The 52458-nt window shown below is 37.6% G+C and overlaps 1 protein-coding gene across 16 annotated transcripts; it reads left to right on the plus strand.

The window, feature by feature from the left end:
• The first annotated feature begins 8412 nt into the window (after positions 1–8412).
• Positions 8413–48268, plus strand: CAPRIN2 (caprin family member 2). Of its 16 annotated transcripts, none has more exons than XR_004901630.1 (19): positions 8413–8586; positions 9695–9954; positions 11839–11901; positions 18761–18847; positions 23114–23352; positions 24374–24456; positions 26470–26637; positions 27717–27760; positions 28670–29344; positions 31963–32085; positions 33279–33360; positions 34424–34479; positions 37244–37345; positions 38647–38793; positions 41240–41408; positions 43453–43553; positions 44307–44407; positions 46092–46155; positions 47348–47599. XR_004901630.1 is itself a non-coding variant. In XM_036019199.1 (19 exons), exons 2-19 carry the CDS (start codon positions 9709–9711, stop codon positions 47914–47916), a joined length of 2943 nt encoding a protein of 980 aa, XP_035875092.1. In that variant the 5' UTR covers positions 8413–8586; positions 9695–9708; the 3' UTR covers positions 47917–48268. The 16 variants fall into 16 exon arrangements, 15 of the variants coding, with proteins under 15 accessions (XP_035875092.1, XP_035875095.1, XP_035875090.1 ...); XM_036019199.1 differs by having other exon boundaries at positions 28928–29344; positions 43371–43553; positions 47348–48268; XM_036019202.1 differs by having other exon boundaries at positions 43371–43553; positions 47304–47520.
• The last annotated feature ends 4190 nt before the right edge of the window (positions 48269–52458 follow it).

Genomic DNA, 52458 nt, shown 5'->3' on the forward strand with positions numbered 1-52458 from the left:
TTCCCAGTCAGGGCACATGCCTGTGTTGTGGGCCAGGTCCCTGGGTGGGAGCATGCCAAAAGCAGTCAACTGATGTTTCTGACATTGATGTTTCTCTCTGATGTTGATGTTTCTCTCCCTCTCTTTCTCCCTCCCTTTCCCACTCTCTGAAAATTAATAAATAAAATATTTAAAAAATAGATGAAGTCAGAAGTACAGAGAAGGAGATTGCTCTGTGGCAATCTCTCTGTGGTATCCTGTATCCAGGATACAGAATTAAACACAGGTGGGAAAAGCATTCCTAAGATAAAAAAATAAAAGATGCAGGAACCACTGAATAATACTGCCTGCCAGCTTGTTGGGAATTGCCCTGCCTGGTTTCAGAAGCTGTAACCTCCCCTCCCCCCATGGCTAAGGCTGAGGAGAAAGACCTTGGGACCATAAGCCACTTGGGAGACAAAGCATATCTTCCTTGCAGGGGCACTGCCTCTGCACCCTTTCACCTCACCCTGCTTGGTCCCGGGCAGATGACTGGTTAGTCAATGATGGGTAGGATTCCTCAAAGGAGGGACAGGCATGGTTGCAAAGGGGCCCTCAGGGAAGGACATGGAGGGCTATAGAAAAAGAGGGTGATGGACCCTTGCCCCTTGGCTTTGGCATAGCCCGAGTCCTCATTCTGTCTGCAAGAAGTCTCCTAATCTTTTGGCTGCCTTACTTCCCCTGCCTGATTTAAGCTTGAAACAATGCCTTAAGCCTGAAACAATGCTGGAGGTGGGTGTGGCCCTATGCTGGAAAGGGTGGGTTCCCAAGGGCGATCAGGCCTAAGAAAGAATGCATAAAATCCTATGAAATCTGCTTTGCTAACAATACCCTCAATTTAAATAAGGGTCCAGCAAGAAATGAGTTTATTCCCCAAAGCTTTATGGCCCATTAGCTATCTGACTCTGACTCAGAATAAGCCCTCAGAGTTCTTTGAATGTTATCTATTATTTGATCCTTACTGCCTGATAATAGTTGATGAGCTTTACTATACACCCTGTATTCCTATGCAAATTGAACCCAATAAAAGCTTGTCAAGGCAAGGGTTGGGGCACTCTCCCCTTGAGAGAGTGGCTGTGCTGTCCCTTTTTCTCTACAGGACTTAATAGCCCATGTGAATTTGTCTTACCTCATCCACAATGCAGCGGACACTGCAGGCTGGTGTCTGCATCAGCAGCTAAGACAGTTACATGTGCAGAAAACATAAATTCACGTTCCTCAAGGAGAAATCTGCATGGTCAGAACCTTCTTTGACTTCCTGACTTACAGCTCTGTCTGCCATGAGAGTATACAAATTTCTACTTATGACAAAACTAAACCCAGAGCCCTTAAAAAAGTATTTTATTAGAATGTAATTCTAATACAATATGATATAAACACAATATATTCTTAACAGCAATTTATTCTCTCACAGTTTTGGAGACTCTAAGTCTGGAATAGGTGTTAGAAGAGCCATGGTCCCTGCAAGCTCTGAGGAAGAACCCTTCCTTGCCTCTTCCTAATTTCCAGTGGCTGTCAATAATCCTTGGTGTTCTTTGTTTGTAGCTCCATGGTTTCAGTCTCTATCTCTGTATTCTCAAGGCCTTCTTTCCCATTTCTTCTCTAGCTTCAGATCTGTCTTCTTATGAGAACACCAGTCATTAGATTCACAGCTCACCCTCACCCAGGATAGCCACATTTCTGCAGAGGCTGTATTTTCAAATAAGGTTACATCCACAGGTACTAGGAGTTAGGATTCCAGCATATGTTTTTGGTAGACACAAATAATCCCACAACACCATCTACCCATTTAAAGTGTGCAATTCAATGATTTTTAGTATATTCACAGAGTTATGCAACCACCACTGTCAATTTTAGAACCTTCGTATTGCCCCATGAAGAAACTCTGTGCACATCAGCAGCCACTCTCAGTTTCTTCTTAAAACTTTCCCCAACGACTGATCTATTTTCTGTCTCTATAGATTTGCCTATTCTGGACACTTCATACAAATGGGATAATACAGTATGTGTATGGCCTTTTGTATCTGGCTTTTTTAAATGTACTATAATGTTTTCAGATTTCATCCATGATTGTATCAGTACTTCATTCCTTTTTATGGTTATACAGCATTTTATTCATCAGTTCAACAGTTGTTGGACATTTGGATTGTCTCTCTCTCTCTCTCTTTTTGTTAATTGAATAATGCTGCTATGAAAATTTGTGTTCAGATTTTCATTTCTCCTGAGTATACACCTAGGGGAATATAATTGGAATTGCTGGGTCATATGGAAACTGTATGTTAACTGTTTGGGGAACTGCCAGACTGTTTTCCAAAGTGGCTAAATCATTTTACATTCTCACTAGCAGTGTCTGAGAGTCCCAACCAATTTATCAACATCCTCATTAACACTTGTTATTATCTGTCTTTTTTATTATGGCCATCTCAGTAGGTATGGGATGCTATCTTGCTGTGTTTTGATTTGTATTTCCCTGATGACTAGCGATGTTGAACATTTTTTCTTGTACTTATTAGCTATTTGCATATCCTGTTTGGAGAAATGTCTAATCAAATTCTACATCCCTTTTTTTATATTATTAAGCCTTTTTAAATTGAGCTATAATTGACATATAATGTTACATTAGTTTCAAATATACAATGTAATGATTTGATGTTTGTATATCTGTATCTTTGTTTTTATTTTATTTTAATCATTGTTCAAGTACAGTTTTCTGTCCTTTACTCCCATCCCAGCCCACCCACCCATCCCTCCCCTCCTCCCTCTCATTTCCATCTCCTCTAGTTTTTGTCCCTGTGTCCTTTATACTTGTTCCTGTAAACCCTTCCCATTCTCCCCTGAAATTCCCTCTCCTCTCCCCTCTGATCACTGTCAGCCTGTTCTCTATTTCAGTGTCTTTGGCTATATTTTGCTTGTTTGTTTGTTTTGTTGTTTAGGTTCCTGTTAAAGGTGAGATCATATGGTATTTGTCTTTCACCACCTGGCTTATTTTGCTTAGCATAATGCTTTCCAGCTCCATCCATGCTGTCGCAAAGGGTAGGAGCTCCTTTCTTTCTGCTACATAAATTCCATTGTGTAAATGTACCATAGTTTTTTGATCCATTCATTTACTGATGGGCACCTAGGTTGTTTCCAGCACTTGGCTATTGTAAATTGTGCTGCTATGAACATTGGGGTGCATAAATTCTTTTGGATTGGTGTTTCAGGGTTCTTAGGATATAATCCCAGCAGTGGAATTGCTGGGTCAAAAGGCAGATCCATTTTTAGTTTTTTAAATTCTACATGCATTTTTAAATTGGTTTGTCTTTTATTAGTTAGTTGTAAAAGTTCTTTATATATTCTAATATAAAGTTTCATAACATTGTATATATTATACAATACTCTATTATAATATACATTATTGATGATAAAAGTACATTGTCAGATTGTGATTTGTAAATATTTTTCTCATTAATTTTGTCAATTGCCTTTTCATTTTATAGTGTTCTTTTATTTTATTTTAAAAATAATTTTTATTTTTCAATTGCAGTTGACATGCAATATTATATTAGTTTCAGGTGTAAATACCAGTGATTGAACGTTATGTGACATACTAAGTGATCATTCTAGTAAACCTAGTACCTCTCTGTACTGATGGTGTCCTTTGAAGCACAAACATTTCAATTTTGAAGTCCAACTTACTATTTTTTTGTGGCTATGTTCTTGATGACACATCTAATAAATAGAACTCTTTTAAGATGTATTGCTTGTTAGAAATAAATGAATAATTGATGTGAGAAATTTTGGGGTAACAAAGCGATGGTGGATAAAAAGTGTTATGTTTTCTCAAATGACAAGATAATGTACTATTTTAGGCTTTCCTTTTAGGGTAATTTTTAAAATGTTTTTACTTAGGATTCTTGTTCTTACATGGGAGAAAAAATTATGCAGGCTACCATTTATTTACATTTTTACTGTTATATATTATTGTTGTGGTTTCCATTTGGACAACACAACATTATTAACATTTCTGTTTAATAATGAGGTATCACTTAAAATCATGGTTTATTACTTGTATAATTCCTAACTTGGTCACAGGTAAGTAAACAGAAGATAATTAAGCACTAACCAGTGCAGTTCAGTTGGTTGGGCATCATCCCACAAAGCAAAAGGTTGCCTGTTCGATTCCCAGTCAGGGCACATGCCTGGGTTGTGGAACTGGTTCCAGGTTTGGGCACATGAAAGAGGTGACTGATCAATGTTTCTTTCCCACATCGATGTTTTTCTCCCTCTCTTCCTCCCTTCCCCCTCTCTAAAAATAAGTAAATAAAATCTTAAAAAAAGAAGATAATTAAACTGGTATGAAATTTCACCTCCCAAAGCTAATTCAAAGTTAAAATTTGTTTTAATAGAAAGACCTTTACTATAGTTTAAGTAAAAACAGAAGAATGACAAAATGTTTAGTACATTCCCATTTTTATAAAAAATTGTATAGATATTTGCTTGGGAATAATTCTGGAAGGATGCAAGCAAAAAATTAGTGGTGGCTATCTGTGGAGAGAGTAGTTTTCATGTTTTTGGAAAAAAATTAGCCTCATTTGATATCTAAAATAAAAGTAGATTATAAAAATAAAGAAGGAAATAACTTCTACACTTTTCTGTACATAACTAAAATTAAATATTTTACAAAATCACAGTTGTCCTAAATAATGTATTACATCATGCTGTTATCCTGCCCTTCTTTTTACTTCATATGCTATCATGCCACTGAATATTCTTTAAAAAGATTATTTGCGCTGGCTGACTTATAATTTATGGATTAGTTACCTTATTTAAATAGCTATGTCTTGTTGTTGTTTACAACTTTTCACCACTTAAAAATTGTGTTTAGCATTATTATAAATAAGTTGTCTGAATATCTTATTATTTCCATAGAGAAGATTTCTAATACAAGCACTATTGGACCAAAAGATGTGACTATTTTAAGATGTCTTATTGAATGAATTCCTTTGAAGATACAGTAACACCGAACTGTGTATTCTTTTTGGATTCAATTCTGCCAGTATCACTGCCTGTTTCTACACTTTACTTTCTATGGAAGTAGCAATGAAAAGGGTTGAACCAGTTTGCAATGCACACCACCCTAGAAAACTCCTAAATGTCCAGAAACTTCACTTTCCTTATTTTTAAAACCAATGAAGGGGTTTCACAGCACTGAAATTCTCTAGTTCTCCTCCAGCTATCTGTGGAAGACATGTTTTCATGGTCTGTTATCCAGAGATATGTTTTTTAACAAATGAAACGAATTCCTTAACAACACCGTTAAGCACGTATTGTTGTCTCTGTCTTATAGGTGAAGAAGCTGAAGCCCAGAGAATTTAGGTAATTTGCACCAAATCACTCAACCAGTAAGGGGCAGAAGTAAGAATCAAACCTAGGGGTATGTGGATCTGAAGCCTGTGCTGTTGAGACTTCGCAATGTTGGACAGAAACAGTATTTTTATGGGCTTGATTATTATTAACCACAGACACACTTACGTATTCTATACTGACCATTTCTCTCCTAAGAACTGTTATTTCAAATGGACTAATGGTGAAGCACTATTAATACATGAACTCCAATATGAGAAAAACAGTATAAACAAACCCACTGGGGATATGGCACTATAATTTTATGAAAAATTCAAGCCCACAAAAATAATAATCTTAGAAACTATAGGAATTCTCTTAAAAATGCCTTCAACTATTATGGCAACCTTTTTTCCTACCTGAAGTCTGTATTGCTCAATCCTGTACTTTCCTAAGTTTTTTTTCCTCGATATGTGAAGAGACACCCCATGAATCTGAAAGTATAAGGAAGTGCAATATTTTAACACAACTTTATTATGTGAACTGTTCCCGGGGGATCTCTATCCTTCACAGCCTTTTTGTTAGTTTTCTTGGTCCCTTCTCTCTCTTTTTTTTTTTTGTGAGTGGCAACACTCCACAAAGTCTTGTAGAGCCACTGAGAAGCAGATTTCTCCCTCTCATAACAAAATATCTAAGACAATTCTTTGTATCTCCACTCATATACTACCAGCTGCAACGTCTTTTGGTAAATTCATCTTTCCAGTTTCAGTAACATGGAGTTAGATCAATTTTAAGTGATGACAGCATAGCCATCTCTGTAGGAACATATGTTTGCCAGACAATGCATATTTAAAACCCTCTCATTTCCAAGGGATGTATAGTTTGGCTGTTTTTATAGAAATCAAGCCATCCATTATAAATTGTTAGTATTTTTATTTTTCTACTTTATTGAGTTGGTTGTTTTTGCAATTTATTCCTGTAGCTTTTATTGAATTCCTACTCAGCTCCATGAAGACAGGGCGATATTTGTCTCACTCACCATTGAATCCCTATCACCCAAGACATAGCTGGTGCCCTATGAATATTTGCCCCCACCCCAGCTTTATTGAGAAGTAACTGATACATAACAGTAAATATCTGTTGAATGAGTGACTGTATTCTTCCTACACTGATCTGAAACACCTTTTATCATTTTAAATATAGCAATTCCTTGCAAAGCTTGGAGGCTTTCCACAAATACTGCCTCGCAGTTGGCAGGACAAACCAAGGTGCTGTAGGAAGTAGGGTGCTGGGGAGATGAAATAAACAAAACCCTTGACAAATAAAAACTGGTGGGGGGGATTTGCTTTCAAAGTGAGCCAGATTCAGTGGTTTTAAAGATCTTCTTTGGCAGGGAGGAATGTTTTTTTTTTCCTGAATCACTTTTTAAATTTTTTTTCAGAAGACAACATTATCTACTGACGTACAATCCCTTACAAATGTTATGCTATGCTTATACAGACAACCTTATTGTGCTGGAAATATACTTTTTGCTTTTGCATTTTTTGATTCATTTTCTGAATCCATGTTGGGAAATAAATCTGTATAGATTTATTCAGAATTATTCTATTTAGTGGGATATTTAGGATCTATGTCTAGGTCTGTATGACCCAAGGGATAGTTTTTTCTCTTGGTCAATCATAAGGCAATTAATAGGATTAAACTACCATCTTTAGATTCAGTATTAAATCTGGCTCCAATAGGCATAACCTGTGCTGTAACTTTGTACCTACTCATTGATGCAAAAGGGTGTCCTTCACTTTTTTTTTTTTTTGCTATGCCCACTGTTTTGGTTTTTGTCAAGGCTGAAGGTATAGCCTTCCTCCACTTATTTTCAGTATCTTCTTTCTTGGTTTATAAACGGTGAAATCAACAATCTCTTATTTGCCTGGCCTCAAGAATACATATAGAATTCAGAGATGCAAAGCAAAAATGCAACATTAAAGTATATTACATTACTAGGGACTGAAAAGAACACAACTGGAAAATACTGTATCAAGAATTGTTAAAAATCATGACGATTTTTGTGTGGGCTCAGCCAACACTTTTTAAATTGGACACCTTCGTCTCCTTGATTACACTTTTGAGTTTTCTCTGTTCTTCTCTTTCTAGTCTAAATAATTTTTATCAGTCTCAGGGACAGAACCTAAAATAATTTTATTTGTGTAGTAGCTGGACAGGTTGGGGCTGAAGTAATGCTGGGTGGTGAGGCTTTTTGTTTTTGTTTTTGTTTTTCCTCCTCTTATTCGTTTGGTATGAGAAACACCATCTCTTCTTTCAGAAACACGAATGTATTTCCAGGCTTTTTTTTTTATTGTATGCAACTTGACCAGGATTCTTTTGATCAGTTTTCCTTTCTCTGCACGCCAACGAATTCCTGTGTCAAAGCAGCAAATAAAACAGCCTTATATAAACACAATCATTACTGAAGGTTGTGGAGTCACCCACTCCGTTTTTATGGCAATGTTGGGGCATTCTGCTCTCACAGGCTGAGTCCTTTCTTTGGACACGTGGATTTTCCCCATGGTACTGTGAAGGATGGAATAACTGGGGGTGGGTGGGGGGGTGGGGGCAAAGGCACCCCTTCCTGCATCTCAAGAGTGCCCATCTAAACCGCCACAGGCTCAGGCTCGGTTTAACTGGCAATTCTACAAAAGGCACGCGGCCCCCTTCGAGTGATGGAAATCACCTGTTCGAGGCCGCACAGGCAATTGTTACTGTTTGCAATCAGCAAGGTCCCGCGGGGCGTCGGGGTCTACGGCGGGTCGGCTCTCCGCGTCACACCGGCCCCATCAGGTGCCCCTCGATCTGCGCAACCGCGGGGAGAACACGCCCTCTCGCGACCGATTTCCCGGCGCAGCTGGACCTGAAACAAACGCCCCCCCCAGGCCGCGGCCGCCCGCGACCAAGGCGGGAGGCACCGGGAAGAGGCGGTGCGGGGCCGCAGGGGGCTGCGGGAGCATGCGCGTGCGCGTTCAAGGGAGCGCGCCTATAAAAGCGTAGCGCGGCGTGAAGCGCTGGCCTGGACGAGAGCGCTGAGTCGGCGCAGCGCCCGGCGCTGCGGACGCCGCTAGCGGGGCGGGGACGCTAGGGCGGGGTGGCTGCCGTCCACCACCGCGGCTCTCCTGGCTTCCTCCCGCCTTCGAAGGCGGGCCGGGTCTGCGGCAGCCGCAGCGGCCGCAGCGGCCTCGGCGGCCTGCGGAAGTGAAGCCGGGCGGCTCGAGGAGGCGGCTGGCCTGGCGAGGGTGGGCAGGGCTGGGCGGTCACCGCTGCGGTGAGGTGGAGAGCCGGCTCCCCGTCCTCGTCCTCGGGGCGGGTCCCTCAAGGCAGGTGGCCTGCGCGCTGTTTTCTAGGTACGCCTCCCCTGAGGAGGCACCTGCAGAAGTGGCCCCGTCCAATGCCTCGGCGTCCAAAGGGCTGAGGGAGGACCTGGGTGGGTGCCCTCGGGGTGTTCGGTGGAGGCGCTTCTCGCGCGGGCCCCTGCGGGGATTTGGGATCAGCGCTGATGTGCATGGGACCCGTTGTGCCCTTACTTTGGGGATGCTCCTAAGAGGGGTGGGATGGGTACCTTCGATGCACGAGGAGGAAGGGTGTGCAAGGGCCACTGACCAGGGCCGTGTCAGGCTGCGCAAGATGACCCCTAAAACCGGGTGACTGTGAGTGGTTATGGGTTAGTTTAAAAGAGAACAGAAAACTAGCTTGGGGCGCTCGCAGCTTGAGAGAGTACCTCACTGCAAATGTACAGTAGGGACAGTCTTGCCTTGTAGACCCCAGAGCAAGCAAAGGGAAGTTAGCATTCTTGTTCAAGAAGCTACTTTTCAGTTAGTGGGTGAGAGCTCTAAAAAAAATTGTGTGTTCGGGATTTTAAAAAATGTTAATGATAGGGGTTGAGCCTGGTGGTGGGGGATAACGTAAAGAGGTTGGAATGGCTGCCTTACGGTCCCAGTGGGGAAAGCTTATTTTTTGTGCCATCACCTGACCGTAGAAATTATTCGGACTGCAGACTACTGTTATGAGAACAGAAGCTCTGCAGCCATTGCTTGATGAGCAGTTCTTCCTCCGTATGTGGAAAATTGAGTTTCTGGAAATGTTGCCTGTGTTGTAGATTTTGCCTGCATAAAGGAGCTAGTCCTTGGCACTGATTGCATTACAGGTAGTGAGGTAGAAGCCCGCTGTCTAAAGCACCATTTAGCTCGCTTCTGTGGAAATTTTGAGGGAGTGGGTCTGGGTTTTTCAGGGAAGTTCAAGCCTGGATGTACCCCTATAGTCTTAGTTTACTTTGATGCTTAACTTTTTTCCTTCCCTCCATCAGGATCCACTGTTTCAATGGTGCAGCTGTCTTCTTTTGGTTGCCAGTCACCTTCAGGCCGTTCAGAGGAGGGAAGAGAGGGGAATATGAAGTCTGCCAAGCCCCAAGTGAACCACAATCAGCATGGGGAAAGCCAGCGAGCCGTGAGCCCCCTGCAGTCTCCTCTCGGTTCCGTTTCCTCTCCTTCTCAAGCATATGAGACCTATATTGATAATGGACTCATATGCCTTAAACACAAAATTAGAAACATTGAGAAAAAGAAGGTAACTTCCCCCCATCCCCTCCCCCTCCCAGCTAGGTATATGTACCATTTTAAATATGGATTAAGGGACTGACATTTTGGCATTCAGTAAGGGCTCATAGATTACTTCCTAAAGAATTAACTAACTTTGGGATTTAGCTGGCTGAAAACATACAAGCAGGCCAAATATTGGATATATTAAACATTTTCTGTTTGATTTGTCAGCATAAGTGAATAAAAATATTCTTCATAGTAAAATTATGCATGCTACTATTGAAATACTTGAAAAGCTAACTACTTTGAGTCATATTAATTCCTTGAGTATGGTATTAATGTTTCTTTTCATAGATTGCCTGATTTTTTAGCTCATTTTCCTGTGACTTTCTGCAGCAGTTGATATTGCAGTATAGACGCTGCAGTCATTGGAAGCTTTAATGATGGTAGAGCCAGAAAATGTTTTAGCACCAATTTTTGTGTTGCTAGGTGATGTTTTAAGATTGGTAGGTGAAGGCATTGTAGAGAGCCTTGTAAAGGGACTCAGGGGTTATAATCAGCCTAACGTTATGGTAAAGATCCAAATCATTCTTCATTTCCTGAGTCATGTGGCCTGTGAAACAACTGCATGTTGCTTTGTTGTGTCGTGGTTCTTTGTGCTTGTGATAATAAGGTGAGTCATTACCTCTCTGACTTAAGAACTCTTAAATATTTTTATTCCAAGACCTAGTTAAAGTGAGGAAAGTTGCTTTTAATGGAGGAGCTTGAAGAGATTTTTTTAAAGTTTGATTAAAACTGTTTCTTTAAAAAAATTAAAAAAAAATATATACAGGGAGGTAGTGCAGAAGGGCCAGTCACTGGTAGCTTCTCTGTAGCCCTAGCTGTGCCAGCTGTCTTTGGAATGCATGCAGTTGATCACAAGCGTGATAAGGTGAGGGTGCCTGGGTCAGCACAAATTCCCTGCCACTAATGGGAAACTAGTTAGCGCAGGATCTGTTGATGGAGACTCATTAACGTCTTCTCCCAGGTGGAGGAACTACGTGTACACGTGTACTTACACTCTCAGGCTTAATTATGCTGCCTCCTTGAATACCTGTCTGACAGTAGCAAAGGATTTGTTTCAAGCTTCTAGGAAAGCATTTTAAAACTCTAAAAGTCAAATGGGAGGAGCCTAAACATTGTGGCTCATGTAATTTTTATGGGGACAATTGTGTTTACTAAATATCAAATTTAATATAAAAATAGCTTTATTTTGAGGCTACTATAATGCTAGAAAAGAAATCTTTTACATTTCTGTACTTCCATTAGGAAGTTTCCTATCCAACTAATACCACATAAATCAACAGGTAACTAATGGTTTAAGCATGAGGTTAAAGCAGGGTTTCTCAGTCTCAGCACTATTGACATTTTGTGCTGGTTAATTCTTTGTTGTGTGTGGCTGTCCTGTGCGTTTTAGGATGTTCAGCAACATCCCTTAACTCTACCCACAAGATGCCACTAACACTGTGCATCTTTCTGCCATCCCCCAAGTTGTGACAACCAAAAGTATCTCCAGACATTGCCAGATCTCCCTGGGGACAAAGCTGCCCCTGACTGAGCACCACTCAGTTAAGGGAGTATGACTGACTAGTTAAGTCTCTGTAGTCCAAATACATACAGAAGCTAGTATAAGAAAAGGGTTTTACTACTTAACTTTTGTAATTCCAGTCTAATGTTCACGTGTATAATGTTTTTTCCCCCTTAACTGGAACTCACATGCTCAGTCGCTGCCTCTTTTGCAGTGAGATGGTACTTTTGCAGATGGATAGCTTACTTCAAGAACTTTGTTTTCATAAGAAATAAAGTCTGGTATTTAGTTTATTTGCTTCAGAATTTTATATCAGTCTTTAATAGATACAAGTCTCTTTTGTAGCTCAAATTGGAAGATTACAAGGATCGCCTGAAAAATGGAGAACAACTTAATCCAGACCAATTGGTAAGTGATTTTATAATTTTTGGTCAGGCTTGCTGGTTTCCTTTTCTTAGTAAAACTGAAGCTAGACTTTATGAGACCAAAAATTGATAGGCCAAAAAAGAAGAGTGATATCTGGCCTTTTTAAAAACCTTACTATACGTATTAGACTATTTATAACTTTGAAAAATGTTATTTAACTTGTCCATACTATACTTGGTAATTGCAAATTATATCTAATTTGGTGGAGGAGAACTTTTGCAATATGGAAATGTAAAAAAAAAAGTGTCATTGATGTTTGCCATTTTGACTTGACCACATCTCCTGGCTGAGAAGGGACAAATTAATCTAAAAGTTACTTGCCCTAGCTTGTACATCTATTGTCTTCTCTCTTTTCCAATGAAGATTTTTAGTTGTGTATCATAGACACTGAAAGTCAAGGACTTTTCCCTTGCCACATTGACTCTTCTTCACTGGCCTTGAATTATTGTGATGCAGTAAATTATAATTTTGCTGAGGCACAGATTTGAATTGTGTGAGCTCTGAGAATGATGTGCTCACATAGCTGGTGAGAGGACTTAGCTGGACATTCAGCATTTTAACATGGCTTTGTTTACGAGTAGTCATGGTATGTTCAATAACTTTTTAAGTGATACAACTCTTCTCTGTATAAATATTATTGAGGAATGTGTTCTATTATGGCAGTTTGTTGACCTGGTGGGAATATGGGAGATGAGGGTGGGAGGTTGGTGATTCTCATGCTAGCTCTCTGAGAAATGTCAAGGACATGCTATATTTCAGAGCTCCAGCCAAACTTTAGTCTCAGTATTTTTTTTTTCTGTCTTCATACTACTTGTTGTTCTGTAGTATTAACTTTGATTTTTGTTTTGAGAAATATGCTGCCAACTGCCAACTTTGTATTGCCAATAGAGTAGTTTTCTGAACTCCAGATCCCTATGTCCAGTTGTGTATTTGACATCTGGTTTCACCCTGTTCCCCAAAACCTGTGTCCCCTTTAATCTTAGTTTATGTCAGTTAATGGCTTGGTGGTTTAGCACGGAGTTGCCAAGAAACCTGGGAGAATTTCTTATTGTTCTCTTGATACTTTACATCTAGCCCATTGGCAAGTTCGATCAGTTCAACCTTCAAAATAAATTTAGGAACTGACCATTTTTTATAAATTTCTGCTTCTGTTACCCTGGTTCAAGCCATGTCCTCTTTCATCTGCATTGCTGTAATGGCTTCTTCACAGGTTTTTCGGTTCTGCCGTCTCTCTTCAAGTCTATTCTCAATGTAATAGCCTCAGGAATCTTGTTCACATGCAAGTCAGATGGTCATTGCTCTGCTCAGAAACCCCCATTGGTTCCCATCAGGGGGAACTGATGGCCCATCAGGAGGGTGACTATGGCCTAAGCCCTGTAAAATGCTCCCCACTTCCTTTCACATCTTTATTGCCTTTCTTATACTTCTCTCTCCCAGTTACAAGCCTTCTTGCTGTTCCTCAGATACTGCAGGCACACATCCACTTCAGGGCTTTGCATGTGCTGTTTCTACTGCCTGGGATGGTTCTCCCCACTCCCCCAGATGTCTAAATAGCTCAGTTCCCACCTTCAGCTTTTTATATGAAGGTCATCTCAGTAAGGCCTGTCCTGACAACACTGAACCTCCATTGTCCCATTCATAATCCTTACCTACTTTCCTTGTGTCAGCTTTCTTCATAGAAGCGCTTCTCTGACAAACTGTAAAGTTTCGTTTATCTCTTCTTCCCTTACCGAATTCCATTAGAAATTTTTGTCTGTTCACTGCTGTTCTTCTAGTACTTAGGATAGTGTGTAGTATATAGCAGGCATATGGATTATTATATACAGATTTACTAAAATATAAACTGACTGAATATTGGGTTTCTAAATGTTATTAAGCATATGGTTTGTGTACTTTTGAGAAATAATATCTCATACAAGCATTAAGTGTTTAAGATAGAAATTTAGAAAATGCAGATGAATCAGAAGCAGAAAAATTCTGTAATCTGACCTCTCAGATAATAGCTCTCAGGAGTGTAGTATTTAATTAAGAAGCTCTAAGTTTAGGTTTAAAAATTGCTAATAATTCACATAGTTTAGAAATTAGAAAATATTAAAAAAGATAGTTTTTTCACTCCTTTGTTCAGTCCTGATCTTACAAAATAATGGTTTCTAATAGATTCTTATATATCTGTTCAGTTTCGTTAAGCCTATATAAACAAATATTCTTCCCGCTTTTTTCCATTTTCTATAAAACTTGGTTTAATACACATACTTTTGGGGCCTTTACTTTTGCTTTTTCCTTTTTTTAAAACAAAAACAGACCTTATTTTTTGAGCAGTTATAGGTTCACAGCCAAATTGAGCAGAAAGTATAGAAAATTTCGTACACTCCAACCCCACTTTTGCCCAGCCTCCTTCACTACCAATGCTCCTTACCTGAGGGGTGCACTTGCTGCAATTAAATCGGTGTTTACACATCCTGGTCACTTCGAGTCCACAGTTTACATTTAGGGCTTACTTTTGGTGTTGTGTAGTCTGTGGGTTTGGAGAGATGTGTGAAGGCATGTATCCACAATTACAGTATTGTACAAAATACTATCACTGCTCTAAAAATCCTTTGTCCTCCCCTATTTATCCACCCCTTTCTTTTACTGTCATGTTAGTGCTTCCATAATGCATGGCCTTTCACATTTGGTTGAATTGTTCTGTGAAACTATCTGAACATGCTTTTCTTTTGAGGAGGTGTGAGTTTGGAGTAATATTCTCTATTTTTTTTTCTTTGAAAATTGATAGGTTCAATTTTGGTGGGGAGTCAACTTTTCAAAACTTTTCCTTGAAATTTACTTATTTCATCCAGTTTCAAAAATTTATTGGCACATATTGGGGCAAAGTAATTTTTTAATAAATTTCTGTTTGTATTTCTGTTTCTAATTTTTGTATGGTTGTATTTTCTCAGGTGACTGTTATTTAAGTTAGGTAGTGGTTGTTTTAAAAAAATTAAGCCAGATTTTAGACTTACTTTATTTTTTCTCTTTTCCTTTTATCTTTCTGCTTTTCTTGGTTTATTTGCTTCATTTTCTGAGTTGAGTGAATATTCATTCATTTATTTCCTCTTCCCCAACTGATTCATTTTTAAGGCTGTGATTTTTCCTAGTACATTATTCTAAAACCATTGAAGCTCTTTAGTAGTACTCTTTCCTGTAATTTGACCCTGAACTTTTCCCCCTTCTTACTTTGCTTTTAACAGCACTTGTGTGTTGCCCTTTAATCTGTTAGAGTTGCTTTTTTGTACCTTATCATAAATACTGTCATACTATATATTCTGCAGTTTGCCTTTTTTACTCAGGGTCAGGATTTTTTTTATTGATGCAAACAGCTATATATCATTTGCTTTTCTCTTCTCAGTCTGTAAAGAGGTGGGTGTTTGAGCCCTGACCAGTGTGGCTCAGTTGGTTGGACATCATCCTGCAAAGCGAAAGGTTATCTGTTCGATTCCCGGTCACTTCACACACCTGGGTTGCAGGCTCTTGTCCCAGTCTGGGCCTCTATTGATCGATGTTTCTCCCCCTCTTTTTCTCCCTCCCTTCCCCTCTCTCTACAAATAAATAAATAAAATCCTTAAAAATATGGATGGATGTTTGAATTGTTTGCTGTCATGTTTTGGTATTCTACTTTGAGCAATCTTACATGTGTTATTGAGACATAGGTGCAAGATTTTTTCTGGGTACATACTTATAGTGAATTTAATAGCTAAAAATGCCAAACTGTTTCCCAAAATTATTGTACCAATTTAGTCTAATATTGTTAGTAAATAGGAGTTCTCATTGCTTTATATATTTGTAAAGACTTAATATTATCGGACTTTAAAAAAACAGCTTTATTGAGGTTATTCTAGACATATCAGAAAATTAACCCAGTGTAGCTAGCAATGAATTATAGTAAATTTGTAGATTTATGCAGCTATCACAACAGTTCAGTTTTAGGATGTTTTTATAACCCCTCCAAATTCTCTTTTGTGCCCTTATTTGCTTTCTGTCTTTATAAATTTGATTTTTTCTGGGTATTTCTTTCACATCTGGCTTCTTTGACTTAGTATTATGTCTTTTTAGGTTCATCTGTGTTAGAGCATATTGAATAATTCATTTCTTTTTATTGTTGATGAATATTTTTTTGTATGGTTATACCACATTTTGTTTACCCATTTACCAGTTGCTGGGTTTTGGGGTTATTTCTGTTTTGGGCTATAATGAATAATACTAATAATACTGCTATATAAATTTGCCCCTTTAAATTTTATATTTTTGTTACAGTCTCATTTAATTTTGTCTGTTATAGGTAATTGTTTATAAGTCTCTTCTACCATAGTATAAATTTCTTTTTTTAAAGTATATATTATTGATTATGCTATTACAGTTCTCCCATTTTTTTCTCCTTTTTATTCCTCTCTGCATGGTACCCCCATTCCTTCTAGCATTCCCTTGCTTAGTTCATGTCCATTGGTCGTACATATAAGTTCTTTGGCTTCTCTATTTCCTACACTGTTCTTAACCTCTCCTGTCTATTTTGTACCTACCAATTATGCTTCTTATTCCCTGAGCTTTTTCCTGCATTTTCCTCTCTCCCCTTCCCCAAAGATAACCCTTCGTGTGATCTCCATTTCTGTGATTCCGTTCCTGTTCTAGTTGTTTGTTTAGTTTTTTTTTTTTCAGGTTCAGTTGTTGATGCTTGTGAATTTTTTTGTCATTTTACTGTTCATATTTTTGATCATCTTCTTTTTCTTAAATAAGTCCCTTCATGTATTAAGGGTTTGGTGATGAAGAACTCCTTTAACTTGACCTTTTCTGGGAAGCACTTTATCTGCCCTTCCATTCTAAATGATAGCTTTGCTGGACAGAGTAATCTTGGATGTAGGTCCTTGCTTTTCATGACTTGGAATACTTCCTTCTAGCCCCTTCTTGCCTGCAAGGTTTCTTTTGAGAAATCGGCTCATAGTCTTATGGGAACTCCTTTGTAGGCAACTGTGTCCTTTTCTCTTGCTGCTTTTAAGATTCTCTCCTTTCATCTTGGGTAATGTAATTATGATGCGCCTTGGTGTGTGCTTCCTTGGGTGCAACTTCTTTGGGATTCTTTGAGCTTTCTGGACTTCCTGGAAGTTTATTTCCTTTGTCAGATTGGGGAAGTTCTCCTTCATTATTTTTTCAAATAAGTTCATAATTTGTTGTTCTTCCTCTTCTCCTTCTGGTACCCCTATAATTTGGATGTTGGAATATTTAAAGTTGTCCCAGAGGCTCCTTAGCCTCTCCTTGTTTTTTTGAATTCTTGTTTCTTCATTCTGTCCTAGATGGATGTTTATTTCTTCTTCTGGTCCAAACGATTGATTTGAGTCCCAGTTTTCTTCCCTTCACTGTTGGTTCCCTGTGTATTTTTCTTTATTTCACTTTGTATAGCCTTCACTTCTTCCTTTATTTTGTGACTATACTAAACCATTTCTGTGAGCATCCTGATTACCAGGGTTTTGAACTCTGTATCTAATAGGTGGTATATCTCCTTGTTGCTTAGTTCTTTTTCTGGAGTTTTGATCTGTTCTTTCATTTGAACCATATTTCTTTGTCTTGTCACACTTGTTATGTTGTAAGGGGCAGAGCCTTAGTTATTCACCGGGATGGGACAAGTCACTTCACTGTACTGTGGTGCTGTATAGGGAATAGTGCTGCTTGCTCAGCTCTCTGCTGGCTTGCAGTCACTTCCCCTGCTTCCTACAGGCGAATTGTACCCTTTCAGGTGCTGCCCTGGTGCTGAGTTCTTGGGTGGGTGGGCTTGTGTATGTTTTAGGACTCCATAGGCCCCTCCAATGTACTCTTTTGTGAGATTGGCAGTTTTTCCCACGGTAGCAATCCCCACAGATTTTTATAGTCGAGAGGTTTTTGTGCTGGAACCCTGGATTACTCAAGTCTGTCTTGCTCCCCAGTTGTTCCTTCTGGTTTATCCACATGAGAATGTGGGACCACCCTGTCTGCCAGCCACAGCCTTGCCTGCCCAGTCTGCCTGCTGCTGCTTTGCCGCATGTCTTCTCTGCCCTGGATGTCCATCTTCGCCCCTCCTGCCCATCTGGATGAATGTTTGTTCTTTAACTCCTTGGTTGTTGGATTTCCATACAGTTCGATTTTCTGGCAGTCCTGATTGTTTTTTGTTTTTAAACTGGTTGTTTTCCTTCTTTTGGTTGTGTGAGAAAGAGAAGCGTATCTGCCTATGCCTCCATCTTGGCTGGAACTCCCCCATAGCATGTTTCTTGAAGTTGCTTGTTCATATCTGTGATCCTCATTTTGCTACTTGTGCACTATATTTGTGTAGTAAATGAATATTGATGGAAATCCTGTTGCTTCAGCAATCTTGAAAGTCATAGTCCCCTTAGACTTTAGTGATAGGGACTCAGTCCTGTTATTATTATTATCGTTATTATTATGGCTCAGATTTCTAGTATAAAATAAAATTTTAAAATTTAATTTTAACTGCTAAACACTCTTTCTACTCTTTTTAAATTTACTTTTTAGAGGGAGGGGAAGGCAGGGAGAAAGAGGGGGAGAGAAACATTGATTGGTTGCCTCTTTCAGGCTCCCAGTTGGGGAACCTGGCCAGCAACCCAGGCATGTGCCCTGATGGGGAATTACACTGGCGACCTTTTGGTTTGCAGGCCAGCACTCAATCTGAGCCACACCAGCCAGGGCTCCTTTTTTTTTTATTATTATAGGAAATGGCTAATTCGTAAAGTCTTAAATCTCTTATGTTTTTAAGAAACACTTATTTTGACATATTTGTACTTAAAAGTTAACAGAATTGGTGTTTTCTTCTCTTATTTGGTAGGAAGCGGTAGAGAAATATGAAGAAGTGCTACATAACTTAGAATTTGCCAAGGAGCTTCAGAAAACCTTTTCAGGACTGAGCCAAGATGTGAGTATGCTTTCTTTGCTTTTTCTAAAACCAGTTCAACTACAGATCCTGAAGAAAATCTCAGGGTCTACTGATGGTATTTGGTTACCATTTATCTAATTACTGCTGATATTTTATTGTGTTTGGGGGTTGAGGATAGTTACTCCAAAACTAGTGTTTTCAGATTTCCAGAGCCTGAAGAGAACCCACATGCCATCTGAATATGAGGCATTGTGAATAAAGTATTAGTTACCAGACTAATGTGTATTATTTCACTATGGAATTATAGAAATCACTGAGAAGGGAATAAACACTATTTTTACAGATATATTTATTAAAGGCATTTTACAATGTAGGGCAGTAAGTTTATATAGGCTATGCTTGTAAATTCAGCATTATTTAACATATTAGGAAACAGAGTATTGGTAGACTCTTTTTCAGACTATGGCAGTTATTACCAGGAAAACTTATGATTCATGTTAGAGTTAGCCTGGTCTCACTTGTTAGGTTCTCTATGCTGGCAATTCAGACTTTTATCTTTGACACAGTTAATCAGTAATTCATGTGAAGCCTAGAGCATTCAGAATTAATGAAGTATTCTTCACTGTCTTAGAATTTTAGGAGGCCCCTGAAAGATCATGTTCTAACAATTGAAACTTTTTTGTAAATTCATTTCTGGTTTGGGGAGCATGCCTCATAAGATAGTCTCTTGTACTTTTTGGTTATTTTCTTCTTGTATGGTGAACTGAAATTCTCTTCTGTGGCATCACAGAAATTCATTCCTGTGGCATCAACCACTTATGCACCACCACCCTCCACACTGCACTCCCCTGCCAAAATCACCCTGCTGCTAAAAACCCAAAACATAATTTCTAGGCTGAAGATATCTACCACCTTGTAATGTAGTCCTGAGTTGCTGTCTTCTGGATGTCTGCCTTAATTAACTCTTAAAGGTAGTGTGTAATTTAAAATAGCCTAGTGTAGAGCCTTCTGTTTTCTGGATACTTCTGTTAATGTAAGTTTAAGATGATATTAGCTCTTTTTGTCAGCCATAGCATATTTTAACTCATGTTCACTCATATCACTTAATTTTAGTACTTACTGTTAATCCCATAGTTATTCAATATTTATAGTCTATTTTAGATACAGTACTTTTAAGTCAATTTTTTTTTCTTGTTTGATTGACTCTTCCCTCCCCTCTACCCCCAAAGATGTTAAGTTTATTTAGTTTTGGTCCATTTTACTATAAAAAGACCATATCATCCTTCTGTTTGGATGGTTGGAAGTATATGGTTTATAATACTTAAAAATTCTCCATTGACACTTTACTCAAAGTTACCCTATCAGATTTTAGTTTTCCATTTAGGTGTTTATTTTTTAATATATGGCGGGGTTTTTTAAGACATCTTTTTAAAAAACACTTTCCATGTACTAGGCACCTATGAAAGTCCACTTGATTTTTATAGCAACCTAGAAAATAGATATAAATTGCCCCATTTCTCAGGTAAGGAGTCTGTGGCTCAGAACAAAAGGAACTTCTTTAAAGTCGCATGGCCACCTTCTAGTGGTAGAGTGAAGGTAGGACCGTAATACTTTTTATTCCTAAAAATGGTGTTCTCCACTTTATACCATGGATATGGTACCTATCTATTACATGTTTTTCCACTGCTATAGCCTAGGGGTAAATTCCAACCCATCAAATTTTGTTGTTATGTATGAGATTATTTTTCCTTGTTTGTTCTATAGATTTATTTTCACTTTAGGTGACATGCTTATGTACTTTGGAGTGCGCCTTCATGAATCAAGACCCTAGAAATGCTTGTCAGTACCCTCCAGCCTACTAATTTTTGGTCTTTCCTTTTACTTAAGTGTTTCTTTTGTCAAACTTCTTCTGTGATAGCCAGTTTCACAGTTTGTGTAACGTTTTCTTCCTTCTCTTCAAACGAAAGTTGAAAGCCTTCAGTTCAGCCCAGCCACATCTCTCTTTGTTTTCGTGGTGTGAGCTCTGTCCCTCTTGGTGGGGATTTATCATTCTATTTCATGGTTCAGAAAATAAATTTTATTATTCAATATTATTGGTCGATAGCAGTTTAAACTTCCTATCTTCTTTCCAAACCTGTTCTCAACTGGAAGATGAGAAGAAAATGTAATCTGACTTTTTAGTTTCTAGATAAGTTTGGAGAAATAGGCTGTTGTCAGTGATTTTTGTGACACGAACATCTGATTATAATCTAGGAGACAGCATGGTTTCTTACTTGATACTTGATTGAGTCAGCAAATATAAGAAGTCCTGTCACTCGGCAAGCTCTGTGCTGGGCACTGGTGCTACATTGGTGAACAACAGATATATGTAGTCCTTGTTGTCGTGGAGCTGAAGCCCAAGGTGGGGGGTGCAGATAAATAACAAGATGATAATTTAATGTTATCGATACTGTGATAGGGGAGATTCAGGGTGCCGGGAGCCCATAAGAACACCTAATCCAGCCTTAGGAGATGGCTACTGAGAGATCTGAGGAAATCATGTGATACAGTCCTGAAGATGTCCTCAACATCACGTCCCTTTCCCTGTACCAGCATGAGACAGTGTCCAAGAGAATCCCACTGTCTTGGGTAGCTGGACTTGCCATCTCTACACTTTTTCTTCTTCTCAAGCAGAAATTGAGAATCCTGTAGTAGTTTTGGTTAACAATTATTGCTGTAAGTCCATACTGAAGTCTTGGAAAAGCTTTTCTGAGCCTTTGCCATCCTGAAGACAATATTCTTGCCCACATAACCCCTGGCCAGCCTGTTTCTCATTCTCAGAATTTTATATTCATCCCTTGTCTCTTGTCCCTGATAGTGGCACAAGGCAAATGTGTTAAGTTGTTTTCATATCCTCTAGAAACGAGTTTATACTGCCATAATGAGTCTTTTTCCTGAGGTTTTCCCCTCCAATCTTTATCTGTTAGGGTTCATGAACATACAAACCCCTCTTGTAGAGTTTTAAATGCTGATGCTATATCTAAGTAATTTAATCCATCTATAGGAAAAATCTTGTAGATTTTTCTTTTGTTCTTTTAATCTTTATACCTTAGGAAATATTCCATATGAAGGAAATATTAGAATTAGAAAAACAACTTATTGGAAGAAAATAACTTTAGGTTTCTTAGTGGAAATAGTACTTTTTATTTTTTAAATGGGAAGCCACTTCTGGGACCGATGTATTATGCCAGACTTCAGGTATTATAGTTCTGAGACTTAGAGTAGACACTAATTTTCTATATGGTCTATCGGTTAAATATTGGAAGATATAGCTCCATCCAGACTGGCAGACAATTATGAAAATATCTCTTAATTTTACTTTTAAAATAAATCTGTTTGCTGTGGCTGCTTTGGCATTATGTTTGTAAGACATCTTATTCCTGTTTGGTTTTCAATTCCTTATGCTTTAGCAAGTTGTCTTTGGTTGGTTGAAAACTGACCAATATAATTTGAATATTCGTTTCTTGAAATATCAGATTTTTAAAAAAGTGATTTATCTTTTTTTAAAAAATATTTTATTTATTTTTTTTTAAGAGAGGGGAAGAGAGGGAAAAAGAAAGGGAGAGAAACTTCAGTATGTGGTTGCCTCTCATGCGCCCCCACCTGGGGACCTGGCCCACAATCCAGGCATGTGCCCTGACTGGGAATCAAACCACCAACTTTTTGGTTCATAAGCTGACACTCAATCCACTGAGCCACATCAGCCAGGGTGAAAAACGAGATTTTTAAAAAACCCAAAACAAAGTGAAGCATTTCCTTTAAATGTTTGGTCAAAAAGGCTTGATATACATAAATATGGAAAAGTAAAACCTTTTGATTAATATGGACATCAGTGATAGGTACTTTGCTTCTCATCATGGTGATATTAGAAGTACTTAGATACAGCCTGGAGTTGGGAGTCAGATATTTGGATTCCCTTGGCTCTGGTTACCTGAGACAAATTTATTACTCAGTGACTTCTTAAGTAGAAAAAGGAATCAGGTTTAAATGAATTTATCAATTTCACAGTCAGTGTCATATACAGGAGTGGGCAAAAATAGGTTTACAGTTGTAATACAAATAAATCATACAATATTTAATAACTAATAATGCAAGAATAAACTCTGCATTTTGGGTACTCATAACTGTCACCCTACTTTGCCCACCCTGTATATCAGATTTGTCATCTAATCCCAACTCTGGGATTAGACTTAGACATTTTTAGACTACAGTTGGTAATACGGGGTGGTGGAGAGTATCAACCTTAATTAGCATTTGTTTTAACAGCTACTTAAAGCTCAGAAGAAGGCCCAGAGAAGGGAGCACATGCTGAAACTTGAGGCTGAGAGGAAAAAACTTTGCACCATACTTCAAGTTCAGTATGTATTACAGAACTTGATGCAGGAGCATGTACAGAAAGACCTGAAAGAAGGCTTGAATGGTGCAGTTTATTTGCCTTTAAAAGAACTCGACTACCTCATTACATTTTCAAAACTGACCTGCCCTGAAAGAAATGAAAGTCTGAGGTAAGATAATGAAAATATTTTTCTGAAATAGAACACATAACACTTCAGCTTATATAAATATAAATATATATATATTTAGTAACTAAGAAAACATTAATTTGATTCTACATGAGAAATGTGGACCTTCCTAGACTCTGAAAGGGTTGATAGACTATCTGGGAGGAAAGTAGATTTGAATGACTGCATTAACATACTTATTGTGAACTGATTTAAAAAGTAATGTGTGATTATCAAGTTTTAATCTTATGCAAGTATTAGCCATAACACTAATTAAGTATATTCTTAAAATTTATTTTTGTAATTATCTTAGACTGTTGTATTTACCTAAGAGTCTTTGCTTTTTTATTGTTGAACTTAAGTGGAGGTAAATAAAATTTAACTTGGCCAGTATCATTAAAGTATTAAAGTGAGAATTACTTGGTGTTCTTGTGCTGTGAATAAGTATGGAGAAACAAACCTGATGATTTAAAATATAAAACCAGCAAATTGAGGTTACTCATCGTTTCCCCCTTCCAGTTATTTATTTTTTAAAGGTTTTATTATTTTTTTTTAAGAGTGAGGGGAAGAGAAGGAGAAAGAGAAATATCAAATGTATGGTTGCCTCTGATTTGCCCCATACTGGGACCTGGCCCGCAACCCAGGCACGTGCCTTGACTGGGAATTGAACTGGTGACTGTTTAGTTCACAGTCCGTGCTCAATCCACTGAACTACACCAGTCAGGGCCAGTTATCCATTTTCTATTCTTGCTTTGATGAAATAAATGAGCTGATGAACAGATAATCTGTGCTCTTGCTTTGTTAGATACATATTATTTCAATGTTGTGTCTGTTGAGCCATGCTAAAGCAGAGATTCCAACTGTTAATAGAAATCAGCTTTGTATCAGGAAGACGCCTAATAAAACTTTTACCTATACATAGCTTTATTTATTTATTTATGGATTATTTGTATAAAAAGTACTGCCCCCACAGATGTGTGTACCTCTGAAGCTACTTTGTTCTGCTTCTGCTTTTCCCTGTCAGTGTTGAAGACCAGATGGAGCAGTCATCCTTATACTTTTGGGACCTTTTGGAGGGAAGTGAGAAAGCAGTGGCAGGAACGACATGTGAGTTTTCTCCTCTTTGGACTTATGAAGTGAAGCCTAACCTTTATGTCTAGAAGTTTAGAATGATACAGAGAGTTGAAACTGTCAGTCCATCAGAACTACATGTCTGACTGTACTGTATTCATTGGAGGAATGATCTCTTTGTTTAGTTCTGTTAAAAGCAGCTCTTGTATAATTGCACTGATTAAAATGGAAACTAGGGAGAGTTTTGAAGTGGAAAGTCACTGTGATTTGGAATAAAGAGCTAAGGTCTAGTGCTAGCTTTCCCAGTAGCTTGACCATTTTGGAGTTCAGTTCTTTATTCTGCATAGTTGTACCTGTTCTATTTAAGAATCTTAAATTCACATGTTGTTAATGTCTAGACTTATCTACCGCATCTGCCTAAGAAAATAAGAATAGTTTGGCTTCATAGTTTATTGAAGCATTGTTGTCTGTTGATCTGGAAACAAACTGAAGAGAAAGAGTTCTTTTGACTTCCTAAATAGATATTTGCCCAATGACCAAGTTCAAATGGCTAGACATTAAGTACAGAGTTTTATGTGCCAACTTCACATAATGAAAACTCATTTGAAGATAGTGAACAGTTTTGCTAATAGAGATTGCTTTTTTAAAAATACTTGAAGTATGTGTAACTGTAACAAAATTTCTATGTCCTTTCAAATTATAATCACAGAAATTTATTTCTTGGTTAGAGTGCAAAGAGATGCAAATACTTTGGAAAATAAGTTGGCAGTTTTTATAAAATTAAGGGTACACTTACCAAGCAATTCTAGTACCCAAGAGAACTGAAAACATGTTCAGATAAGCATTTGTACATGAATGTTCATACCAACTTTATTCATAAAAGTCCCAAACAGAACACAGCCCAGATGTACATCAACTGATACTTGGTAAACAAAATGTGGTATATCCGTACAGTGGAACCTACTCAGCAATAAAAAAGGAATGAAGTATTCATATATGTAACAACACGGATGAATTTCAGAATAATTATGCTGAGTGAAAGACGCCAGACAAAAAATGAGTGCATGTTGTATGGCTCCAGTTATGTGAAATTCTAGAAAAGATATAACTAGAGTGACAGCAGGTCAGTGGTTGCTAGGGAGTGAGGGGAGGGGATCGATTACAAAAGGGACATGAAGGAACTTTTTGAGTTGATGCAAATGTTCTATGTCGTTCTGGCGGAATTTAACATGACTGTCCTGTGCTTTAAAATGGGTGAATTTTGTTGTTTGTAAATTATATCTCAAAGTTGATTTTCTTAAAAAAAAAAGACAAAAATCTATGCCATAGTGTTCCTGTGAAAGGAAAAATAGACCCAAATCAAATATGGGAACTCTGCTTAACTTGGGAATTACATTTTTAGCGGATATTAAAAATAAAATAGACTTTAGACCTATTTATGGTTATAGTGACTTTAATATCATTTTAAGATTTCTCTTGAGCACCAAAGAGTGATGTGCTGGGAGTGACATAAAGCATAACTCAAGAGTAAAGTCTTAATCATGGGATTTTAAAAAATCCTTTAGAGCTTGCCCATGATAGGGTTTTCTGATGGTTATGTTTGAGGAGCTTTTACTTCTCTAAAGTCTTACTTACTTGGGGAAGATAGAATAATTGTTAGTTGTGATATCATGAGAATAGATGGGAGAAATGACTTTTTCTTAAGCTCATGGAATAGTGTGTACTTTTGTGACATTTTTGAGTCTTTGATAAGGATCTCTGATTTTTAGTCATTTTTCAAATAGTGGAAATGGAAGCCCACAGAAACTTAAGTGACTGGCTAACCTTTGGGATTCTGATCTTTAAAATTTATACTGATTCAGCCTGACATGAAGATGGACTGCGTGTGTTTACTCTTCATGGCACTGACCAGTTCTTTGAATCCCCTCCAGTGTAGAATGTTGTGATGGCACTATGGTTAGGATAACATTATATTAGGATTTCTATTGCAAGTAATTTCCCTGACCTTTTAGGTTATATGATAACTAAGTCTTCATCACTCTTTCTTAGACAAACATATGAAAGATCTGCTGTCTGAATTGCTGAACTCAGGCTATTTTGAAAGTATCCCAGTTCCAAAACACGCTCAGGAAAAAGAAGTGTTGTTGGAAGAGGAAGTGCTAATAAAGTCAGAGAAGAAAAAACAATTGTTGAAGACTGAATCTGTCAAAGAGTCAGGTTTGTCGTGATCTCAGAAATTCTGTCTAGTGGTTGCATTTTTAACACCCAGACTGAGTCAGATCATTGGGAAAGGACTGCCCTACTTTAATTTGTCTGTGTCTGCCTGTGTGGACATCTTTACTTGCTGTAGGATGAGCCTCTGTTTGGAAAACATCTCTAGACTTTATTACCATGATTTACCTTCTATTAAGAGTGGACCTTGATGGACACATTAGGTTACACTTTGTTACGAGGGTACTGCACACTGTTAAAATGAGACATTTATTGAGTTTGAATCTCTTTGTTAAACTATTAGTAGGATACTTCCATTTGAAATTATTTAAAATGTAAGTTATAGTGGAATAAATACTATAGTAGAAGAGTCTAAATAACCTAATGTTAACATATTGATTTGTGAAAAAACTGCCAAAATAAATACAATATTTCCAGTAAAGAAAATGGATTTCTTCAGAATTCTACTTTTCTTGGGTAAAAAATAATTTGAATAAGTGGCATGTTTGCTTTTGTTTGTTGAAGCTGGATTTATTTAAGAAACATCACTTCTAAGGTGGTAGTCCAGGAATGCTTCACAAAGCCAGTAGCAAGATTCAAGTCATTTCTCATGTTCACTTTGTCTTAGTTCTTAATACTAAATCCAGTGTGTCAGTACCTGCACTCCCTCACTCTCCTCCCAACCTTCACCTGGCTTGTAGGAGGCCTTTCAGGGCTATTTTTCAAGCTGAGATAACTAATTTTTACCCCATGGAACTGGAGCTGTAATTCCAACTTGAAGGAAGCTGTATTTGTGGGGTAAGAGGAGACAGTCTTATTTTCAATCAGGATTGAGTTTTTAACTATAACTTGACTTTAGAGAGTATCGTGTATGGGGAGAGCTGTTAGCTTCAACCAGCCTTTGGACCATAAGCTTTTGAACAACAAACAACAGTGAGAATTATTCTTTCTAGGAGTATACTCAATTTTACTATCCTTTTTCTATAATTCTTCTGAAATATGCTGCTAGAATGAATTAGTTGTAATCAGTTTGAGAACTTAAGAGTTTAAGTAATATTTATTCAATATTTCTTTTATCTTCCCAGAGTCTCTTGTGGAACTTACACATCCAGAGATACAACCACAAGAGGTAAGGTACAGAAAGGTAATTTGTTGATTTTGGTTTTTGAGTGTTTGTGTCGTGTTGTGGTTGGGAGTTAATGCCTTGGAGCTAGGCTGCTTAAACTTGAATCCTGGCTCTGCAGTTTACTAGCTTAGTGACTTTGGGCAAGAGGTCTGTGTCTGTTATCCTCATGTGTAAGGTTGGGGTAATAGTAATGCCTGCTTCATGTGGTTACTGAGAAGAGTAAAGGAGTCAGTTTGACTTCTGAATCACACTTAGAAGCTGTTATTGTTATTTTGGGCCCTTGTGTTAGCACTTAAAAATGGGTAGACTTTTGCTCTCTCCAAAATTTACTCAGATTAGTAATAGAAGAGTGTATTTGTTTGTTCCCAAGTGACACTGAAATTCACAGAAGCTGAAACGAATGAAAGAGGCAAAATCATAGTATTGATTGATATATAATGGAAATAAAGAAAATCTGGTAATTCAGGAAACGTAAGGCTTAAGGTTAAACAGCATAACTTTGTGCAGGTGGATTGCCCTCTGCCTTAATGTTTAAGGGTGTCAGGTGGGCAGTCACGGACACAAACTTTGATACTGTGAGAGCAGCGATCTGTACTTGACTCACGGCTGCTAAGAACTGCACCTCATGGTGCCACATTTACTCGATTCAGGCTCTTTTACCAAGGCTATTCCATTGCTGCCAGTCAGATACAGGTCGCTGTTTTTCAAATATCAAAGTTTGTATTTCTGTTAATTGAGGGAAAAGGAATGGAAAAAAGGAGGACAGTCTTTTCAAGTAGAATAAGGACGGACCTTTCCTGTTAGCACAGTGGTACAGACCAACGGATAAAGGAATACTGAGAGGGAGTTCACTGTTCCCCTCAAGGTCTGCTATAAATTCTGTGACTCAGCACATTTTTCCCTCTGGCCTAGTTTCTTAACAGACGCTACATAACAGAAGTAGATTATTCAAGCAAGCAGGATGAAGAGCAGTCTTGGGAAGCAGGTTATGCTAGAAAACCAAATCTTCCCAAATGTTGGGATGTGCTTACTGAACCAGATTGTGAGGAGAAGAAACAGGAACCCTTTAAATCCTGGGAGTCTTCTGTTAAGCACCAGGAACTAGCAAAGCCTACAGTTTCCTTGGAACAGAGGAGACAAGAGTTTGCAGATCTCAGGTCCCCTTTGCAGGAAGAACAGAAGAAGCAGGATGTCTCTAAACCCAAGCAAACTCCTAGCCAGTGGAAGCAAGAAGCTTCTAAATCCAAAGCAGGAAATGCTCAAGAGGAACAGAAGAAGCAGGAGACACCAAAGCCTTGGCCAGTTCAGCTACAGAAAGAACAGGATCCAAAGAAGCAAACTGCAAAGTCTTGGACACCTTCTGTGCAGAGTGAACAGGACATCAAGTCATGGAGCACTCCCATGTGTGCAGAACAGGATTCAAGACAGCCAGAGACTCCCAAATCCTGGGAAAAGGATGCTGAGAATCAAAAACACACTTTAACACCACCACCACAGATGTCCCCACAGTCCTGGGGGGTAGCTTCGGGAAGCCTCATACCAAATGACCAGCTCCTGCCCGGGAAGTTTAATGCAGAACCCAAAGATGTGAGTTGATCTGTATCAGTTTGCGTCTGGCAATGTAGACATAAATGAGCTGTGGTAATGATAACATTTTAGTTTTCTTTAAAAAAAAATCAAAACCCATGTTAAATTAATGTACACAGTACTTCACTTAATTCTTTACTGTGTAAATTATTTTTCCCTTGAAAACTGGAAGTAGACCTAGTCCATCTGTCGAACCTGGCCTGAGATGAAATTTCCACAATGAGATGCTGTTTTAATGCCAAAAATTTAATGATGTGATACAGCATCAGCATAGTGAGGAGTTGAGGCAAGCCCATAATGTGAACAAGTGAGAAATGTAAATGCGTGTCACAGGGTGGGAGACTTGTTAATATTATATTTCACTTGTTATTTTCCACCTGGCACATGGGTGGCTTTTTCTGACAGCAGTTACACTTCTTGCTTCGTTTTCACTCATTTGTAGTCACTCAGATTAGCCTGTACTCTTTGAAGAAGGTACATGATGGTTGCAGATATTGCAGATATTCCACTAGTTGGGGAACAATCTGAATTAGTTTTCCATTTGTTTCAAAATAAGAATTTTCAGAAGTTGGAAACTATATGCATTAAATATTCTGGAATTAGCCCTGGCTGGTGTGGCTCAGTGGATTGAGTGCTGGCCTACAAATCAAAGGGTTGATGGTTCAGGGCACATGCCTGGGTTGCAGGCCAGGTCCCCAGTTGCGGATGTGTGAGAGGTAACTGATGGTCAATGTATCTTTGCACATTGATGTCCCTTCTTCCCCTCTAAAAATAAATAAAAATCTTTAAAAAAAACTTAAATAAATATTCTGGAATTAAGTTTTAAGATTTCAAATAAAAGGCCTCATTCTGTAAATGATAACCTATTTCAGGAAGATAACCTGGCTTGTAATGAATAATCCTTGGATACAATACTAGTTAGTGTTATTAAGTTATTTTTATAACTTTTTGTTAAGTTATAATTTATATACTACTATTTAAATGCAAACTTGGCACCACCTTATTTGCTGAGAAATGGGACATTTTTATATTCCCAGTGTTCATCTCTAGTAGTGTTCCTTGTACTTCTGTGCCCTTTTAGCAAAAGTTTTCTGATAAACCTTTGGTTCTGTAATGGTGTGAAAAACATTTTGCTTGGGGAAATTGAAGCATCAAATTTTATAAATAAATTACCCCTACCTCCATTCTGCCTGGAAGAGAATTTTAGAGTTCCTTTTCTCCTTTTGCTCTCCTTTCTTTCTTTTTTTCTTCAAATGCTAATATTCATTTTATCTTCTTCCTGACACTGCAGGAGATTGATAGCTTTATTTCATTAACCACTATCACATATAGTAATTGTAATATGTCAACCATTTTGAGCAACTGTATTTAAAAACCTAGTTTTATACCTCAATAAAGCCGTTTAAAAAACCAACATAAAATTCTACTGAGCATAGCAATGCCTCATGAGCCTTTACCATATCAGAATATCGATACCATGGTATTTGCTAAATGAAATCAGGGGTGTTCAGTTGGAAAGGTCAGAACTCACTTAATATGCTTTTATGGAACACATGGCATTGTACTGAAGTTGCAATGTCTTTCAGTGACTGGGAGGATGCTGCTGTGTATAATACAGTATTATACAGTATTGTCTCAGTATCTGGCAATCTCAGCTGTCTAGAACATGAGTAAGGACAGTCAAGGGCAAAACAGAGTTCAAAGACAAAAGACTAGATAACATGAAGTTAAACATTAATTTAACACTCATACTTTTCTCCTAAAAGAGCTTTTCATTTATACACTTAGGGTCTATTAACTCTTATTTTATATGATACTTTGACAAGTTAACTGCATGACTTCCGAATCAATCAGAGGTTGGAGAAGAGGTGCTGACAGGGAGAAGCATGCTGATAGCTGTAAGAAGTGAACATTAGGTCTAATTCAGGGTGTGCAGCAATCTGAAGCAGTTTAGCATGAGGGCTAACCATCTGATAAATACCAATAGCCCCTCAAAGTATACTTACTTTATAACAAAATATAACAATGTATTTCCTCAATTCTAGGATGTATATGTATACATTTTTACGTCTTTTTTTTTTAAGGCAGGTGCCCTAGATTGGGAATTGAAGTGGCGATTCTTTGGTTCACAGGCCGGCACTCAGTCTGCTGAGCCACACCAGCCAGGGCTACATTTTTACATCTTAATGTTTCTGCAATCAGATACATCTTAGAAATAGAATTTATATTTAATGCAGTAGTAATTATTTCCCTAGGAAAAATAAATCATTGGTGTGTTTTATAGTTAGTTTCATCTTATCCTAGAAGACATAAGGTAACCGATGTTCATAATGAAAGAACTTTCCTATCAGGGAAGGCCTGTTATTTTAGGTCTTAAAAAAGAGGGTGTTGTAGAAAGATTTTCATTAAAGTTTGTTCTGAAGGGGGAAAATGTTTAAAGTTTGATTAGATTATTTAGAAAATGCATTTATGTGGAAATATTTTACCTGAGATAAATCTAATAAATGAGCATTGCTATGTGTTTTGATTTCATTTAGATGTAACGATAGAATAAGTTTCCTAAATTAGGTTATTGAATTTGAATTTTACTCTTAATATATTATTGGTTTGTCTTGTAGGTGCCTAAGCCTATGCATCCACCTGTAGGTTCTTCCTCTACCCTTCCAAAGGATCCAGTATTGAGGAAAGAAAAACTGCAGGATCTGATGACCCAGATTCAAGGAACCTGTAACTTTATGCAAGTATGAGTCATTATTAAACAAATCTTAAGTGCAATTCCTGGGGCTACTCACTCCTGATCTGAAGCATTATGAGGAAGTTGTTCAGAACATAGGTGCTGGTCCAGAATGAATATGAATCCTGGCTCTGCCACTTCCGAACTCCAAGAGTGTCTGCAAGTTACTTAGCTCTCTGCCTCAGTTTCTTTTAAACATGAGGGTAATAGTTTCTATTCCTGTTTGTTGTAATAAAAATAATTAAACATGTAAAAAGCTTAAAGTGCTCAAATACTAGTACTGCTGTTCATCCCCAGTAGTTTCTACTGAGACTGTGAGAACCTCCTCTATGCTTGGTGTGCTGGTAGGTGCCATTGTGCTGATAAAGTCATGTTATTGCCTTTAAGGAGTTTATATTCCAATTGTATAAGATCGTGAACTTGTGTTAAGTCAGTAGTTAAATCTTAAATTGTGTTATACAGACTCTCACAGAATTCCAGAATACTGTGATGTTACTGAGGGATGAAGTAGACAAATAAGATTTTCTTGTGCAGTAAAAAGATCTTGATTTTTGGAGTTAGACCCATGGTTAAATCTCACTTCTACCAATTTACCAGCTGTAGAATCTATGGCAAGACTTTAGCTTCTAACCCTCTACTTATTTGTAAAATGAGGGAATTGCTTATCCTTTCAGATTATCTGAAGATAAATAAAAGAACTAAAATGGTTACTACAAGTGTGTAACTTAAGAACTCAAAATGTTGGAAACATTTCTGGGAGAACCAAGATAGGCAGGTGACAGAAGAGAATAGCTTCTCATCATGAAAGTAATAGCATGAGCTAGTTTGTGGTTGAGATAAAATAATTAGGTACTCATTGTTTGGGGTATAATAAAAATGAGGGCTTGGTTTATACTAGGATTATTCCCTTTGTTTAAGACCGTAAGTCAGGAAGAAAGTTTTCTTTTCCAAGGTAGGCCTTAGAATTACTATTATGGTTTTAAAACTTGACATAATCTTAAAGTTTGACCATTACATTAGTTTTAAATTTTAACTTTTAATTTCTGCTTCTGTAAAGACTCAAGTTATTAACCTTTTAAGATAGTAATTAGCTAGATTCTTATAGCTAATAAGGTATGGCTAACATTGTGAATAACTTAATGGTAATAGTTTTAAAATTAATAAACTTTGCTTCTATTCATAGTAAAAATTTGTCTTTAGGAATCTATTCTGGATTTTGACAAACCTTCAAGTGCAATTCCATCATCACAGCCGCCTTCAGCTACTCCAGGTAGCCCAGTAGGTATGTAATCATCTTTAAGACTTGGAACAAACAGCTACAGGTATAACTATCATTTTACAAATAATTTTACTCTAGACATCATAAGGGTTAAACTATGTGTGTTCATTTATTCTAAGTGCATCCATATGTTATCAGTTATATATGAGTGAATTCCCATTAGGATATTACCATATTTAACTGACCTGTTTGCATTTTAGAGAAAGTCTCCAGATGGGTGAATGGAAATACAGAATAGCTGTTTTGGCAATTTTTTTTATGTTCTTGTAGTGAATTCTGCCTGGAACTTGCTTGACTCTATTTGACTTTATAAATCTAGCTTTGAGGCTTTTAGATTCTGATTATAAGTGAAACTACCTCAGTGATATTTAGTGTACTGAGTACCATACTAATTAATGATGGAGCCTAGACTTGAATCTGGTCTGATTCCTCAAACTTAAGATCTTTTGTTCTACACTAGTGTACCTCAGGGGAAGGGTGATGTAATCAAAGACATGGTCCAGCTGTACTAAGAAGTATACACTAAGTAGATTATACAGTAATTCCTGGGTGAAGTAAGGAAGAGAGTAATTAACAAAAGTGATGGATATTAATAAGATGAAGCCAAACTGAAACTATGTAACTGAAAAGTAGATTAATATACATAATCAAAGAGGGGAAAAAACCCCTCAAGAGATAGATGACCCAGCTAAGATTTACTTTGAAACTCGAAACTTACATGTATCAGTTAATAAGATCATGAAAGCTCAAATTTTATTTTCAGATTACTATTACCTGTTATGTTTAAAGTCATATTTCTGTTCTCTTGGAAGGCTTGAAATGCTGCTTTTGCCCATTTAACTTTAAAATGCCATGTGTTACAGATGTAGTTAGTGTCCTATTCCACAATCCTCTCAGAGTCTTTGTAGAGTTCTAATAGAAAATCCATGATGGACTTGAGACCTAGTTTTTTTTCAGCTACTGCTTTTTTCCCCCCTGTAATGTACAAACTTTAGTTTCCACCCAGTTGATAAGCATAAACCTTTCTCCTCTCTCAGTAGTTTACTATTGATTTCATTCTCTGCAGCATCTACAGAACAAAATCTATCCAGTCAAAGTGATTTTCTTCAAGAGCCATTACAGGTAACTTCTCCAACTTAATCTTTCATTTACTCTTCTTAGCTATTCAGGGAAGAAACTCTTGCTTTGGCAAGAATGATCAGACTTAGTGATTCTAGTATACACGTCTCATTTTTTAGGTTAAGTACAGTCAGTTCTCAGAAGACTCCCTAATGACCATGGGAAAGACATCGATTATAATAGAGAAAGCCAGTTGATTTAGTAAGGAAAGAGCAAACCTGAAGAATTCAGAGGAACCGTGTCTGGGAATCTTACTTGGCTACTGAGCTACCTACCTGACCTAATACTAAAGGGTCTAAAGAAAGAAACTAATTTTTTTAAGCTCATGGTTAGCCAGTCGTTCCCCTGCTCACCCTCCACACACACACAGCAGTTAGCATTCTGAGGAACTAATTGTCACAGAACACACTTAGAGGAGATATAAAGGGGACCAGATCATTGGGATCTGTATGTGCCACATTGCATTTAAGTCAGTAGTAAGTTCAAGGTTCATTAGTTTTCTGGTCATTATCTTTTTAAAAAATTTCTCTAGATTCCTGTGAAAGCATTATTGGCAATTTTCTTGCTAGTAGCTGCTTTGACAGTAGGTTAAATATTTTGACCAGGTGGTTCAATAGTTGTCTTCCCTTCCAAAAACTTGTGAATAAATACCATTTATTTTCAGTGGTTTATATTTAGTTTGATAAGGTGGGGCTCAATTTTCAAAAATGTATTTGTTGAACATGTTCTCTCAGCCTGGGCATTGCTGAATCTAAAGAGCTCCATTTTATCTGTTCTAGCTGTTAGGGTTCCACATGAGACCTTTAATTGAAAAATTGTTTTTTTGAAAAGCCACTGGTCTAGTTTAGTAGTTCTGGTCTGTAACATTATGTTTATTCATCAGTAGTTAAAATGACCTTCAGCTGGTGCAAAGAGCAATAACTTGGAGTCAGGAACTGCCATAATTTCTAAATATTTAATAAATACTTATGTAAAGTATGTGTCTTTATCTTTTTTAAGTGAAGCTTTTAACTAAAATTCAAGTCTTTACTTTTTTAAATTTATTTTATTATTTTTATTTATTTTTTTCCAGGGTTTATTAGCAGGGAATAAGAGGGAAAGTGGGGCCAACCAAGGGAGGTTGGGACTCTAAAATTCAAGTCTTTTAAAGCTTAACTATCAAGTGGCCTGAATTGCTTTAACTTAGCATCTGTGAATCTTGTAGCGGCTAAAGATTTGTTATATACTCACAATAGCCAGTCCCACTTATTTAGGGCGGTTATCTGTGGGAGGGATAGGAGAAAGGCCATGTCTTATAAACACTCAGTCTCATAGTAGTTCTAATGTTTTGGTTAGATCTGTGGTACATTGTACCTATTTATTTAGTTATGTAAAATGTTCTGAAGGATATCAAGATTTTCCCCCATAAGGCCTTTTTAAAACTTGGCCCCCATCTCCTTCCCAAGAAGTTTTATATCCTGATTACCCTTCTGGAAGGATGGCCCTTCACTGAAACATGACTGGTTTGATATTGGTTACTATTAATTAGTTTCCAGTTCACTCATTTTATTACTTGGGCTTCTGAGAACCACATTCAAGTGTTTAGATAAAAGGAGTGGATTCACTGATACTTCAGACTTTGTGATTGTTAGGTTTTTATGGGTCATTCTTTTATATCTAATACTGGTTGTACCATAGAATTCCTAGCCTCTCACTTAGTTTCCTGCCCCCCGCTCTCTTAGTTTTATATTGGTCACAGTTGTCACAGTCTTAGTTCCTGCTCTTTTTCCCAATTCTTATTTTATAAATATTATTAGTGTAAGCTTTAGTTTTTTTCTGCCTACCTTTTTAAGACACTGAGACCGCCCAGAGTGAAAGCATAGTTACTATGATCCCTGGCAGAGCTGTGCCTGGAGTGTTCAGTGTGCCCTGAGCTCATCTTCCAGTGAACCGCCGTTGAGTGCCAGATTGAAAATCTAGCCCCAGGTTTCCAGGGCCAAGAATCTTCACTGATGGGATTAGATGTGTAGTTTTGTTGCCCAGGCCTGGAAAGGCAGTGTAGCTGACTGCTTGGGTTTGAATCTCAGCTCTGCCACTTAATTTAGTGTGATTAATTACTTAATCTTTCTCTTTGCCACTGCCTGATTGTCAGTAAAATGGGGATAGTAGTACCTGTACCTACCTCACAGGCTTATTGGATTAAATGTGTTAGTATATGTAAAGTATTTAGCATAGTGTTTGCTTTAGTGCAAGGGTGTCAAACTCATTTTCACCGGGAGCCACATCAGCCTTGTGGTTGCTTTCAAAGGGCTGAATGTAATTTTAGGACCATATAAATGTAACTACTCCTTAACAGTTAAACAAGAGCTCAGCACTGCCGCCAGGTAGAGACAAGGTGCCGGGCCGGATAAAACAAGGTGGAAGGCCGGATTCCGCCTGTGGGACTTGTGTTTGCCAGCTGTGCTCTAGTGAATGCTCAATAAGAGTAAGATTAGGAAGCTCAAGGCCCAAGAAATACAAAGTGAACAAAATGTGCTTTTTTTTTTTAAGATTTTATTTATTTTTAGAGAGAGGGTAAAGGAGGAAGTAAGATAGGGAGAGAAATATCAATGTGGGAGAGATACATTGATCATCAGTTGCCTCTTGTGTGCCCCCAGCCTGGGATCTGGCCTGCAAACCAGGCATGTGCCCTGACCTTTCAGTTCACAGGGTGACACTCAATCCACTGAGCCACACCAGCCAGGGCAAAGTGTGCTTTTTACAATGTTTTATATCTTCCTGTGTCCAGGCTGCTTCTTCTCCAGTTACTTGTAGCTCAAATGCTTGCTTGGCTACCGATCAGCCTTCTTTGGGACCTGAAACAGAGTTTTTGACCTCAGAGACTCCTGAGGTAATGAGGCCAATTGTCTGAATTTCTTTTCTGTCTTAAAGAATAGCAGAACCAGCTTATTTTATGATTTACAGGCATGATCAGCCGAATGATTTAACATTTATACTGTACTAATATATTGCTTTCTGTAGATGTGGTCCTGGAACTTATATAGGTAACTTTATTGTGATTTTACTACGTAAGTAGACTTGTCAGAGTATTGCTTTATTGGATACAATAAGTATGTCCAAATTGCTAATGTCAAAGAAGATGACAGACTCTAGGTAGGATTAGGTATAACGTTTTTCACTATATTTTTGTTGAAGGAATCCTTAGAAGAAAAATCTTATTCATATAACTGTGAAGAGTCAGTAACTTTGTAGTGTTACTATTAGCACTTACTCAATTGGAATGATTTACACTCTCTTTTTGGCTAATTTTGTTCAAAGCATGTTACCATATTTGTGCTTTTAAATCTGAAGTGATAGTTTTTGCTAATAAGTTTGAGCAAATCCTTGAGATAGAAATAGGAAGATAGGATCACTTTTTGGGGGGGGGGGTGATTAATAAAGCAACTCCTAGGTTTTGTTATTATTATTTTTTGGTTAATTGTTATATAAGAATATGTGTGTATTATAGAATATAAATAATATAGATGGACATTAGTTTTAATGGTACTGAGCTGGTGTAAATTGAAATTACTGGGTTCCTCATTTTAAGAAGGGGAAATATTTGTTACCAGTGAATCATAGTTGTCTGCTTCATAATCTTATTTGGACTGAATTTCGGTATCGTTTTAAGCCTTTGGATTTATAGTCTGTTAAATCAAGGATGTTATTCTTTTAGATAAGGATTATTTAAATTAGATAAAGCTTGGTTCTCTTTCTGATGCAGCTGACATAAATCCACTAATAAGATTTTAAAATAGAAAACAACAGTGACTACAGAACTAACTCAAGGTGTATCTAAAGCCTAATTCAACTGTATAAATTTGGAATCCTATTAGAGCCTTAACCTAGTAGAAAATACCATTTCAGGGTTTGAAAAAGGACTAGATACTCATCAAAAGCTCAGTGCCTCCTCTGTTAGACTGGTTGTTAGTGAGACTCTTCCACTCAGTCAGCAAGCTGTGTAAAGCAAATGCTTGTGTGCATCCTCAGCAGATGAGATTTGAAATTGTAAGCAAAAGCTGTTCTTTTGCATTCCCGTGTCCAATTGTCATCCTATAGGACTTGCTGACTGATGCTAGTCTGGGGATTAGTGTATGTTAACTGCTTGCTGTATGGTAGGTGATTGGCTGATGCTGCATTTTTCCTCCCCAGGCAGCAGTTCCTCCATGCAAGCAACCCTCTTCACTGGCTTCTCCAAATTCTTCCCTGTCAAAGGGCCCTGAACAGGGCTTCCATTCACCTCCAGCGAGTAGTAGTTCAGTAACTATTAGCACAGCACCCTTTCAAGCCATGCAGACGGTGAGTATGAGATGTGAACGATGATTGCAGTTCATTGTTAAAAAAGCCATTGTTTCTCTCACATCTGTTATTGGGTACTATGTGAGTGAATTTTCCATTTCATTACTCTCAGATGGGCTGGTAGAATTTACATTTGTCCAATGGAAGTGTTGTCTGTGGTATTAAAGCCAGTGTGTCAAGAATTTTGAATGGGTATTTTATCAGAGGATATTCCCCTTTGCAAAAATTAGTAGCAAGCAAAGCTGAGGACTCCTATTAAACAGATGAACTGTGCACTGAGAAACGTAATTTTGTATGAACATCTTAATAATACTAACCATTTCTAATGTCACGCTAGTGATGTTCCATAGTATCAATATCTGGACCTAGAGCACACATGAACACATACTCGGGTGTTCTGTCATAGTTGAAATTTTCATTTGATTCCAATCTTGACCTCATGCAGGTGTTAGAGAATTGTTTAGATTTGTGTGCTATTTTGGGTTACATAAATTACAAATTGCAGTTTAAAATTTTTATGGTAATATTACAACTAGGATTGTATGTTTATTCTCTAAACACTAAATAGTATAAAAAAGTTCTTTAGAAAAAAAACAAGAAGTCTTAGCCAATAAGTGCCTTTCCTGATGGTGCTTAAATGTCCCACTCCTGGTACTTCCAAGTTACTGTGGAGTGGCACTGGGATGCAAGAGGACAGGCTTTGGTCTGAATTCAGGTGTCTGCATTCACTAATCTTATTACTTCCAGCTTGCCCATGTAGAACAACTTAGTTCCTTTGCTTTCCCTCTTTCCCTGTCAGTCCACCCTGCACAGTATTGTCACATTGGTTTTACTAACTTTTTCCTATTCCCAATTAAATGCAAATAGTGGTCCATTACAGAATGAAACTGAAAGTCCTTTGCCTGACACTCAGTAACTTCCAAAGTCTGGTATAACCTGTCAGACTAGTCCTCTGTGCTTGCCTTGCACCTTTTTGTCACATTACTTTTTTTGTTCTTGCCAGTCTGTCCTCTCCACATGTTTGAAGTCTATCCAGTATGAATTGGTGTATGGTTGTTCATTCATTCATTCATTCATTCAAAAAAACCCAGGTAGTTATGGAGCCAGGCACTGTTCTTAAGTTACTGGGGTTGTAACAGTGAAAAAGAAACAAGTCTTTGTGCTAAAAAAATTTTATGTTTTTTTTTAATGGAGGTGGGGGCTACAGAGAAAAGTACATTTATAGCATATTAGGTGCTATGTGTTGTGAAGAAAACTGGAGCAGTATAAGGAGGCTGGAGAGTGGTAGAAGTGCTGTTTTATAGAAATAGCCAGAGTCGGGATAGGTCATTGCCTGCCACATGAAAGATACTCTGTAAATTGCAGATTTTTTTCATTCATCTTCAGCTTTGAAAGAATACACTTTTCTCCTATATAGCTTTCATTCTCAGTGAATATTGTTGTGATAGCATAGTAGTAGGAAGATTAACTTTTGTACTTGGATTTTATTATGTTAGAAATCAAATAGAAGGTTTTTCTTTACAGTGGTAAAATATGCATAACATAAAATTTACTGTTTTAACCATTTTTAAGTATATATAATTCAGTGGCATTAAATACATCCACAGTATTGTACAACCATCACCACTATTTCCAGAATATTTTCATCATCCAAACAGACACTCTGTACCCGTTAAACAATAACTTTTTCCTCCCACCTCCAAGCCCCTGGTAACCCTCTACTCTATTTTCTGTCTCTATGAATTTGCCTATTCTAGGCACCTCATATAAGTGGAATCATAATATTTGTCCTTTTGTATCTGGCTTATGTCACTTAATATAGTATCTTCAAGGTTCATCCATATGTAGCATGGATCAGAATTTCTTTTTTATGGCTAAATAATATTCCATTATATGCACATTTTGTTTCTGCATTCAAATGCTGATGGACACTTGGGTTGTTCCCACTTTTTGGCTATTATGAATAGTGATGCTGTGAACATTGCTGTCCAAATATCTACTTGAGTCTCAGCTTTCAATTCTTTTGGGTCTGTATTAGAACTAAAGTTTCTGGATAATATGATAGATAATTCTATGTTTAGGTTTTTGAGGAACCACCTACTGTTTTCTGTAGTGGGTGCACCATTTTACATTTCTATTAGCCATGTATGAGGGTTCCAATTTGACCACAACCTTGCTAATGCTTGTTATTTTTTTTTAAACATCTCAATGGATATGATGAAGTAGTATCTCAGTGTAGTTTTGATTTCTGTTTCCCTAATAACTAATGATGTTGAGTGTCTTTTTATATGCATATTGGCCATCTGTTTTCTTTGGAGAAACATTTATTCAAGTCCTTTGCCCATTAAATACAAGTTATTGAATGTTGCAGCATTTTGCTGGATGTCACCTTTAATTATTTTCTATGAAACTTCACAAATGACTCAGCATACTCTTGTCTTTTAAGGTATTTAATGTTAATGCACCTCTGCCTCCAAGGAAAGAACAAGAAATAAAAGAACCCCCCTATTCATCTGGCTACAATCAGAGTTTTACTTCAGCAAGTACACAGACACCACTCCAGTGCCAGCTGCCCACTATACACGTAGAACAAGCTGTTCTTTCTCAAGAGACTGGTAAGATCTTTGTATATGGTATTTTGAAGACTTAGATGACAGCTAATTGAAAGGAAAACAACTCTGTAGTGACACTTCACGGGTCCTTTCCTGAGTAGTAAGCATTATCGCTTTACACATTCAAGTGTTGACAAATAATCCCTTTTCCTCTCTTTAATTAAGTTCACCATTTTAACTTTTGGAGAGGTGAAACCTCAATGGTTGACTTACAGGCTCATATTTTTAAACCTGAATGCTTTGATTGCCATAGACAGTGATAAAGTTAGATAAAACATTGTCCAGCTGCTTTTTTTTTATATAATTTTTTAAAGATTTTTTATTTATTTATTTTTACAGAGGGAAGGGGGGTAGACAGAGAGAGAGACAGACAGACAGACAGACAGACATCAGTGTGCGGTTGCTGGGGGTTCTGGCCTGCAACCCAGGAATGTACCCTGGCTGGGAATCGAACCTGGGACACTTTGGTTCCCAGCCCGAGCTCAATCCACTGAGCTATGCCAGCCAGGGCTCCAACTGCTTTTATGAAGTTTTGGAAACGATACTGTTAACTCTTGTAGCATAGACAGATGGCTGTTTGGCTTCTTTTCCCCCTTGCAATAAAAGCATTGATTAATGTGACAATATAAGTTAGTATGCTTATTCCACTGTTTACTCAGAGATGAGAGATTACTTTTTTCTTTCATGTTATTCTACATCATGAATAAACCCTGGCTGGTGTGGCTCAGTGGACTGAGCACTTCCCTGCAAACCAAAGGGTTGTCAGTTTGATGCCCGGCCAGGGCACATGCCTGGGTTGTGGGCTAGGTCTCCAGTTGGGGGCATGCTAGAGGCAACCGATCGATGTTTCTCTCACCTATTTATATTTCTCTCCCTTTCTTTCTCCCTACCTTCCCTCTCAAAATAAATAAATAAAATCTGTAAAAAAAAAGAAATTCTAAAAAAAAGCAACTTTGTAGTTATTTCCTAATTTAAGCAGCACTTGTAGATTTTTAGTGCTGGTATTTTAAATTCCCATTGAGTCTTCTAAAACTTAAATTTGAGCAAATGAATTGTGCATTCTGGGTACTTGATTAATCACAAGAGGTAGTCCATGTTAAATCACTGGACTTAGCCACAGATGACCTCATTTTGTTTTCACCTGTACGATGAAAACATAGGGCAGGTAATGTACTTAAAGGATATTTTTGTCGTATGCCTTCTCATTTACAGTAGTAGTGAAAATTCATTTTCTTTACTCTTTGATCTGGAATATTTAGCCTTTTTTTCTTTAATTGTGGATGGATATATATAAAAAAACATAAAATTTGCCACTGTAACCATTCTTTAAGTATCCAGTTCTGTGGCAGTAAGTACATTCAGATTGTTGTGCAGCCGTCACCATCGCTCATCTCTGGGACTTCTTTCACCTTCTCCAACTGAAACCCTGCACCCATTTACCAGTAACTCCCCACTCCCCTTTCCATCCAAACCCTGCAACCACCATCCCACTCTGTCTCTGTGAACTTGACTACTCTGGGCGCTTACCTTATGCAGGTGCCAGCACAGCACTTGTCCTTTCGTGACTGCCTCTTTCACTCAGCGTAATGTCTTCAAGTTTCCTCCATGTTGTAGCACATGCCAGAATTGCTTTTTTAAGGGGCTGAGTTATGCTCTATTTAAATATACAGGGTGGGGCAAAAGTAAGTTTACAGTTGTGAGTATTCACGTGAAACAGAGTTTATTCTTGTGTTATTAGTTATTGATCATTGTCTTATTTTTCCACAGGAACAAGTGTGAACGTACTTTTGCCCCACCCTGTATGTGTAGGGCAGCCCCTCTCTGTTCCTACTTGTATAGCACCTGTTTATTTTCTTAAGGGAGAAAATTATATTAACGTTTTTGATACAAAGTGATATTTAAGTATAAAGAATATTGAATCTTTACTGCAATTTAACCCTTGGACTTTAAAACTGTTTCCTTAAGCAGCAAATTATCCTGATGGAACTATTCAAGTAAGCAATGGTAGCCTTGCCTTTTACCCAGCACAGACGAATTTATTTCCCAGACCCTCTCAACCATTTGGCAATACCCGGGGATCTGTTAGAGGATGCACTCGTGGTGGGAGACTACTAACCAGTACGTATCGGTCCCCTGGCAGTTACAAAGGTATGCTCTGAATAAAATGTAACTATACTGAATCGTTTTGTATATTTACTTGCTCAAGCTGTTTTTACTTTACCTGTTTCTTTTTGTAGTTGTCATTTATAATGTAATAAAGGAGTTCCTGTTTCTGCAAAATACAGTAGTATTTCTAATATATGTACTCTTCTATAGCAGAGGAAATCTTTATATGAAAAGCAGATTCATCCTTTACTTACTAAAGTGAAAGGTTGAGTGTCTTTTTTGGGGGTGGGTTGGGGGAATTAATTTGGGTTTACATATTTGAATAATTCTTTTTGTTACTGGACTTGATTGCTCTAAATGTGTCATAGACAATGCCTATTTTCTAGTTATTTGTCTATCAGAGTATGCCACAGATAAAAACATAAACTTTGAGACTACAGTAGTGATATTCTTTTTAGTTTTAAATATGGTTCCAAGTATTCTAGTCATTGCTTGGTGTTAGCAAAGTACTCTACAAACAAGACTTATCCCAATCCCACTTACCCTACACCATTTCCCCTGCTACCTATAACCCATCAATAGTAAATTCCTATAGTTGGCTTATTTGAAGTCAGCAATATTTTATAAACAGGTGTCTTATTGTGGAAGCAATGTTAATAGACTTTGCTTAAAGAATGCACAAATCTAATGTTGGCATGTAGGATCAGTGTAACTTTTAAAATACTATGCAATTAGACTATTTAAAAGTTTAGGGTAATTTTGTTCATAATTTTATGTAAGTTGTTTATTTATTAGGTTTTGATGCTTATAGAGGACCTCCTTCAGTTTCCAATGGAAATTATAGCCAGCTACAATTTCAAGCGAGAGAATACCCTGGAACACCTTATTCCCAAAGGGTAAGAGTAGTTGCCGTAGTTGAATAGTAGTATAGTTGTTGATGTTAAGCTGGTGTTTTGTATAAGACTCTCTTAGTTTTACTTGTAAAAACTGTGAAGAATTGAGCTGGAAGCATTTCTGGTAACCCATGGAGGATAAACGACAACTTAGAAGGTCTTAAGGACTTTATTAATCGTGTTGTTTGTATTAACTTATTTACTCTTCCACCCTGTAAGAGAAGAGAGGATTCAGAAACAAGCTAAATAACTTGTCTGAGGTCACTCAGCAAGTAAACAGTCGAACTGAGATTAGAAGGCAAGTCTCTTAACTCCAATGCCCATGATGTTAACTTTATTGACTTAAAGTTAACTTTTCTAGATATCAAGTATAGCAAAATCCTTTTTGAATAAATTTATTTTTTTATTCTGAGTTGAATAGCACAGCAGATTTTCTTTACTACAAATGATAAAACTTTGATAGGAGGATGTTAGATATTCCACTTTAGTAAACCTTGGGAACTCCCTGTCATTGGTCATACACGAAAATATAGACTACATCAACATTTTCAGTTTTATAAGCCTTGAAGTATGGTGTCACACTGAGTTCTGTTGAAAATGCATGCAGTACCTCTACTGGAAGAGCTCACAGTTATGTGAGGGAAGTGGGAGTCGGTGCAAAGGCCGTATTGAAAGGAGGTGGAGAACATACCACGTGACCTAATGTCTTACGTTTGACCCAGTTTCACCACTTCCCCTGTTATGTGACCACAGGCATGTTACTCAAACTTTCTGAGCTCTAGTTTATCTAGTTCGTCTGTTTCAATTACGAACACTCTGTTGTGAAAATCACTCTAGGAGATACTCTGAAGGTTAAATGAACTCATAATACCACAGTGCTGGGTGTATATCGAACATGCACACATGAGCTGTTACTACATGATTCTCAGGTACTGTGTGTGAAGGGAGTGCACTGATTAACGTAGCCTTCAGTAATGAACCTATCCTTTTTTTTTTTTAAGGATTTTATTTATTTATTTTCAGAGAGGGAAGGGAGGGAGACAGAGAGAGAGGGAGAGAGAGAAAGAGAGAGAGAGAAACATCAATGTGTGTTTGCTGGGGGTCATGGCCTACAACCCAGGCATGTACCCTGACTGGGAATCGAACCTGCGACTCTTTGGTTCACAGCCTGTGCTCAATCCACTGAGCTACGCCAGCCAGGGCTACCCTATCTATTCTTAACATCAGTATTCTAATATTTTTGCCCACTGCTTTAAATATCTGCCCAAGGAAACAAGATATTAGTAACAGTGATTGCTATTGGAAAAAGGACTAGGAGTCTGAGTGGGAGACTTAATTATCTCCTATTATGCTGAGATGAGGAACAGAGGACCATGCCACATTTTTTCATTTCTCCCGTTACCTAGCACTGTACCTTTTAAATAGTGTTCTCTAGATGCTTTATAGTTTTTGCAAGTGTTAATCTGGCTAATTGGTCAGGTTGCTGCTACTGTTGTTAAGCAAGTATTGCTACTGTTGCCTTATTTGTTTTTCTTGGCGTTTGGCAACATCTGAGCCTTTTTGGTTATTGGATAAAGGGCTAGGAGGATTTATAATATTACAGAATTACCAGCAAATAATCCTGGGTAATAACCAAGTACTGTCTTGCATTTTTGGTGCCAAGGTAAATGTTATATGTTTATTTTAGGATAATTTCCAGCAGTGTTACAAGAGAGGAGGGACATCTGGTGGTCCTCGGGCAAGTTCAAGAGGTAAGGATAATTAACTGAGTAGTTTATTTATCCAAAACTACCATTTTCTGTCAGGTTCTCCCTAAATACATTGTTTTTGGCATTTATCTTGTTGAGGTTGTATTTGCTTAATTTGTAGTACTGAACACCTGAGGGAGATACTAGCCTACTTAGAAAGGCTGTGGAAATCAGTTTTCAATTAATTAAAAGTGTGCGTGTATTTCAATTTTCTTAACAGAGCATAATTTAACCTTAGATATACAGGGTGGTGCAAAAAGTAGGTTTATAGTTGTGAGTATGTGAAATATAGAATTTATTCTTGTATTATTTGCCCTACCTCATATATTCACAATGCCAACTTCACATCTTTTTGTGGGATGTTTCAGGGTGATGGTTTTTGTAATAATGGGCACATGCAAATGCTCTGGTGTCACTACACTGATAGATAGGAATAAGCAACAATTAAGGCACACAATTAAGACTTGAAACAAAAGCAGGAAACTTGTAATACTTTTTAATATGTGAAGGTACTACTTAAAGATGCAATGTAACTGAGAAAATCAAGAATTACTGAAGATGAAATTTATCACAGGAAAAGTCTTTCTTTTTTAAGAAAGCCGGTATTTGTGTTGCCTTTGCTTTACTTCTAAGCAGTGCTTTTGTACAATGTTTAAAACATTTCATGATGTACTTTAACTAGAAAATAAAGAACAGGCATTTATCATGGGGCTTAGTACCATACCAAAATATCCTCTAAGGGCTAGTAGTTCTAAAAGTTGGTTCTTTTATGTAATCTCAGTTTTCCTGAGTTTTTCTACATCAGAAACTTTGAGTAGGTTTATCAGTGAGGAATTAGAACAGTGAGAATTATGAGAGAAAGATGAAGTAAAAAGAATGTTCAAACCTGGGTTTTAGATTTGGTAACCTTAACTGGTAGTGGTCCAACCTTTTGGGAGCCTTATTTTTTTAATCTTAAAAAAAATGTGGCTACTAGACAAGAACCCCGAGATCCCTTCTGGCTTTAGAATAGGAGTATAAAAGCCTATTGGCAGAAAAATCTTAGAAAGCACACTGTAGCTATAGTTTATTGCTTTTGTTTTGGAATGTACTATAAATGTATCTTTGTCTGTGTTTCAGTAGCCGACTAATGTTAAATGTTGTGTTCAAAGCTAACTGCTTCATTATGAGAAACTCACTGTTGCTAATAAAACAGCAGGGTGGAGTGATTCTTCTCAGGTGAGCAGCCCAGAAAGAGACAACGAAACCTTTAACAGTGGTGACTCTGGACAAGGTGACTCCCGTAGCATGACCCCTGTGGATGTGCCAGTGACAAACCCAGCAGCCACCATACTGCCAGTTCATGTCTATCCCCTGCCTCAGCAGATGAGAGTTGCCTTCTCAGCAGCCAGAACCTCTAATCTCGCCCCTGGAACTTTAGACCAACCTATTGTATTTGATCTTCTTCTGAACAACCTGGGAGAAACTTTTGATCTTCAGCTTGGTAGATTTAATTGCCCAGTGAATGGCACTTACGTTTTCATTTTTCACATGCTAAAGCTGGCAGTGAATGTGCCACTGTATGTCAACCTCATGAAGAATGAAGAGGTCCTGGTATCTGCCTACGCCAATGACGGTGCTCCAGACCACGAAACTGCTAGCAATCATGCGATTCTTCAGCTCTTCCAGGGAGACCAGATATGGTTACGTTTGCACAGGGGAGCCATTTATGGAAGTAGCTGGAAATACTCTACATTTTCAGGCTACCTTCTTTATCAAGATTGAAAGTCAGTACAGAATTGACAACAAAAAGATGGTGTTGTAGTTGGTGGGATTAAAGGAAAAGTAGTTCTTGACCTTGTTACTAATTGGTGTAGGGAAATATTTTCATTCCTAGAGGAAGGAGGAGGTCCTTATTTTTGTTTTCCTCCCCCACGTGAAAAATTTCAAGCCAAATGACAATTAGTACGCATCTGGCACTTTATAAATTGTGATGTAGCCTCGCTAGTCAAGCTGTGAATGTATATTGTTTGCACTTAATCCTTAACTGTATTAATGTTCAGCTTACTAAACTGACTGCCTCAAGTCCAGGCAAGTTATAATGCCTTGTTGTGCCTCAATAAAAAAGTTACATGCACTTTCAGTGTTCTTATTTGATTAAACATTTAGTTGAGAGATAAAATATTTAATTTTCAGTATTCATCATTGATAACTCTTGAATAAGGGTATTTATGGGTTCATACTATTAGGTGAAAATAACAAGCTTTTTATATATAACAGTTCCTTTCAGAGTTACTTTCTCTGGTATTATACATGTCATTCATCAAGAGATTTCATGTTTTCCATTGGCCAAACATCTTTTCCTTGAAGCTCTCTTGCAGTTGGATCTGTACTGTCCTTTAGTTGGCTATCTTCAGGTACCTAATATATGCATAACAATACAAGATACAATAGGAGACACACAGATACTACTACTGGTTCACCATCAGTAAGGTCCTCCACTTGCAATTAGTCTCAAGGTATTCCTGATCACTACTTCAGTGTTTAGGCCAATAGCTTTATACTTGTTTTTCAGCTTTTGGGCAAGTGTTGACAGCTGGTAAGTACAGCTCACTTGCCACCAGTACAAGATGTTGAATGCCAGATTTTAAAATACTGTTACCCATTATCAATACTTAGAGGCATGAGGCTCACTAATTCTGTTTCTCAAGCATTATTCCTTAGTTTGTTTTATTTCAAGAGCTGCCACATACCTTGAAATAAATTAAATGACTAATTTAGTCTTTCTAGTATATGGGTTAATTGATTTGTAACTGGTTCTGGGGCTACAAAGATGAATGACATTTAGATGTTCAGACACATCAAGCATCAGACAAATCAGTTTTACCTCCTGAGAGCAAATCTGTTCTTGGATTATTCCATTGCTTTCTATCACATCCCTGTTTTTTTGTTTTTTTTTTTTTAATTCCTGTTCTGTATCTGCATTGTTTACTGTTCAGTAGCTAGACCTCCTTGGATCGGTTCATTAATTTTCTCATCTTTTTCTTTTGTCTCTAATTTTCACTTTCTGGGAGACTTCCTGGATTTTATCTTCCTGCCTTACAGTTTTAAATTTTTGCTATGTTTAAAATTTATAAGTATACTTCTATTATCGGAACGTTCCTTACATATGTGTATTGTTCTTGTTTTATGCTTGCATTTTCTAATTTTAAGGATAAAGTTTTTTTAAAAAAGTCTTCCCCCTGTAGTCTATTTCCTACACTTTTTTGTTTGTTTTAGTCTCTTATCTGTATTGTTATACTTGTTTAGTATCTTGTGATAACTGGTTGACTTTGTATTTAGGAGCGGGGCACCAAAAGATGATTGAAAGCTTCGAATAATGGAGGTGGGACGTGTTGACTTTTGTGGGGAGAACACCAGTGTGAAGTGAGGAAGATCTTTCTAAAGTAGGACACAAGGCCCAGAAGCCATGAAAGATGGACAAATTTGACTTGTGTAATTTATTCCCCTAAAGCTTCTGTTTAGGGAACCTAATGCCAAAAGCCAAATGCTTACCTGCAGTGAGAGGAAATCAATAAGAAAAAGATGGCTCAAGAAGGGCAACAGATGTGAGGAGACAGTTCATACAAAAAAAATAAGTATATGTAAAGTTTTAAAGTACATATTTTGGCAAGCATGTGGAGAAATGGGAATTTATACTGAAGGCGGGAATAAATTTGGTACGTTTTTGGAGAGTGAATTAGTAACTATCAAGGTATAAAGTACATGACACAGAAATTGTTCCTTGAGGAGTTTACAAATAGTTTTGGAATTATGGCAAGGCACACGCACACAGATATTCTGTATAGCATTAATTCTATAGTAAACGGAGAAACAACCTAGATGCCTATCAATAGGGAATTGGTTAAGTCAAAACAGAAAAGAAAGAACAGAAGGTGCAACATTTGTGTAAAAACTTTTAAAAGCATGTGTCTGTGATTACTTGAATCTTTTTTTTTTGCTGGCAGTATGTATAAGAAATTCGATAGTGCAGGCCTTAAGGAAAGGGAGTTGTCGTAGAAGAGAGGAAGACTTCGTCTTTCATTCTGAATCTTACTGTAGAACTTGAAATGTACATATTACTTGTTTGATAGAAAATCTTTAAGTAAAAGTTAAAATGGTAGATTGCTAAGGTATTTACTGTGTCTTGTCTTTCCTCGGATGGTTTGTTTAAATTAAGTCTGGGATAATACATGGAAGAGTGTTAGTATAAAAACCGCAAATACCTTTCATCTTTTACTAATATTTGCATTTCACTTCATAATTTATAGAGTGCTTTCATCTATGTTATCTTATTTAATCCTCACAATGACCCTTGTGAGGTATGCACTGTTTTAAGGGATAAGAAAATTGAGACTCTTGGAGATTGACCTTCTAAGGCCACTAGTAGAAGTGCCAGAGCCAGACTTGGCTTTCTCAAATCCTAATACAACATAACATTTCCTACAGTGTTTTTTCCTCTTCTTTAGTCCTCAGGTGCTGTTGTCTTCCCCATGTTTCCCATTGCTGTCCCGCACACACACATTTTTGGTGCACCGCTCAGCGTTGGTATGGCAAAGTGAACACTTCGTGAGCTGGACAAAGGGGAGTCCCTTGCATCTGTCATAGTTTCTCATAGATCCTGAAGTGGAGGCAGGATGACCCTTTTCTACTGTGAAATGTGCAAAGTCTGAGGAGAGGAAGAAACAACATTTTGAGGGACAAACAACTGATTTGAGATATTTCTTCTTTGGTTCTGGTTAATGTTACTATTTCTGGCTTCTCCCCTGCCCACAACCACTACCATTTCATCTCGGTGATGGCAGTTTCTGGCTTCTGTTCAGAAACTTCCTAACCTCCTATTTTCCTTCAGCTTACGTATTACTGATTTCTTTGTTTTTTAAAAAGTTCCTCTTTAACTGAGTAGTCTGTCATACTCTTGCAGTAAATTCTACTTGGAGCTTTTGGTTACATGTGTTGTAAAGGAGATTAATATTGACTTCTATTAACAAAATACTAAAGATCTTACATTTATAAGATATATGTACATTTTTTTTTAAATCCTCACCCAGGGACATGTTTATTGATTTTTAGAGAGGAACAAGGAGAGAGAAAGAGAGAAACATCGATTGGTTTCCTCCTGTATGCTCCCCGACTGGGGACTGACCTTACAACCTAGGCATATGCCCTGACCAGGGATCGAACCCTCAACCTTTTGGCATATGGGATGATGCTCCAACCAACTGAACCACTTGGCCAGGGCATATGTATGTACTCTTTTATATATTTAAGGTGCTATGATGTACAGCCCTGCCAATATAGATGCTTTTTGAGTAGAGGTATTTAATCACAAACTTTGCAGTATTCGCTTAAGATTATTTAACATGATTTAATGGACATGTTGTTAAACTTAGAGGTAGGGATTTTGTGCACTGGGTTTTTGCTCGCATTTTCTCTTTACCATGTGGGCTAGATTAAAGCCTACTAACAGACCAGCAGATGAGCTGCCGCCAACAGATGGGGAAGACAGCTGTGATATTCCATTTAGATGACTAAAATGTTAAATCTCAAAAAAGGATACAGTGGCAGGGCTTGGGGTAAAAAGTTACTTTCTGTAATTTGAGTTGTAATCATGCCAGTTATTCTCACTCTGTGCTATTATTTCTAGGGTAATGACATCCACTTCTATGGTGTCACCTAACCTATATGCACAGATGACTCACAGTTTTCAAACTCTTCCTCTATTCCTTCTCCCCTGCCATAGCTTCCTATGTGACTACCGGATGTGGATTTCCAGTTGTTACTGGAAACCTCTAGCTGTATGACCCATAAATACAATACTTCTAGTTTCATATGTCCACAGGCAAACTTATCTTTCCTCCAAAATCTAACACTCTTTCCACTTTCTGGGGTTAGTAACTTCCATTGGCCATCAAAGCTTGAAACTTTAGTATCATCTTTGACTTCCCTTTGTTACTTTGTATATCCAATCAGCCACAAATTCCTGTTTATTCAACCTGTGAAATGTCTCATGTCTGCATTCCTACTGTGGATGTTGCATTTTAGATCCCTTATTTTTCTCACATGTTTTCATTTATTCAACCAGTTCTTACTGATTGCTTATTATGTGCCAGGCATACTGTGAGAATATGTCTCACTATGTCCCATTCATCAAAGGCTGAATAAGGTCTCTCCTGTCTTTTTTTAAATAGAATACAAGGATAACAGTTAATACCGTATCATGAACAATGTGTTTATCTCATTTAATCTTCACTACAGCTCTTGGAAATAGATGAGGAAACAGGCACA

This window comes from Phyllostomus discolor, chromosome 2 (genome assembly GCF_004126475.2).
Source record: "Phyllostomus discolor isolate MPI-MPIP mPhyDis1 chromosome 2, mPhyDis1.pri.v3, whole genome shotgun sequence".
NCBI lineage: Eukaryota > Metazoa > Chordata > Mammalia > Chiroptera > Phyllostomidae > Phyllostomus > Phyllostomus discolor.

Coding starts and splice junctions, on each gene's coding strand:
- CAPRIN2 (XM_028532346.2), top strand. CDS start 9,709: ATGGTGCAGCTGTCTTCTTTTGGTTGCCAGTCACCTTCAGGCCGTTCA. Junction 23,353..24,373: donor GAAAGAAATGAAAGTCTGAG/GTAAGATAATGA, acceptor TTTCCCTGTCAG/TGTTGAAGACCAGATGGAGC. Junction 38,794..41,239: donor CCTTTCAAGCCATGCAGACG/GTGAGTATGAGA, acceptor TTGTCTTTTAAG/GTATTTAATGTTAATGCACC.